Here is a 71,789-nt window from a genome sequence, read left to right on the forward strand (position 1 = left end):
TGCTTATGTGTTGTTTATGATCTTGCATGCTCTCCGTTACTAGTAGATGCTCGGCCAAGTAGATGCTTGTAACTCCAAGAGGGAGTACTTATGCTCGATAGTGGGTTCATGCCTGCATTGACACCTGGGACGAGTGACGAAAGTTCTAAGGTTGTGTTGTGCTTGTTGCCACTAGGGATAAAACATTGATGCTATGTCTAAGGATGTAGTTGTTGATTACATTACGCACCATACTTAATGCAATTGTCTCGTTGCTTGCAACTTAATACTTGGAGGGGTTCGGATGATAACTTTGAAGGTGGACTTTTTAGGCATAGATGCGGTTGGATGGCGGTCTATGTACTTTGTCGTAATGCCCAATTAAATCTCACTATACTCATCATGATATGTATGTGCATTGTCATGCTCTCTTTATTTGTCAATTGCCCAACTCGTAATTTGTTCACCCAACATGCTGTTCGTCTTATGGGAGAGACACCTCTAGTGAACTGTGGACCCCGGTCCAATTCTCTTTACTGAAATACAATCTACTGCAATACTTGTTCTACTTTTTTCTGCAAACAATCATCTTCCACACAATACGGTTAATCCTTTGTTACAGCAAGCCGGTGAGATTGACAACCTCACTCGTTTCGTTGGGGCAAAGTAGTTTGGTTGTGTTGTGCGAGGTTCCACGTTGGCGCCGGAATCCCCGGTGTTGCGCCGCACTACATCCCGCCGCCATCAACCTTCAACGTGCTTCTTGGCTCCTCCTGGTTCGATAAACCTTGGTTTCTTTCTGAGGGAAAACTTGCTGCTGTGCGCATCATACCTTCCTCTTGGGGTTGCCCAACGAACGTGTGAAATACACGCCATCAGTGCGCCGGAGTCTCCACCCCCTCGGGCCCTGCGCCCGACTTGACTGGTCTGACGGCTGACTCCAGCTACCGCTTCGTCTGGTCACATCAATGTCGCCTCCGGATCCGGTGCGGTCGTGGGGGACGTGGTGTGGCCGTTTCCGGTAACCGTTGCGGTGGTGGGAGGAATTACGGCGCAGTAAATCCGGGGACGTGGCCCACGCTCGCCACTTGGAGGCCAACCGCCCGCGGCTGGAGGTTATAAATGCCGCGGGGGAGGCATCGAGGCGGCACTTCTTCCTCCTCGCGCTCCTGTTTCACTCCTCTTCTTCGCTCGAGCTCCTCGCTGCTCCGGCGCGTTTTCTCCACCGTTCCCCTGGCGAACTCCGGCGGGCAGCCGGTCCGACGTTCCTCCGCCGAGCCGTTGCAGCAACTCCGTCAACCCGGCGCCACGGGGCCACACACGTCCACGGTACGCTCTCCGCCGCCACCGTCGCCGCCGTCTCGTGGCTCTTCCTCGATGTTCCCCCTTTCTTGGTCTTCTTCGTCTTCCTCCTCCTCGATGGCCCATCCAAGCGGTTCTTGGAGGGGTTCTTACATGCGGGAGGACGACATCGAGCGTCTGGTGCGCCTCCGCCGGATTCCGGGGGGGGTGCTCACGAGGGTGCCCGGCGACGAGATGGAGCCCAGGCCGAACCCCGGCGAGCGTGTGGTCTTCGGAGCGCATCTCGATCGAGGGTTGGGCCTGCCGGCTTCACACTTCTTCCGTCGATTTTTGGATTTCTTCGGCCTGCAGCCTCACCACTTTCCGGCCAACGCCTGCGTCCTCCTCAGCTGCTACGTGGCCTTCATGGAGGGCTACGCCGGCTTGTGGCCGGACATTGAGTTTTGGAGCCGGCTATTCTTCATCAAGGCGCAGACGACCGACGGCCACCTGCGGACCTGCGGCGCTGCCTCGATCTACTCCCGCCCAGGCACGCCCTTCCCGAGGATCCCGACGGTGGACTCGGTGAAGAATTGGCAGATGTCTTTCTTGTATGTGCGGAATGAGGACCCGGCTTTCGACCGGCTCAACTTGCCGGAGTACCCGGCTCCGCCAGTCGGCCGGATCAACTGGGGCCACAACACCAGGACGACGGACCCGGACGCAGAGGTAAATCTTCTGTGGGATTTCTTCGGGGCTTGTGTCTCAGGGGGCCGGCTGAGCGCCGAGGACCTCCTCTGCACCTACACCGAGCGCCGGGTGCTGCCGCACCAGATGCGTGTCCACAAGATCGGGCACATGTCTGGCCGGTTTGATCCGACCCGGACGTCGAAGGTGGAGCTCACCAAGGCCCAGGTCGCCCGCCGGGTGAACAACATCACCAAGGCCAACATGCCGAAGAACTGGGACTGGGGGCTGGCGCCCTACAGCCGGGCGTCGCTGCCTGAGCTGGTAAGTTTTTGTGTTTTGGCCGGCTTCCGGCTTGCAGCCGCATGGCTGACTTGTTATTTACTGTCTTTGTTTTGTTTTCAGCTTTTCGACCGCCAGGGCATCGAGGACGGCGACCTGGAGCAGAAGATCTGGACGCCGGATCATGCTGATCCGGCTGACCAAGCCGGCGATCAAGCCGGTGACGACGAGCTGCCGGAGGTGCCCGACCAAGGCGGCCAGGGGGAACACAACCCGCCGCCCTCGGCAGAGCACCAGGGGCCGATCCCCGCGGTGCCCCTTCGCGCGAGGCCGCCTGCCGCCTCGGCGACTTCTGCGCCCAAGGGGAAGAAGCGGGCCAGCGGCGGGTCCACGGTCGCGCTGGAGGCCAAGGCCAAGAAGCAGCGCCGGCTGGCGCCCAAGAAGGTTCCGGAGCAGGCCGGGTAAGTCTCTTTTCTTCGTTGTTTGATTCCTTTTCTTTCCTTTCTTTTTATACTTATCTTCTCTTGTTTGTCCGACTAGGGTTCCGATAAAGTTCACCCAGGGCGGCGGCTCTCGGCAGGCTCCCCGCATCGTGTCGCCGCTCCAGCGGCAGAGGAGGGAGCCGACCCCGCAGCCTTCGACGCGTGTCCGACGCTCCTCCGCCGAGCCGTTGCAGCAACTCCGTCAACCCGGCGCCACGGGGCCACGCACGTCCATGGTACGCTCTCCGCCGCCACCGTCGCCGCCGTCTCGTGGCTCTTCCTCGATGTTCCCCCTTTCTTGGTCTTCTTCGTCTTCCTCCTCCTCGATGGCCCATCCAAGCGGTTCTTGGAGGGGTTCTTACATGCGAGAGGACGACATCGAGCGCCTGGTGCGCCTCCGCCGGAGGTGCTCACGAGGGTGCCCGGTGAAGAGCTAGAGCCCATGCCGAACCCCGGCGAGCGTGTGGTCTTCGGAGCGCATCTCGATCGAGGGTTGGGCCTGCCGGCTTCACACTTCTTCCGTCGATTTTTGGATTTCTTCGGCCTGCAGCCTCACCACTTTCCGGCCAACGCCCGCGTCCTCCTCGGCTGCTACGTGGCCTTCATGGAGGGCTACGCCGGCTTGTGGCCGGACATTGAGTTTTGGAGCCGGCTATTCTTCATCAAGGCGCAGACGACCGACGGCCACCTGCGGACCTGCGGCGCTGCCTCGATCTACTCCCGCCCAGGCACGCCCTTCCCGAGGATCCCGTCGGTGGACTCGGTGAAGAATTGGCAGATGTCTTTCTTCTATGTGCGGAACGAGGACCCGGCTTTCGACCGGCTCAACTTGCCGGAGTACCCGGCTCCGCCAGTCGGCCGGATCAACTGGGGCCACAACACCAGGACGACGGACCCGGACGCAGAGGTAAATCTTCTGTGGGATTTCTTGGGGGCTTGTGTCTCAGGGGGCCGGCTGAGCGCCGAGGACCTCCTCTGCACCTACACCGAGCGCCGGGTGCTGCCGCACCAGATGCGTGTCCACAAGATCGGGCACATGTCTGGCCGGTTTGATCCGACCCGGACGTCGAAGGTGGAGCTCACCAAGGCCCAGGTCGCCCGCCGGGTGAACAACATCACCAAGGCCAACATGCCGGAGAACTGGGACTGGGGGCTGGCGCCCTACAGTCGGGCGTCGCTGCCTGAGCTGGTAAGTTTTTGTGTTTTGGCCGGCTTCCGGCTTGCAGCCGCATGGCTGACTTGTTATTTACTGTCTTTGTTTTGTTTTCAGCTTTTCGACCGCCAGGGCATCGAGGACGGCGACCTGGAGCAGAAGATCTGGACGCCGGATCATGCTGATCCGGCTGACCAAGCCGGCGATCAAGCCGGTGACGACGAGCTGCCGGAGGTGCCCGACCAAGGCGGCCAGGGGGAACACAACCCGCCGCCCTCGCCAGAGCACCAGGGGCCGATCCCCGCGGTGCCCCTTCGCGCGAGGTCGCCTGCCGCCTCGGCGACTTCTGCGCCCAAGGGGAAGAAGCGGGCCAGCGGCGGGTCCACGGTCGCGCTGGAGGCTAAGGCCAAGAAGCAGCGCTGGCTGGCGCCCAAGAAGGTTCCGGAGCAGGCCGGGTAAGTCTCTTTTCTTCGTTGTTTGATTCCTTTTCTTTCCTTTCTTTTTATACTTACCTTCTCTTGTTTGTCCGACTAGGGTTCCGATAAAGTTCACCCAGGGCGGCGGCTCTCGGCAGGCTCCCCGCATCGTGTCGCCGCTCCAGCGGCAGAGGAGGGAGCCGACCCCGCAGCCTTCGACGCGTGCGCGCACGCCGCCCGTTGTTGTCGTGCCGCCTGCGGCTACGCCGCCTTCCGCGGGGGCGTCTTCTTCAACTGCACCTCCTTCTGCGCCTGGCAGCGGCGCCCAGGGTGAGCCGTCACGCCGGCCTACTCTGGACGATATGTTTCCGCGTCGCGCTCGATTTGTGGAGCCAGCGGCCGGAGCCGGCAGGGGTGTGCCGCCTGCGACCGGAGGCGGAGCTGGCGGGGCTACGCCGCCTGCGACTGGAGTCGGCGGTGCCGCACCCAGCGTCGTGGTGCTGGAGGATAGCCCGGAGGGAGCGCCTCAGGCGCCGGAGACGGCGGCCCCCACCGGGCCGACTGGTTCAACTGCGCCGCCTCCGTCTTCGAAGCCGTCGAGGGAGGAGCCGGCCAGGGCGGAGCCGGCAAGGGATGAGTCGGCGCGCTCGAGGGACGCCGGCTCCCGGGCGTTGGTGAGGATGGAGGGCTCGTCGGAGCCGTCCGAAGGCCTACACGTGGCCAAGGGCGCCCGGCTGCTGAACGTGGCGTCTGCCTCCGACTCCAGCCTCGGTTCGGCCGGCACTATGGAGAAGGCGTGGCACCAGGCGGACGCCTGCGAGGTGACCAGCCGGGAGGGGCAGCCAGGCGTGGCGCCCATGAAGATGTTCTTCTCCGGCTTCCGCGCCAACCTAAGGGCCAGGGCCGCTGAGACCCTCACCAACCTGGCGAAGTTGGAGGAGGCTGACAAGGTAGGTATCTTATCTCGTTTTTTGCAATTTTGTTGTTATCCTGGTAGCCCTCCGAGACATGGGCCGGCTGCTTGGAGCCGGTCCGGGTTTCTCCTAGACATCTGACTCTGTTTCCTCTCAGACGGTTGAGGAGCGACGCACCGTCTTGTACAACCAGGTCGTGACCCGCTACCACAAGGCCAAGATTGAGCGGGCCGGCTTGGCTCGTGAGCTGGAGCCTGCCAAGGGTAGGGTTTTCTTCCTTTTGACTTGACTTCTTTTTCTTTGGTTTCACTTGGCTAACGACTTTTCTTGCCGACTTGCATCTGAAGCCGCCCGGGTCCCGCAACTGGAGGCGGATCTTCGGGCCGCCCGCGCCCAATGCGCCGAGAGCGAGGAAGCGGGCCGGGCTGCTGCCGCCAAGCTGAAGGTGGCTGAGGGGGAGCTGACGCGGCTGCGCCGGCTTAAGGATAACCACCTCAAGGAGCTCGCCGCCCTCAAAAAGGCTGAGGAGGAGAAGGTGGAGGACCTGAGCAAGCGGCTGGAGGAGGTGGACAAGAAGCGGCTTGCGCTTCGCCAAGAGGTGACCGCTAAGTCCGAAGAGTTGTCGGCCACTGCCAAGCGATGGGTGGATGAGATTAGCGGGCTCGACCGCGGCTTGGCGGGTGAGTCCTTGTATTTTTCTCTTTCCTTCCCCTTTGCCGGCTTTCGGCCGTCGGCTGCCGGCTTAGGTTGGCAGCCGGCGGCAGAAACTTTGATTTTTTCGATATCTCCATCTTCAGGCTGGGGGCAGTCGGTTCATGCCGGCTGCCGCCAGGCTTTTTTCTCTTAACTTCGGAATCTCCATTTTCAGGCTGGGGGGCAGTCGGTCCATGCCGAGTGCCGCCAGGCTTACTTTAGAGCTTCGGAATCTCCATCTTCAGGCTGGGGGCAGTCGGTTCATGCCGAGTGCCGCCAGGCTTACTTTAGGACTTCGGAATCTCCATCTTCAGGCTGGGGGCAGTCGGTTCATGCCGAGTGCCGCCAGGCTTACTTTAGGACTTCGAAAATTTGCATTTTTCTGCCTTTTTCCGGCTTCGATAGACTTCTGACGTGCTTCTTCTTTGCAGCGGCCTTTCCTGAGGCGCAGGAGGCGGCGCTGAAGGCAGTCGGCGAGGCGCGAGATGCACGCCGGCAGGCCAATGGCGAACAGAGCGGGGATTACTTCTCCATGGACGACTACCTGGCGGCCATGGCTGCCCGCGTGGAGCCCATCACGAAGCTTGGCTGGGAGCTCCGGAAGGCGGCGGAGGAGCTGATCCGGCTGCTGTGGCCTACTGAGACGCTGCCGCAGGACCTCTCCAACCTCATCACCTGGCTGGAGAAGGCGCCTGACCACTTCCTCGACTCGAGGGAATCTGCTGCGCGCGCTGGGGCCGACATGGCGCTCTCCTTCATCCTCTCCTGGTATGACGAGGTCAGCCTCGAACAGCTGGAGAATCGGCGAGCCGACGTGGAGGACAGGCTTCCGGCCGAAACCAAGACCGCCCGGCTTGCCCGTGCCTGCGCCATTGCCGACTTTGTCGACAAGGGCCTCTTCGTCGAGGATCCGAATCCGCCGTCTGATGACGAGGGCGAGGAGACGGAAGATGAAGAGGCGGAGGACATGCCTGAGGATGACCCGCCGGCCGGCTCCGCTGATGCTCCCCCGGCTGGTCCTAATCCAGCCGGTGCTTAGTTTTACCTGTCTATGTTTCGCTTTTGCCAAGACAATTTGTTAAATCCCCGGGATGCCGGGTGCATATGTAAGACAATATTTATCCTTTTATTAGGGCACTTTAATGTGTTTGTTAATCATTGTGTGCCGGCTTGCTTTCTTCCGACTTGTTCGCTTTTTCCCATCCGCCCCACTCTTTGGCTTTGCCCTTGCCGATCGTACGTCCGACTTGCGGTCCGTCGCCGGATCAAGAGCGTGCCGCTGGGTGAGGCCGATAGTATTTCAGTCGAACGAGCCGAGTTCGGCAATCCGGCACTTTTATGAAGAGTTGTGCAAGAATCGATTCGCTTTCACTCTTTCCCTTAGCCGTCTTTCGCGTGCCGGCTCCCTAGGCACTTACTCCCGCCAGCCGGACAGCCGGGTTGCGGTCTGTAGCTGGATCGGAAGCCGGCTGTCGGAAACCGGATCACGTTACTAAGCCGGCCGCGTGAGAGGGTGTTAGCCAATCGGTGAAAACAATAGAGTACGCGAAAAACTTGTTGAAATCGGCGCTCTTGGCGCTTGCTTTTACATAGCTTACAAAAAAGGAGTACAAGGGATACATACATTACTGCTCTCAAGTATAAAATGGGTGGAGCAAGTTGACATTCCAGGGACGTTTAGTCTCCTCGTCAGCCTTGTCCGGCTTGTTCTTTCTAGCCTCTTGGGCATCTATGAGATAGTAGGAATCATTGCCTACCGCCTTGCTCACGATGAAGGGACCCTCCCATGGGGATGACAGTTTATGTTGTCCGGCTGTCCGTTGGATCAGCCGGAGCACTAGGTCTCCTTCTCGGAATGCTAAGGACTGGACCTTCCGGCTGTGATAGCGTCGGAGGCTCTGCTGGTATATGGTAGACCTGGACTCGGCCATCAGCCGGACCTCTTCGACCAGGTCGACTCCATCTTCACGAGCTTCTTTGGCTTCAGCTTCTGTGTAAAGCTTGATCCTTGGCGCGTCGTGCTCGATATCAGTCGGCAGGACGGCTTCGGCCCCGTATACGAGGAAGAAAGGAGTGTAGCCGACTGAGCGGTTTGGCGTCGTGCGCAGGCTCCACGATGCGCCGGGCAGCTGCTCAATCCAGCCGGCCGGCTGCTCGCTCGAGCGGCTCCACCAGCCCGGGCCGGATGCCGGCTAGGATCAAGCCGTTGGCCTTCTCCACTTGTCCATTGGACTCCGGGTGCGCCACGGATGCTAGGTCCATTTGGATCCCCATTTCTCCGCAGTAACGCTTGAAGACGCCTTCGGCGAAGTTGCTGCCGTTGTCATTGATGATGCTGTGGGGGTAGCCGTACCTCACAATTATTTCTTTGAGGAATGTGACGGCTGTGGAGCCGTCCAGCTTCTTGATCGGCTTGGCTTCGATCCACTTGGTGAATTTGTCAATCATCACCAAGAGGTTTGTCATGCCGCCTCGCGCGGTTCTGAATGGGCCCACCATATCCAAGCCCCACACGGCGAATGGCCAAGTGATGGGGATGGTTTTCAAGGCGGAAGCCGGCGAGTGCCTTTTCTTGGCGAAGCGCTGGCAGCCGTTGCATTTCTTCACCAGCTCTTCACGCGTCTCCGAGCGCGATCGGCCGGTAAAAACCGTGCCGGAAGGCTTTGGCCACTATGGCTCTGGAGGAGGCGTGGTGGCCGCACTCTCCCTGATGGATTTCCCGTAGGAGTTCAATCCCTTCAGCCGGCTCTACGCACCGCTGGAGCACCCCACTTACGCTGCGTTTGTACAGCTCGTGGTTGATGGTGGTATAGGCCTTGGCCCTTCTCTCAATCTGCCTGGCTTGAACCCTGTCATTGGGCAGCACACCATCGGTGAGGTAGGAGAGGAATTCTTGTGCCCATGATGGTAAGCATTTTATTTCAAACACGCTGACCACCAGGGCCTCCATCTTCGGAGCTTCCGGGTTCGACTGCATGGTCGCCGGGTTCGGCTGTGAAGCCGGCGGGTTCGGCTGAGAAGCCCCCGAGTTTGGCTGAGAAGCCCCCGGGTTGGATTGAGAAGCCCCCGGGTTCGGCTGTGGAGCCGGCGGGTTCGGCTGATGAGCCCCCGACTTGGGCGATGAAGCCCCCGGGTTCGGCTGAGAAGCCCCCGGGTCAGCCGGCACGAATATGGAATCCGAGACCGGTGACGGTGTGATGGACGGCTTCTTGAGGACCGCCAGGGCAACGCCCAGCGGAATAGCTTGCCGGGTTGAGCCAATCTTAGATAGGGCGTCAGCCGCCTCGTTGTTTGCTCGCGGCACATGATGGAATTCACAGCCATCGAAGAAGCCGGATAGCTGCTGGACGTGGAAACGGTATGAGGCCATGTTGGCGTCCTTCGCGTCCCAATCGCCAGATGCTTGCTGTATGACCAAGTCGGAGTCGCCGAAGCAAAGAATGCGACGCACGCCTATCTCCTTGGCCAGCTTCAGCCCGTGGATGAGCGTCTCATACTCCGCCACATTGTTGGATGCGGCGAAGTGGATCTGCAGGACGTAGTCCAGCCGGTCTCCCTTGGGAGAGGTGACGACGATGCCGGCTCCCAAGCCATTTCGCATCTTCGAGCCGTCGAAGTGCAGCTTCCAGTGTGTGGAGTCGGGTACAGGCGGCAGGTACTGCATCTCGGCCCAGTCGACGAAGAAGTCCGCGAGGATCTGCGACTTGATGGCCGTGCGTGGCTCGTAGATGATGGTGTGGGCAGCTAGCTCCAGGGCCCACTTGGCAACCCGGCCATTGGCGTCCTTGCTACCAATGATCTCCGCCAAGGGTGCTGTGGCCACCACCTTGATGGGGTGCTCCTGGAAGTAGTGCTTGAGCTTCTTGGCCGCCATGTACATGTCATAGGTGACCTTCTGGTAGTGGGGGTAGTTTTGCTTCGACTGGGACAGCACTTCGCTGAGGTAGTAGACTGGGCGCTGGACCGACTGCTCCTTGCCGGCCTCTTTGCTAACTTCCTTGCGCTCCACCACCAGGACGACGCTAACCACACGATTGGTGGCAGCGATGTACAACAGCATCGGCTCCATTGAAGCCGGCGATGCGAGGATGGGCGCGGTCGAGAGCACGCGCTTCAAGTCACGGAAGGCTTCATCCGCCTGCGGTGACTGATACGTCTCCGACGTATCGATAATTTCTTATGTTCCATGCCACATTATTGATGATATCTACATGTTATATGCACATTTTATGTCATATTTATGCGTTTTCTGGAACTAACCTATTGATGAGATGCCGAAAGGCCAGTTGCTGTTTTCTGCTATTTTTGGTTTCAGAAATCCTAGTAACGAAATATTCTCGGAATTGGACGAAATCAACGCCCAGTGTTCCTATTTTGCCCGGAAGCATCCGGAACACACGAGAACCGCCAGAGAGGGGGCACAGGCCCACCAAACCCTAGGCCGGCGCGGCCAAGGGGGGGCCGCTCCCCCCTATAGTGTCGGCGCCCCTTCGACCTTCTGACGCCGCCTCTTCGCCTATATAAAGCCCCTGGACCTAAAACTTCGATACGGAAAAGCCACGGTACGAGAAACCTTCCAGAGCCGCCGCCATCGCGAAGCCAAGATCTGGGGGACAGGAGTCTCTGTTCCGGCACGCCGCCGGGACGGGGAAGTGCCCCGGAAGGCTCCTCCATCGACACCACCGCCATCTCCATCAACGCTGCTGTCTCCCATGAGGAGGGAGTAGTTCTCCATCGAGGCTCGGGGCTGTACCGGTAGCTATGTGGTTCATCTCTCTCCTATGTACTTCAATACAATAATCTCATGAGCTGCCTTACATGATTGAGATTCATATGATGATGCTTGTAATCTAGATGTCATTATGCTAGTCAAGTGGGTTTTACTTATGTGATCTCCGGAGACTCCTTGTCCCACATGTGTAAAGGTGACGAGTGTGTGCACCGTGTGGGTCTCTTAGGCTATATTTCACAGAATACTTATTCACTGTTATGAATGGCGTAGTGAAGTGCTTATTTATATCTCTTTATGATTGCAATGTGTTTTGTATCACAATTTATCTATGTGCTACTCTAGTGATGTTATTAAAGTAGTTTTATTCCTCCTGCACGGTGTAATGGTGACAGTGTGTGCATCCGTGTTAGTACTTGGCGTAGGCTATGATTATGATCTCTTGTAGATTATGAAGTTAACTATTGCTATGATGGTATTGATGTGATCTATTCCTCCTAGATAGTGTGAAGGTGACAGTGTGCATGCTATGTTAGTACTTGGTTTAGTTGTGTTGATCTGTCATGCACTCTAAGGTTATTTAAATATGAACATTGAATATTGTGGAGCTTGTTAACTCCGGCATTGAGGGTTCGTGTAATCCTACACAGTTAGTGGTGTTCGTCATCCAACAAGAGGGTGTAGAGTATGCATTTATCTATTCTGTTATGTGATCAAAGTTGAGAGTGTCCACTAGTGAAAGTCTAATCCCTAGGCCTTGCTAAATACTGCTATCGCTGCTTGTTTACTGTTTTACTGCGTTACTACTGCTGCGTTACTACTACTTGTTTACTGTCCTAGGCAAAGCACTTTTCTGGTGCCGTTGCCACTGCTCATACTTATTTATACCACCTGTATTTCACTATCTCTTCGCCGAACTAGTGCACCTATTAGGTGTGTTGGCGACACAAGAGACTTCTTGCTTTGTGGTTGCAGGGTTGCATGAGAGGGATATCTTTGACCTCTTCCTCCCTGAGTTCGATAAACCTTGGGTGATCCACTTAAGGGAAACTTGCTGCTGTTCTACAAACCTCTGCTCTTGGAGGCCCAACACTGTCTACAAGAATAGAAGCACCCGTAGACATCAGTGACCAGACGAACTTGTCCGATTTCTTCAGCAACTGGTACAGGGGCAGTGCCTTCTTCCCTAGCCGGCTGACGAAGCGGCTCAAGGAGGCCAGGCATCCGGTGAACTTCTGGACGTCCTTGAGGCACTGCGGCAGTTCCATCTTCTCAATGGCACTGATCTTCTCCGGGTTGGCTTCGATTCCTCGCTGAGAGACGAGGTAGCCCAGGAGTTGGCCGGGCGGCACGCCGAACGTGCACTTGGCCGGGTTGAGCTTCATCCGGAATCTTCGCAGATTGGTGAAGGTTTCTCTCAGGTCATCAAGGAGGGTAGGCATCTCCTTGGTTTTTACAACGACATCATCCACATATGCGTGAACGTTTCTGCCGATTTGATCCTGCAAACACTTTTGCATGCACCTTTGATAGGTGGCGCCTGCATTTTTCAAGCCGAATGGCATGGTGGTGTAGCAGTAAGCCCCATACGGGGTAATGAACGAAGTCTTTATTTGATCATCCGGATTCAAAGGAATCTGGTGGTAGCCTGAATAGGCATCTAGAAAAGACAACAGTTCACAGCCGGCAGTCGAGTCTATGACTTGATCTATGCGCGGCAGGGGGAAGGGGTCCTTCGGGCACGCCTTGTTGAGGCTGGTGTAGTCGATACACATGCGCCAGGAGCCGTTCTTCTTCAAAACCAGGACCGGGTTCGCCAACCAGTCCGGGTGCAGCACTTCCATGATGAAGCCGGCTGCGAGGAGCCGGGCGATTTCTTCACCGATGGCCTTCCTTCTTTCTTCGGTGAAGCGCCTGAGGGGCTGCTTCACCGGCTTGGCTTCGAGCCTGACGTGGAGGTGGTGCTCAGCCAACTCCCTCGGCACACCCGGCATGTCCCTTGGAGACCATGCGAAGATGTCCCGATTCTCACGGAGGAAGCTGGTGAGCTCGCTTTCCTATTTGCTGCTCAAGCCGGCACCGATGGTGACGTACTTGTCCGGCTGCGCCGGGTCGAGCAGGATCTTCTTGGTGTTGTCGGCCGGCTAGAAGTGAGTCGTCCCAGCCTGGTTGCCCACAGCCGGCATGTCCACCTGCGCGGCCTTAGCCAAGGCGACGGCGTCGTGGATGAGCTGCTTCTCGGTGCCGATGACCAGCGTCTGGGCCATCTTGGAGCTCTGCGTGGCGCGGTCCATGGAGCGGCGGTAGTCGCCGGCTACGGTGATGACCCCTTTCGGGCCAGGCAGCTTCATCTTCAGGTACCCATAGTGGGGCACCACCATGAACTTGGTCAGGGCCGGCCTGCCCAGGAGCGCGTGGTAGGGACTGACGAGGTCCACCACCTCGAACTCGATCCTTTCGGTGCGGAAGTGATCCGGCTTCCCGAACATCACCTCCAGCGTGATCCGGCCAATCGGCTGGCAGCAGTGGCCCGGCACGATGCCATGGAAGACGGTGGGGGTGGGACGCAACTCGGCTTCTTGGATGCCTAGCTTGCGGGCGGTGTCGCGGTAGAGGATGTTGATGCTGCTGCCCCCGTCGATGAGGACGCGCGAGAAGCGCACGCTGCGCCGGGTTGTGCCAATGGTGGGGTCAAGGACCAGGAGGGACAAGAACAAGCCGGGTTGTGCCAATGGCGCGTGGCAGTCGCGGGTGGTGTGGTTGGAGGGGTTCTTGCCGCTGTGGTACTTGCACGGCGAGTCGAGCATCTGCTTGAAGGTGTACTTCGGCTTCCAGGGCCGGTACTGCTTCTGGCGCCGGCTGCCGCCAGCCGCCGTGTGGTCCGACACGGCTGCCACATGGGCAGAACCGTACCGGCGGTCCGGCTGGTCGTTGTGCCGCTTGCTGCGGTAGTTGTCCCGCCGGCTGCCATGAGAGGCGCCTTCGACTGGCCTTCCCCGGCCGACGAGCCACAGAGAAGACGGCCCCTGTGGCCATACATGAGGCTCTCTGAAGCGCTGAAGCGCGATGAGGCACGCCCGATTCAGGGAAGGAAGGAAGCTCGGCCCCCGCTCCGGCGAAGCTCCGGCGGATCTGGTGGGCGGCGGCGAGTGTGGGTGTTGGGCGTGGGTGACTCCGGGGTCCTGACTGTATTTTTCTGTCTTCCGGGGGCCTTTTCGCCATTGTGCAGGGACATGTGTCCCTTCTGCTGTTTACCTTGTCTTAAGCATTCTGTACTGCTTTGGTTAATATATTGATGCTTACAGTCGCAAAAAAAAAAAACAAGCTCGTCGGCTGGCAGCTAAGGCTAGGGACATATAGGCTAATATCATTGACAACCAGCTCCTGGGGTAGGACGGACTCCAACCATTAACATGAAACCGTAAATAGTAGGAAAACACTGGAGACACTAAATCCAAAGAACAGAGATACACACGGTGCTTATCATTTCTCCTTGCTCTCATCCACGAAATCCAGAAAAAGAAAAACATTGCAAGATCACCCACAAGGGCTCCCTGAGAGCAGGAGGAAATGCAACGAACATTCAAACTTGCTGGCAAGACCCAACAGCATGAGAAAATCCACCAGGTGACACCAAAACACGTAGTAGTAGATAGGTCATTGCTATCACAAAACCCCAAATTGCCAACTTGTGATCATCATTCTAGTTGATGAACCCGTGGTTCCCTGGTATTTGTGCTATCTTTGTTCTAGCCTTGCATATAAGGAGACGGGGAACATTAGACATATTTCAATGTACGATTCTGAAGAACACTAGAGCAGCCAGCTCTGATTGTCACCTTCCTTCAAGACCATGAAGGGTGGTAGCAAGATCAGCATGGTTCTCTCAATTCAACAGCAGCTACAGCAGATTTAACACATCTTCCGTCTCCAAGCACAAGACCCGCCGGAAATTGGAAAACATAAGCGCGGAGGTTGCACATCTAGAGAACAAATATACCTTAACATCTGCAGTTATGCATCAAACAGCATAACCACTGAATGATTGCTTTGCAAACCCTTAAGCCCAAGTTGTTAAGGATACAGCACAAGCCTGAATCATTAAACGCAATCACAAATTTTGCAGGACCAACACGTGAAATTATAAGGTTCACGCAGACAAGCAGCTCACATAGCTAAAGCTTAGACATATCAGTTCCAATCTTGTCCGACATTCCTTCAGGTTTTGCAGCACTTGGCTAAACTTATCATATACATTCATCCAACTTCCTATTGGCCACGCCAGGCATGAAACGAACATCTTCTCAAACAAGACATTAGGTAAACACATATATTAGATATGTGGTTGCTTACTTAGTTAACTTACCCAACTTATAAAAACAATTTAAGGCTCCAAACCATACCAACAGAAGAACACTCAAGTGAATGGATTATGGATAGATCACAGTGCAATCTGCCACTAAAACACGTTATGAACACCTGGTAAGATACGATGCATGATACCTTACCTTCCAAAAAGATAAGACCCCAAACAGCACGGTAGCTTAAAACGGACCTAAAAAGACGAAGCCACCAACTTCATCAAGTATCTGAAAACATATCGCAACTTCACACGCACGCACCCACGCACTGACACAGATTGACGAAATTATGGAACTGAATTAAGTTACTCACAAAGCAAACAGCATGAGAAATCAACCAAGTAACACCGAAACACCTAGTACTGAAATAGTTCATTACTACGTCACAAACCCTTAATTGACTCTATGAGATTATCCATCTTATTGGTGAGACGCACAACTGGGGTCTGTCCAACACATCACAGGTGACGCGCAGCAACCGATGCCCCTGCCGGAAAACTTGCTCCAGTTTGCCTTTCTGCAGAAAATGAACAAGTTTTGTTAGTGTGGCTCCAAATGTTTTGGTTCATTGGTTTTGACAATAAAATGAATCAAAAGGAGAAAACAGGATACTAGTTAGAATGCTAGATTGTGTAGCAAAAGCACGTCTAGCTAGATCGAGGATTACAGCAACAATACCTGGTGGATTGTAAAAGCTCATGAAGGGGAAGAGGGGCCGAATGTCTTGTCCTTCACATAACTTTCTTGACCGCAGCAACTTGAGATCAATAGCGTAGACACCAAGAGCTGTGGTGGCGAAGATGATATTGGCACCCTCCACGGAGCCAATCAACTCCACTTTGATCGCAGGATCTCCAATGGGGAGAAACGGTATGAGATTAATGACTCTATGTTCTGTCCATGCTGCAATTCCGTCAGGACCCACCTCCCTTGACCACAGGTGAAGGCTGAGCTTGTCCAGGTGGGCGACTCCCAGCCTTCCATCCTCTGTTGCCATGAGAAGGGTGCCCCGGTCGTAAACAGCCGCCGCTGCCGGCAGGACGATCAAAGAGAGGTAATGCCTTCCTACGTCGTACTTGAGAACTCGAGCGCCTTGTGGCCCAGACATGAGGAGGAAGTGGAGGGAGTCTTCAACGAGCACACTCGTGCATCGCAGTAAGGTAGCCGTCATCGACGGGGTCAAGCCCGTCGAAGAGGTCAAGCTCCACGACAAAGTGATGCTCGTCGACAAGGGCAAGCTCAGACGTCGGCGTGCTCCACTCACCCGTCTCCGACGAGTACTTGTAGGCGGTTACGCTCCCCACCTCCGCATCAATACCGACAAAAACAACATGGAAAGGGCCCTTGTGGCAGCTGGTGTGGTCGCAGCCGTCCACAGCACATAGCACCGCGGTCCCGAGATAGAACAAGGACCTGCGGGGGTCGCTCACCACTTTTCGGCGGTCCGTCATGGGGTCCCAGACCACAAGCTCCATGGGCACCTCACAGTTGTCGAGGAGGACACGGCCATGGCGGCAGTCGCACACGGTGAAGTCAGCCAGCTCGGGGGTCAAAAGTGCATGGGAGGGAGGACCCAGTGGTGGGGACAAAGCGACTGACGCAGCTCACCTCACTGTTGTAGATGAAGCCAAGCATAGGAGGCATCCGATTGAACTTGCGGTAGTTGTGGTGGAAACCAGGATCGGAGAGGAGACTGCGCCAGAGATTGGAGAGTACGGATAGGCGGAAAAGGCACGCGGGCTCATCTGGCGGGAGGCGGAAGAGGATCTCATGGACAAGTTCATCCGGCAGATCCGGAACGAGCGTCGCCATGATTTGCAGATCCGGAGGCGGAAGAGGGGATCTCCTTGGAGAAGCCGGAGGCTGAGAATTGCACTTTATTGGAAATAAGAGCTAGTCCTTCTATAGATGGAAAAAAGATTACTTGGCTTACCAAATAGTGATTCAGATCCCACGGCCCCTGCCGTTACTGTCTTCTTGGGCGGTTTCCATTGTTCCCGAGGAGAGGAGATGAACCACAACAAAAGAACAAGCCAAACAATTAATTACAACTAGCTAATAGCCTGTTAATGCTAGCTAGAACACCGCTGGCCAGTTAGCCATCCATGACTAGGAGGTAATGAGAGAAGGGCAGGCACATGTTAGTAGCACCACTGGCACACAGCTTTTTTCTACCTCGATTTTTTCGACTAAACTTTTTTAACTCTGTACACCGAAATTTGAAATCCTGGCTCCGCCCTTGGAGAAGGCACCATGTTACTAGCACCACAGGCACATTTAGCACTGCCTTAATTTCCACCTCTGTCTACTCATTATCCAATGCACGATGTGCTAGTACTACTTTTTTCAAGATGAAAAGGCTTCCTGTACGACATTATTTGTCGAAGTTAAACTTGGAAAGATTGGGACCTTGCTACTAAACACAGCTTATTTGTTTGGTATTTAATTACAACATTCTTTATGTTATATTTATTTTACCCATCGAACCAACCGTACACAGAAGATAAAGTGAAAGAACGGTAATCATCAAACTAGTACCACTTATGCCAAGTGAAGAAGGTACCTGGAAAATATCAACAGCACTCTGCTTTTGGTGCAACTGACGTCTCAAGTTTCCTTATATGTAACATTCAGCCAGTTCAAGTTTTAGATCATATCATAAACACAATGTATTCCATGAACCAATAATCCAATATATACACAATGTAACCAGCAAGGAAAATTACAGTATATGAATACCAAATATTGAACCACAGAAAGTATTGTGTCACCAGGCACAAATTAATTGTTACAGCACTGCTCACAGAGCTCCTCAAATCTGGCCAAGCTGCAAAAAAACACTTATCTGTATGCTTACTTTGACTAAATGTATTTGTGGAAACAGGCAAAATTATATCCCAAACAAAATAACACTGAACTAAGTGGCAAAAGGAACATCATGGGAACGGACCTTTTAAGGAGAGGCTTTGGGTTGTAAGGGAATAAATCCTTCTGATGAAGATCTTCCAATGTTCTCTTTAACGAAAGGAGACATACTTTAGCACTTAAGAAGAGCTCTTTTTCGCTATTACTTCCCTTGTCACGAGAGAAACCTAACTTAGTGTTTTTCAAGGTTCTTTGCCTCTTATAAGTGAGTTTTTGTATTTGCGCCTCGTAAACTGAATCATCAATAAAAGCATTCCAGCACTGGGACACCAGTCGTAAGCATCTGAGACAGAGAGATATACATCACATTGAGGAGCCTATAATAAGATGTATATCTCTCTGTCTTTTTGTGTAGTTTAAATGCATCGAAAAGGTAGGGAAGCTACTAACTGACCGTAATAGATACTGGGCACAATGCACACCTACATCTTTTGATATGAGATAATCAACAAGCACCAAGTGATCATAGCTCAACTGCACAATAAATATAACAACAATTAACAGAATCCTTGGTATATATATTATACAGTCAAAGAGGACAATAAATTTGGTAGGCCTATAGATAACTGACTAATGGGTCAGAAAATGTAGGAGTCCAAAGTGACTCATTTCGTAAGTCTTATCACGAATTTCCAAACAGTCCATATGCCTGAAGGATCCAATGAAATAATCTTTGTTTGTACTTTTGTGCAAACTGCAATGCAATCCTACAATCTGAATGCATGGACCATCTGTAGTTCACCAATATCTGAAGTCTCACACTCTCATTTCAAAAATTAATAATGCTTAAGTTGGGTAAGACATGGTAACAAGAGTTATTTACCTCTAGGTATGGTAGCTGATGTAAATTTATCTGCTCCTATTATCTTGATCATTATTAGGGCCTTAACTAATTAACTGTCTATTTATTTTATGAAGTGCAGTAACCAGAATTTCAGAGCTATAATCAGTAGAGGAGGGCATCTCCTATCTTTTACTGCTTAAGACTACTAGAAGCTTGTTGTTGCATCTTTTACTTAAAAAACAGCATGAAACCATGGAGGCATGAAGTCAAACAGAATGTCAAAATGCTAGTTTTTAGAGATCATTGAGAACGTAGCAAATTCCAATAGAATAAGACGTATAACATGTTGAATGACTCACCAATGAAAGCAATGCGTGGAAAGTATGAACTGGGTCAAAAATGATGGAGAACAGTTTGGCACCAATCAGTTCAGAAGTACATTTACTTTCCATGTTATCTCTGCAAATTCGGACAAAATGTGATAACTAAGATACCTACAGTCTGGATAACCTTCTCAGTGAAATATAATATGGTATATCTTCTGCTTACATTGCCAACGAAATAAGTGGAGCATCCAAAAGCTGTAAGAGAACAATGAATAATATATCGTCCTGCAATATGAAGAAACATATGCCCAATAGTATAAGAATTACTCAACCACGGGGACTATATATAATGATCATGATATCTCACTGATGCTCAAGATGTGCCCAACGCAGAAAGCAACTCTCTAGCTATGCACATAATATAGATCCAAATAGTCTACTGCGAGGAAACAAACTACCTACAGAAGGTGGCAACAAGCTCTTATGAAGATAAAATGATGCAGAAATGCATGAGTGCGAAGATAAAATACAAGCAAGAAATTTGCGGTCTGTGCGGAAGCGATGGCGTTCCGTGACGCAGTTCTGTTTGCACAAGCAAGAAATTTCCGGTCGGTCATCTTTCAGACAGGACTATTCTGAGCTTGTGCGCTGTTGGGAAGCGAGGCAGACAGATCGTTCTATGAGTGCGCCTATGCTTCAGGATGTAAACAAGCTTGTATCTTTTTTCAGTCTTTCGTCAGAATAGTAGAGTCTTGCCAGGTTACAATTAGTCTATAGAGTCCAGTTCAGTTAGTAGTCCAGATAGATTATTAAAATAGGGATATAGGAGTCCTATTCCTAGTTGCATACTTCCAAGTCATAGCCGGTTGGTCCTCCTATACTTGTATCTGGCGGCGTTTGGAGGCAATAAACAATCAATCTATCTTCTATGTGCTATTCTCAACCCCTCTAAATTCTCTTGATCTACCTCCTGCTATCTCATCAAGTCGCCAGAAACGACACCAGGATGCAGAGGAAGAACTCGTCCTCCTGTACCACACCCCTATCACCTTTGAAGCTCTAAGCAGCCACAACAGTGGCTCACCTCTGTGCGCAGTCAGCATGTTTAGGTGGTGTGTCACAAGAATGGCTGGCGGCGAGGCCAGAGTTCTTAGCGGACAGTCTCACCCCTATCACCTTTGAAGCTCTAAGCAGCCACAACAGTAGCTCACATCTGTGCGCGGTCAGCATGTTTAGGTGGTGTGTCACAAGAATGGCTGGCGGCGAGGCCAGAGTTCTTAGCGGACAGTCTCACCCCTATCACCTTTGAAGCTCTAAGCAGCCACAACAGTGGCTCACCTCTGTGCGCGGTCAGCATGTTTAGGTGGTGTGTCACAAGAATGGCTGGCGGCGAGACCAGACTTGTTAGCGGACAGCCTTCATGCTGATTGTAATACTGCTGTCATGATTTAATAAAGTGAGGCAGCCCCCACCCCCCCCCCCCCCCCCCCCCCACACACACACACCTAAAAGACATAATCACACAAGAAAGTTGACAAACTCAAAGAGAGACTAGTTTTTGCCATTTAACTACAATGTTAATGAGCTATCTGTCATTTAGAGCAGAAGTGTACCTCCTCCATATATAACTGCAGAAAGCATAGAACAATGTCTGTCGATGATTTCGAGTCCAAAATCTTGTCTAAGCAACATCTCTGAAACCAGTCTGAGATTTCTGCTAGGCCAAAATAGTTGCAATGATCAATGCAGCCTTGCACTTCATGACCGAATTCATCTTTCTTAGATGAACATTTCTGTCTACTATCATTTCCACTGCAAGCCAAGAATATACAGCAGCTAAGGAACAAACACATAGCCTGCCTTCGTAAGTGTCGAGTAGATTTATCCTGAATCTCACCCAAAAATGGGGATCCTTCTAAGCAGTTCTCCAGTTTACTGATATGTTGGGACATAGGTTCGTGAAGAAGATTCTGGAAGTGGTCTCGGAGTAATTTCAGCAAACAAATAATATGTGAGCAATTCTGCTGCATGTGAGGCTTAAGTCTCATCATTAGCATCTGCATTGAAAAAGCCTGATTGGTGAGTGCTTTCTTACAGATTGTTTCAGTTTCATAAGAAAACTTGATCTGCACACTGATCAGCAAACAACTGTGTTTTAATATGGGTTCATCACTACTGTAAAGAAGCAATAGAAAAGTTCGTGCAGAAAATTACCAGAATTTTGTGCTTATAATACTGAGAGAGACCTTTCGGGATATCCTGTTGCTCTTGTAAGAAAGTCACTAATCTAGGAATGACATCTACAAGCTTCACAAATATATCTCGTCGGCCCGTGTCTTCCATGTCACTTTGCTCAACTAAAGAGCACACGAGCTGGAGGAGACTGCCTGACACAAATCCAAACTGTGCATAATCTCTACTAAAACTATCTCGGTCATCCTTGACAAGGCTTACAACTTTCCCGGCAATGAGTTGGTTACCAGGATGCCAACTTAACTTCTGAATATGATGAATGGACAGGCATATGAAGTCGTCTTTCAATTCAGAGTCACTGAGTTTCAGAAACTTCAAAATAGTGTGTAGTACTCGAAAGAGGCTAGTCATTATCAGCCTACTGATACTGACACATCGTAGTTTAAGTACTACCATAAAGATTTTAATACTGGTGCTACTAGTCATAGTGCTTTGACTTATGCTTTCCACAGCAGAGGAACAACAAGTAGAGACTTTTCCAGAACAATTGGTGGCATCAATTGTAGAATGATTATGAGCGGATACTGTATGTATAGCTGCCCAGACAAGCTCAACAACTGAATCCAAACAGCTTTCTATGAATACAGCAACAGAAGCACAATAATAAATAAATAATTCTATAAAGAGGTGTATGCACCATAAAACAAGGAGAAGGTCACGAGCAGCATACAAACTTCATTAGGGAATTAGAGATGGCCATCAAGATATTCCCAGCTGAGTGCTTAATATAGTCACTACAGAAATGATGTAACCCAACCTGAAAAGCATCGGGGTAACATAATAGATGTTCAGTAGCTCACTAGACATGATATTCTGGGCTGCTACAATACAAAAGAGCGTAAATTAACAACACACTAACCAATATTCGTTGCATGAATTTAAGTGAACAGTGTAAAAGAACGATGAAAATCACCAAAGCAAAAGGTTATGCCAATCTGAGCCTAGTGACAGCACCACATGCAGTTCTGCACATGCTAGATGATAGATGAGGCATCATTGGCATGAACAGGATGGAGACGCTAGAGGTCATACAGGAAGCAACAAAACATTTATGCTAGATTGCTACTTCAAGAATAAAATGATATCTTCATTACAGACCTGAAGGCTCCGCATGCAATACAATAGCCTGAATTGATGCCACCTCAAACTATCAATCTAATACTGAAATAATAAAGGCCTCAAAGTTCCAAAACTTCTTCAGGCCAATTGTTGGTGCAATGATGTTGTTCCATGTCCATTTTCATGTATGTTTAGTTTGACACGTCAACACTACCTATGGAGAAAATTATGACATCGGATGCAATGACCCAAAGTTGACTGGCATAAAGTTTCACTCTTCTAATGTCAAAAGTATACCTCAAAATTGTCAAAGCAGGAGGTTGCAGAAAAATGTTAGCCAAAATCTACTATTATAGTCTGTGATGCCTGGTAAAAAAATATCTTCAAAAAAAAGGTACTACCGCCAAAAACCCTTGGGCCAAATTATGATGCATGCGCATCGTAGAACAGGTCGGTCCAGGTGGTGGCCAGGCATGTAGCATCATGGCGAAAGAATATGAGGCATTGATGACAGCATATGAGAAGTTCTTACCAATATGGAGGTTATATTGGCCAGGCAGCTAAACCCATCATCAAAGTGGTGGTCTGGTGGCAAACTGCAACTGTGAGCTTCTCCCGAACAGGAGACAATCTCCAAAAGGCAAGAGGATGAAACAGATAAATATGTATTATCTCTTAATAACTTTGTACTAAACTGAAGAATGAAGATGCAGAATAGCAGATCAACATGAATTTCAAATTAACAAAATATAAAGAATAAGACACAAGACAAGGGCATGTGATATCAGTAAACTCAAAATTTGATATGGTACAGAATATATCAGCAAACCTACATAAAACCTGTATGTTTCAAGCCATGCGCAGCCCAGTTTGTCAGTTCCAAACAACTAACCAAAACCCACACTATCAGTAGCATGATTGGCACACTCAAGATGCTCCATGAGGACATCTTACAATGCCGACAACACTTATGTGCTACTCCCTTCGTTCCGGAATATAATATGTTTTGGACATTTCAATATGGACTACATACAGACTGAAATGAGTGAACATACACACTGGGATGTGTTTAGATACATATGATTCAGAAAAGGATAGAGCATCTTATGATTCGGAACGGACTGATACTAGTTACATGTTTCGTCTAATTCAGTAAGAACCCTAAAGCCAACCATCAGAGCAACTGATAAATGGCTCAGGCAAATCCAACTAAAAACTACATAAATAAAAAATAAGTCAAAACATAAGCAACTGGAATCTAAAGTAATACCTCATCCGATGCATCCCCATCGTCCACCTCCTCCTCCTCGTCCCATCCTCGAATTGCCTTGTTTACCTAAGGAAAAAACCCCAACAGTCATGGGAAGAACAGGAACAAACAACGCTCAAATCGAAGCTAGAGGATTACCCGGGCGAGCGTCAGGAGTACGCACCGCTCTTCCTCTCTCAAGAGCTCTGGCCGCCGAGTCCCCGGCGGTTCGGGTTCCTGCACAGGGGAAGACGGCGTGACGTGAGAGGATACGTGGGAAGGCCGGGGTTACCAGATACCGGCGTCCCGAGTTGCCTACCAAGTAGGGGAGGAGGGAGTCGGCGACGAGATCGCAGAGGCGCGCGAGGTGCTGCCTCTCCCGCCACCGCCGCCGCTGCGCCTGTGGGTTTGATTCGAATCCATGCTCCGGAGTCCGAACTGAGCACGCTCTGGCCTTCTCAAGGCATAAGCGGATTCTTCGTTTCCGCTTTTGCAGTGAGAACACGAGAAACTGTTTTCTCTATCTCTATCTATATCTCTATCTCTATCTCTACTTCTATTCTATATAAAAAGGAGGAACTGTTTCCTCCGGTCAAAGTTTTGTCCTACATATTTTTTATCTGATCATTTTACTCTCCCACCAAATCGCATAATACGTACGAGATAACACATTACCGGTCAAAGAAACCCTCGTATGCTTCCCACCGAGGAGAGAACCCTAAGAGAATCTCTAACGAGTCCGTAAATCACGCCGGAACCGTATTTTTCCGACCGATTTACGGGTTCGGGTCGAAAGTGGCGCAGAACAGAGACTGAACTCGCCGTCCGGCCCGAAAAACTTTTTCAGGGGCCCGAAAATTTTTAGACTCGACCCTTACTAATACAGACCAAAAGATGATTTACAGATCCAAAACTGAACGGACTTCTCCAGCGCCGCCATCCATACAACCGCCTTCAGCCACTGATTTTTAGCTGCTTTGCTAAAATTATGCGACCGGGCTAAGCTCACGGCTGCAGACGGGACACCCGGTGGACGGACACGGCAAGCCATGGCGCGAGGCGGTGGCGGGCAGCAGCGGCCAGCATCTAGCAGCGACCGAGCTCCACGCAGCGGCCGGAACAGCAGCTAGGAGTGGCTCGAGCAGCTAGCACCTCCTAGCTCCTCACAAGCTAATAGCTAGCAGCAGGCGTGCGGCACGGTGGCTTGGTTGCATGGGCAGCAACGCGCAGCAGCATCACGCGGCCGCGTTCGGCCGCGCTGCCTAGTCCTGCATCCAATCGGCTCTTTCCGCACTCGGTTCTTCTCTGCGTGACTGTCCTCTTCTCATCCCCAAGCTCATGGCTGCAGGCAGGGGCGCAAATGACGGCCGCGTGGGGAGATCTAGGCAAAGTCGTGGGGAAGAAGATGATGATTTTCCGAATATTATGTTTTTCAGTTTTAGTTTACGGGTTCTGTTCTGCGTCAGTCTTTTTGCGATCCGTAAACACGTTTTCGGAAGACTGAACTCGCGTTTTTCGGTTTGCACTTTTACGGGCTCTACTAGAGATGCTCTAATGCTCCCCAACGCCTGGATCGAAATCCCCACCGCCCATTCCCGCTCGTCGCCGCGCCCCGCCCTCCCAATCTCTTTTCATCTCCGACCAGCGCCGCCTCTGTAGGCTGCGTTGTCCGAGTTGTATGACGGGCTCCCACGGACCATCCTCTCGGCGGCGAACAGGAAGAAGGGGAAGATGGACGAAGGACGCGTGGATGGCAGCAGCGGCGAAAACCGTGGAGGCGACCCAGCAAATCCTCGCGCCTGCACGCAAATTCGCGCCTCCGCCGCCACCGTTGTCATCGTCGACGTTCTTCGGCCTGCCGCTTGGAGAAACTTCCGCGAATTCCACAGAATCCGCGTCCAAGGACGGAGCCGCCGCCACATCCGAAGTTGATTCCCAACATCCTGGATCCGGGTGATTGGAAGAGACGAAGAGTAATATTAAGCAAGGAGACATTGTCGACCGCTTGTGCACAACAAGGAGCGCAAGCCGGACGCGACCCTTAGCTTCTGGGAAGCGTAGCTCCATTCGTCATCACATCAACCGTAGGTACACCATTATTGCCATGTCCTGCTTCGTTCTTTCCAAGATCCTGAATTCGTGATGAACCGGTAATTTCCATGCAATGGGAGGAACAAACAATTTCCATAAAATTCATTTTCTGTATGTGGTGACAGGGCCTCAACCAGGAATGCGCATCACCTGTTCGTCAACCCCCCTTGATTTCACAGAATCTAACCATGTATATGTGGTTGATTTGTCCAACAGTGCAGATCCAGAGCAGTTTGCAAGATTATATTTTCCCGGCGCTGCCAGATCCACGATGCCATCGTTGTGGTGACCAGCTGGGCGGAGCCGGTGATGTGTCAGCCAGCGCTTTGCCGGCTTCTTCAGCCAGCGCGTACTTGTCCGCGATGGCCATCAGGGCCGCCATGGTCTTGGGTTCGCTGCGGCGCAGCTTGTGCCACAGCATGGTGTTGGGCCGACAGCCTCCCATGAAGAAGCCGATGGCCCGGATCTCGTGCACACCCTCGCAAGAGTTGCGCATCTCGCACCAGCGCGTCAGGTACGCGCGACCCGTCTCGTCCGGGCCCTGCTTGCACATCTCAAGCTGCTGAGGGCGACCCGGCCGGCGGTAGGTGCCGGTTAAGTTGCTGATGAAGGCCTCCTCGAAGTCCAGCCAGTCGTTGATGCTGCCGGCTGGCAGGTTGTTGAGCCAGGTGCGGGCGGAGCCGACCAGCATCAGAGGGGAGTAGCATACCGCCCAGCGCTTGTTGCCCCGGGCGATGCCGATTGCGGTGGAGTAGTCCAGCAGCCAGTCCTCCGGCTTGGCGGTGCCGTCGTACTTGGGGGTGTCGCGCGGGAGCTGGAAGCCGTCGATCATGGGCTCGTTGGCGATGCGGGGCCCGAAGCACTTTGGGCCGGCTAGCCCCTCTTCTTCCGCGATGCGGGATTCGACCAGCCGATCGAGGCGATCTCGGGCTTCCGCCGGCTCGATGCGCGGGCCCAACCGGGAGCGTGCCGGCTGGCGAGCGCCGCTGGCTTCTGGAGCCGGCCGGTGTTGGCGTCGGGGCTCGGAGTCTTGCTCCTGGTTCCGGCTTGGTGGAGGCCGGCTGCGGCTGCTATTGCCGCCCGGCTGGCGACTCGTCCGGCTTGAGCTCGCGTGCGTAGCTCCGGGAGTCACGGTGCCGGCTTGGTGCTGGAGAGGTGGACTCGGCCGTGTCCTGGCGTTGCCTGCGGCACCACGAGCGTGAGAAGCTCTGGGAGCATGGGCGTACCTGGGATCTTTCGACTGCCGGTTGGCAGCCTTCACCAGCTCAGTCACCCGCTTGGTTTGGCGGCGTAACTCTTCGCCTTCGAGGCGGTGCAACTCTTCTGCGGCGGCTTCGACCGCGAGCATGTTCTTGTCGGGGGTGTTGTAGAGGGGCAGCTTCATTGACGGAGCCGGCGCTTTCGCGCCGTCGCGGTCGATCTCGGCGCCTATGTCGCGGCCTCTGCGGCGGATCTGGCCGGCTCGGCTGGGGTTGTCACCGCCTGGGGTGAGGCCATGGGCGCGGTTGTACTCGCGCTGGGTTATTTCCCACTGGCGCTTGGCAGCGGCCAGTTCTTCGTCTGCTTGAGGAGGAGCAGGCGGTGCGCCTCCAAGTCCGCCTCGACGGTGGTGGGGTCCGTGCCAGTCGTGAGCGGGGTGCTCAGCTTCGCCCGGACCTCTTCCAGCCGGGATGGTGGTGGTGGTGGCTTCACGCCCGATGCGGACGCGTGCCCGTCAACGTTGCGCTCCAAGTTGGGGCCGCGGATGCGCGCGGACTTGGTGGGCTGCTCGTCGCTGGTCGCCATGACTTGCACGATGCAGGGGTCGGCGAGAGGGCTGCTGGCGCCGGCTCCTGGGGGAGGGCTTGGGCAGCGCAGCACCTGCCGCGGGTAGCGCGGCGGTGCGACGGTAGCGACGTAGACGTCGTGGCCGCCGAAGGAGATGACACTGCCGCCGGCAGGGAAGGGCATGTCGGCGAAGCAGCCAGCATTGTCGCTGACGCAGTCGAGGGAGCCGAATCTTCAGATCAAGCCTGAAGCGACCCGCTCGCCGGTGGTGATGGTGAGGCCCGTCCGGATGAAGACACCGGCCGCGGACGCTGAAGGCCCCACGGTGGGAGCCAAATGTCGTGGTATCGTCACGGCATATGCCATAGGGTGGCTAATCGAAGGTGGTTCCTAGATGGTCTCACGGTGGTATCCGGATGCGGGTATGGGGACGAATGACACGGTCGACGTACCCAGGTTCGAGGCCCTCCGGTGGAGGTAAAGCCTCTACTCCTGCTATGAGTGTATATGGAGATCACACAGTACAATGGTGCACCTAGAGCTGTATCCGGCTGCTCGGGGAGGCTAAGGTAGACGAAGGTCTCTCTCCTCGAGTAGCGCTAGACTAGAATGAAGTAAGAATGATCGATCGTCCCCCACACGAGGGGGGTAGTGCAGCTTATATAGACGCCGGCACTTTACAATGAAGTCCCTAAGAACTAGTGGCCGACTGGCCGGCTTCGGCTTCTGCTCCTTCCCGAGGCGTTGACGTCAGGAGCCGTTGAGGCCTCATGGCCTGTCCCATCCGCCTGCCGGAGTCAGCGGTATGGAGAGGAAGTGTCTCTGTCGCCATCATGCCCTGTAGCCGGTACGGACTTGACTGGTCTGACGGCTGACTCCTGTTGCCTCGGGCCCTGCGCCCGACTTGACTGGTCTGACGGCTGACTCCTGTTGCCGCTTCGTCTGGTCACATCAATGTCGCCTCCGGATCCGGTGTGGTCGTGGGGGACGTGGTGTGGCCGTTTCCGGTAACCGTTGCGGTCGTGGGAGGAATTACGGCGCCGTAAATCCGGGGACGTGGCCCACGCTCGCCACTTGGAGGCCAACCGCCCGCGGCTGGAGGTTATAAATGCCGGGGGGAGGCATCGAGGCGGCACTTCTTCCTCCTCGCGCTCCTGTTTCACTCCTCTTCTTCGCTCGAGCTCCTCGCTGCTCCGGCGCGCTTTCTCCACCGTTCCCCTGGCGAACTCCGGCGGGCAGCCGCTCCGACGCTCCTCCGCCGAGCCTTTGCCGCAACTCCGTCAACCCGGCGCCACGGGGCCACGCGCGTCCACGGTACGCTCTCCGCCGCCGCCGTCGCCGCCGTCTAGTGGCTCTTCCTCGCCGTTCCCTCTTTCTTGGTCTTCTTCGTCTTCCTCCTCCTCGATGGCCCATCCAAGCGGTTCTTGGAGGGGTTCTCATATGATTTGTTGGATGATATTAAATCATTACCATGTTAGGATTAAATTGTATGAGGTGCTTCACCCCATTTAAATCATTTTCTTAAATGATGAGTATGAATAGGTTGACTTTGGTCAACCTAGGTCATATATCTTTCATGAAGGAAATTAAATTGTAATAAGATAATGAGAGGAAATTATTTCTCTAAGGATTTAAAAGTAACACCTTAATTAGTATGAGAGGAAATTGTTTTTCTTAAATAAGAAAACAAGTCCACCAACTTAATAAGTAGTGTGTGATACTAGCTTAAGTTGTGATACTCATGTGTGTGCTTAGTCTAGTACTTAAGTTTGGTATGATGATGGTATACCTCGTATTCATATTTTAGACGCTAGTACCAAGGAGTATCAAGAGGAGGAGGAGGTCTACTTCCAAGGAGAAGCAGACCACTTTGACCAATTCCCCAACCAAGGCAAGCTAATCAACTTGCAAAGTGCCAAGCTCTCCAATAGCAAGGCATCACCCTATTTTACTTTATGCTTAATGGTCATATCCCAAGTTTTTACTTTACAAGTTTTATTGTATTTTATTTACCAAAGTTACTTTTTGATTCATGATTCACTTGGTCTAGATATAGAGTAGAACAAGAGCACCAAACTTAGCCTAGAAAGCTATAAGCTAGTTAGCACCCCTCATGACTAGTTGCTAGTGCTAACAAATAAAATTGACTACTCTAGATGGGAACATGTGAAATGAAATGACTTTGAAAACCTTGGAATAATGATTCTTTCTATTGAAAGATTTTGAAGGTGAATATGACTTGTGAAGGACTTGGTGAATTTTACGAAAACTGATGGTTGGGTTCGGATGCGATACCATTCCAATTTGAAAGTACCCCCACAATACCCAACATGGGTAAGGGCTTAACTAGAAATTTATGTGCTTTAGTATGGGTTCCCTCTACACAAGCGTCATAGGGGTTATGCTGAGGTTGCCTCCGTTAATGGTGAAATGATGTGAAATGACGTGAAATGAGGTGAATGTCCGGCCCAAGCCCTGTGCAGTTCCCAGGCTGACAGTGTGTCTTCACTGGGAGGCCAAGCTCATGGGGAGAGGTGCCTATACTAGAGTATGTAAGTGAAAGGTTATGGTTGGTAGTCCGCACACGGAGTGTGATAAATCAGGGCCAGTTAACCCTGACGGATTATTGCAAATGTTGTGGCACAAGTGTACGACCTCTGCAGAGTGTAAAACTGTTCGAATAGCCGCGTCCACGGTTATGGACGGTTGGAAAGGCCATACTGTTCCGTCATCAGATCATTTTCAAATAGGTGACATATGACTTGTGACTTGAATTTGAAAGGTGACTTTGACTTTGAGTCACAACTGAGTTGTGGGAATGACACTAATATTCCCACTTGAGTTAGTTAGCAAATGAAGAGGCTTTTATTAAATATTTGTGAACTAAAACTGGCTTTATGCAAATAAACTTAGAGCTTAGCACCCCCTTACTAAAATTGATAAGTACTTACCTTAGTATTAGTTTGCGAGTACTTTAAAAGTACTCATGGCTTTGTCCCTGGCTATTCAAATGGCCAGACTTCGAAGGAGCACAGCAGTACAAGGAAGATGGACAGCAGGACGTCTACGACAACTAGGACTGCTCCTGACGTCAAGCGTTGGCCTGTGGATTAGATAGCCACTACTACTTCGCTTCCGCTATTTGTGATGTTCGTTGATCAATAGATCAACTACTATTGTAATATTGGATCATGTGATCTACCTTTGTAAGACGATTATGTGTTGTAATAAATGATGACTCTATGATATTCAACTATTATGTCTCGCAACAACAATATTCCTGGGATTGCGATGTATGGCATAATAGGCATCTGGACTTAAAAATCCGGGTGTTGACAGTTTGGATGCGTCCGAACGCTGCAGCCAAATCCACCTAGCCCGAAGTGCAGCATGCAGGAACCTAAGGTTCGGAAGGCCTAGGCTGCCAAGGTCCTTAGGCATGCAAAAAGAGTCTCAAGCAACCATGCAGTTGCCACCGTTAACCTTGTTCTTCCTAGCCCAGAGGAAGCCACGCCTGAGCTTATCCACCGCCTCAAGAAACCAAGTCTCCAGATTAAGCGCCATCAGCTGATAAACGACCGACGCCGCCATAACCATGCGAACATAGGCAACACGCCCATCCCTCGACATCAACTTGGCCTTCCAAAACGCCAATTTGTTCGCCAGCTTGTCAAGGATGGGCTGCAACTCGGCCTTCTGAAGCTTCCGCAACGATAGGGGCAGGCCCAAGTAAGGCTGAGGTAACTCCTTCAACTGACACGCGAGCGTCGGGGCCAGCGCGTTTGTCGTGGCAACGTCACAACTCACAACGGATGGGGGCGGCCGAACTCTTGCTATAGTTGACAGCCAGACCGAAAGCAGCGCTGAAGCAAGCAAGCACCTCCTCGACCACATGGATCTCTTGCTCATTCGGCCGGGCGAACACGACCACGTCATTGGCGTAGAGAGACACACGATGATGTAGGCCATCCCCGAAGAGGTCATGTAGAACTCCAGCTCTCTCAACCGCGCGGAACATTGCGGCGAGCACGTCCATGACGAGGACGAACAGCAGCGGCGACAGCGGGTCACCTTGCCGCAAACCTCGCCCATGCCTGAAATCCTCTCCGGTAGAACCATTGATGAGGACCTGGGTCGACGCCGAGCGAAGGAGAACCACAATCCACCGAATCCACGTTGGTCCAAAGCCACGCTGCCGCAGAACGCTAACCATGAAAGCCCAGGAGACGCTGTCGAAAGCCCTGGCGACATCGAGCTTCAGGAGCAAGGCAGGCACCTTTCTGCGGTGAAGGAGGGCAGCTGCGCGATGCACCAGCACAAAGTTATCCTGAATACAGCATCCATGGATGAACACGCTCTAGTTGCAGTCAACGAGCTTAGCCATATGTTGGGCCAACCGAAGCGCCATGAGCTTGGTCACCAGCTTGCCGAAACTGTGGACCAAGCTGATAGGATGGAAGTCCTTGAGGTCAACGGCGCCTTGGCCCTTAGGAAGCAAGCTGATGTAGGCAGTATTGAGCTGATGCATCCACTGATCCGTGCCCATGAAGAAGGCTTGCACCGCTGCCACAACATCAACCTTGATCGTCGGCCAACATGCACGATATAACTCCCACCATAGACCATCCGGGCCTGGGACTTTCAAACTGGAATGGCTTTGATGGCGGCCCAGATCTCGTCCTCCGCAAACGGGGCCTCCAGCCCAGCAAGATCCACCTCCGCAAGCCCAAGGGCACCCAGAGACAGGTCATGATCCCTAGGCTGAGCCCGACCCAACAGGTCCAGGAAGATAGACGTGTCCATCGCTTCCTTCTCAGCCTGATCATACACCAAAACATCCGCAGAGCGCAAGGCAGAGATGTGGTTCCGACGGCGCCTCTTGGAAGCCTGGATACAAAAAACTGAGCCGTGGCATCAACTTCCTTGACGCCAGCGTCGCGCGCACGCTGCCGAGCGATGGTGCGCTCAAGCGAGGTGAGGCCTAGCACCGGCTTCTTCAATCCCCGGCGAATCAAGAAATCTGACGAAGAGAGTGCACGGTTCTCCTGAGCTACGTCAAGCTGAAGAAGGACTTCGTTGGCCACCAAGATCTAGTCCCGGACCGAACCAACGCGTTTGTCACTCCACCGTTGCGGATCTCGCGTCACTAGGCGCAGCTTAAAATCTAGCCGGTGAAGAGGGTCGGCGTGGCTAGCAGTACCACCGGACCAAGAGGAGGCCACTGCCTCTTGAAACCCAGGCATCTTCGTCCAGAAGCGCTCAAAGCGGAAACGTCTCCTGCATGGCATCATGACCGCGGCAGACATCAGGATCGGGGCATGGTCGGATAGGGAGGAGGGCAGCGCAGAAAGGGAGGCATGCGAAAACATGGCATCCCAGTCGATCGAGCCGAACCACCGGTCAATCCGCTCGAGCGTGGGCGACGCCCTCCCGTTGCTCCAGGTAAAGCGCCGCCCGAGCAGACCCGATTCATTGAGCTCCAATTCGTTAATGGCCCGACGGAACATGGCCATAGAGCGACGGTTTACCGAGGGGTTGTTCTTGTCCCGAGCCTCGAGAATCAGATTGAAGTCGCCCGCGACAGCCCAAGGCCTAGGAAGGGCGGCCCACAGCATCCTAAGCTCTTCCAGGAACTCCGGCTTTAGCGGCTCCGAGCTCGGGCCATAAACCGCTGAGAGCCACCATGGCTGGCCCCCGTCGTGCGACAGAAGGATAGACACGGAGAAGCGATCCGAGCGCTGCACATGCACATGGACCACCTCGGAACGCCACGCTACAAGAACACCACACGCGGAACCAACAGAGGGCAAATACTCAAACCCATCGAAGCCGGGCCCAAAGCACTCCGAAACTATGAAAGGGGTCACAAGTTGGAGCTTGTACTCCGAGACACACACCACCGTAGCCCTAGCTTCGGCCACGGCCACCCTAACGGCAATCCTACGAGAAGGGTTGTTGAGCCCTCTGGTGTTCCACACTTGAATGTTAAGGTTAGATACATCCATAAGAACAACCCACAAAGCGAGCCACCAAAGGCACAAGAACTAGGCCGAAAGGGCCTCCACCAAATCAGCTACGCCTGCTGCAGCACCATCGAGGCCAAAAAGGGCCGCAATGACACGCACTTGCCCAGGGCCCAGCGGTGAAGCAAAGATGGCCGCGTACTCATCAAGCTAGGACGCTGACAGTCGTTCTTCTTGTCGACAAATCCCGAGTTTTTCCATCAGGATGCATTGGGCTCGCTTGACAGCGGAGGTGGGAAGTCCCTTCCCCTTGGCCGCGAGCCGCCGGTTGCGACGAGCAGTGGACTTCACCACCGGGAATAGGCGGCGCCTAAACACCTTGGGGTCCGGCAGTGGGAGGAGAGGGTCCTCAATGAGCTATTTGAACTGATGAAGCAGAGCAGCCAGAGATTCCGCATCCTCACGAGACGCAGCAGCGTCGCGAGTAGGGGTAGGGGTAGTGTCCTCCACCCGTGAAACCCGCAGGACGTCAGCCACCCCTGCATGGCTATCAAACGGCCCGGAGCACAAGCGAGCGTCGCCCTCACATGCACCCCTGCTCCCAGATCCCACCCGGGGGCAGGTCGCATGTCCGTCGCGCGACAGGCAGGGGAGTGGGAGGGCTGGTGGTCATGCGCCGAACATGCAACACAAAGCCCAAAGGAGATGGAGCAGGCATGGCGGGTGAGTCCGGCCCCACCTCAGAGAGCAGCCTACGCCCAGAAAGTAAACTTTCTGTGGCGTGGATGGCGTCTCGGTTCCCGACCAAAAAGGCGGAGGAGGCCTGGCCAACTGAGGCCGCCCACGCGGCAGAGCAGGAGGAGGACACGGATGAACCGCCCCGTTGACGAGGAGGTGAGAGGGGCTGACCCGTGCGCAGACACGGACCACGATCGAGCAGGCGCTGCCAGGACACTCGTCCACATGCACAGCAGGCGACCCGCGCACCGAGGCCACCTCGTGAGGGACAACGCGAAGAAGCATTCCAACCCTACTAGGGCTGACGTCATGGGCTGCCGGAGAGACCCCTGCCGCCGGCACCGAGGAGCATGGTCCAGGCAACCACCTCTCCGCCACCGCAGACGCGCTCAAGGAAGGCGCGAAGACCGGCAAAGCAACAATGTTGGTGGTAGGAGCGTCATCAACAGGACCGCCCCGGCCCGCCCGTCTCCTACGACGGCGCGGAGCATGCCGACACCGACGTCGGTTGTTGTTCCTGCCCGCGTCAGGACCGTCACCTGGCCGCTCATCCTCAGCGCATGCCTCCGACGGAGTTGCGTCGTCGTCGGAGTCCGGCACACCGCCAACCAACTAGCTAGAGACCCAGAAAGTGATCCGGTACCAGAGGACCTTGGGGGATTCTGAATGCGGACGCCGGCGGCCATCGAACACCTCCAGGCGTTCACCATGGCAGGGCTCGGGAACTGCAAGCCACCTAACAACAGGGATAGCATCCACATCGTGCGTCCATGCCGAGAGACGGATGCAGGACATGTCATTCCTGTTCGCAGTCGCCAGATCAACCGCATCAACCATGCCACTCCCCTCAAGCAGCTTAATGGCGGTGCGTTCCGCCCAGGCATGCTCCGGGATGCCGCGGATTTCGATCTCCGCGAGGAAAGGCGCTTCCTTGAGTAGAGCACCAGCGCGCCACGACCAAGGTGCAAGGTTGAGCACACACCGCGGCGAGGACACCTGACCCGCGGCGACAATGCGATCCCGGACCTCCAGACTTCGACAGAGGAGAAGGAAGTCCGCCTGGTCAAATGCACGGATCGAGAAGTCCAACGGAGTAAGCCCCAACTATGCATGGATGGCAGCCGCCGCGGTGTCCAGGGAGACCTCCGGCCTGGAGCCAGCAATGGTCACCATGACAGCACGACCGAGGTCTTCCTCCAGCTGCACCGTGCCCGCCGATGGGAGGAGGTAGCAGACGTCCACAGCCTCGTGCCCGCCGATGGGAGGAGGTAGCAGACGTCCACAGCCTCGGTGGACGCCGGTCGCGACGACGGCTCCGCCGCTGAGGGAGACACCAAAACCCCGGCGAGTCAGCCGCGAACGGGGCTGAGAAGTCAACCGGGACAGAAGAACCACCGCGCGAGCCGCCAGAGCTGACAACGTCGCGCCACGAGCGGGCAGCAACCTCAGCAGCACGACCCACAGCCGCCGGCGCAGCGCTACCGCCGGCAAGCCTAGTAGCGGCCGCGCGGACTGGAGGGGCATCGCGACGCGGAGGTGGGGAGCCAGAGCCGCCTCGGGGCCGCTTGCAGTCCCTGCTGGTGCCGCAGCGGACGCACAACGTGTCGTTGACACACTGGGAGGCAATGTGCCCTTCCTCGCCGCAGAAAAGACTCAGGGAGGGCCTCCTCGCCCATGTCTGGTGCACAGTCTCTAACATTGTCCTGAACTCCTGATAGGCTCTCCTTTACGGTGCAAGTAACGGACCTCTTCGCTAGCATCCTAGCCACACTAGTTAACTGCTCGTGCGTTGCTATGGGACCACATCGCACATTCAACAAGAGTAATCTTGTTGGTTGCAAGTCCTGCCTTTGATATGTGAATATCTAACAATTTTTAAATTACATAATAATTAGAAAGCCCTAAAGGGAATTATGTTTTCCGCTTCTTCTTTTGAGTATAGCATGCGAGCTGAGAGACCAACTCGCAAGAGCATTAGCATGTACACTAAGGATGGTCAGGGATAGACGCTAGGATTAGAATTCCGGATGACCGGCAGTTACAACTTTAAATCCTAGTGCCAGGCTCGGCGTCGACACAAAAGTTCACGTCGGGCTCGTAGACTTTTCTGCTCACAGCTGAGTCAAAATTGTATGTTCCCTTGCATGCAACCTACTGCATGGAAGCGGAATAAGCGCCCCACATTGGGAGGAATGGTGCTGAGCACATAATCCATTTTATTATCTTCATTTTAATTCACCTAAGCGCCTCACTAAACGGCCAGTGTTGTACGAACCTCCTAACTCCATATATGTATGTAAAGAGATTTAGATATAACACGACATTGTATGAACTCCAAAATATGTCAAGCAGTAAAATGATACACGATCAAAGATTTTCTCTTTCACAATGTTCTTTTCTTTGCAATTTAACATAGCTCGGGGCTTAAATAAAACACAAAAAAGGAGTATATGAACACAAGTTGCTCCTAAATATTTTATGCACAAATAACCCCTCAAGCACCCCTCATCGTTGTCGTCTTCCCGTCTGTTGCGACATCGCCGAGCAAATCTGCTGCTCCAGCATGACCACAACTTCGCCGCGTGCCCGCATCTGCTCTGGTTTGGTCACCCAAAACTGCAATCTCATTCCCGAAGATCCGCCCACCCTCAAGCACCACCACCACCATGACTTGGCGTGACTTCCCCGATCCCTCCTCTACCTTCCCCGAGCCCACCCTCAAGCACCCTTGTCTCGCTTCCTCTTGGCCTCTACCACGCCTGCGCCAAACGCCGACCCTCATGGCCCCTAGAGCCTGCGGCTTAATTTTTTGAAGCATTAGGAGTAAAAAATAGCACATTCACAACTTAATTGGTTGAATATAAAAAAAGAATAGCATTGCTAAAAGTTCAAGCGTAGTAAAATTTCGTATTAAGTTTTAGAGGTGATAAATATCTTTGTATTTTTGGACATACGTAAACTCCTATTTCAAAAATTATTCGAATTCTGGCATTGGCCACTACAGCCTGTTTCATAGCTTAAACAAAGCACTTCTTGGCCACCTTTATGCATTTCGAGCATAAGAACAGCCAAGAACATACAAAAATTGCATGGTTTCGGAGTATATACATGCATATCCTATTTGACAGGTTGTGAACCATCAAGCAACACAAACAAAACAAAAGGCAAAGCAAAATGGGAAATATGCATACCTGTGTCTTTTCGTTAGGACAGACATCCCAGGCTATCCCCTCATACAACTTCTGCAGTTCACCACCCTTCCACCCACGGCGCCACCTTGCTACCCTCTACCTTCTGTCGTCGCATAGGTCCGCCTGCGATCTGCAGCAGCAACACCTCACCGGCTTCTCCTCCTACAGATGGTTGTATTTTTAGGGCAAGTTACTTTTGTTCTAATAGTGCAAATTTCATTGGAGCATGTTTTAAACAGACTGCACATAGATGGACTACATATCCACTTACTTGAAAAGAAAAGGGTAAGCATCACAACTTCTGAATAAGTTTGAGTTCCATCTCCATCCATTGCGTAGATTTTGCTATTATGACTTACTCAAGCAAGAGTTCCTTTCTCATGGTCAAACCAGGGCATATCATCCACTTGTTACTCCTTGTATTGTATACTTGCACTACAAGAACAGAGATTACATTAATGTAGTTTGAAGCCGAAAAAAGGAAGTATGGAAGCACATTTAAATATCATAGTTTGCATGTGTGATACCACGAACCTCCATCCTCACCACCAAATACAAATGCATAGCCTTCCACTGAAGCAACAGATGCATATGAACAAGCAGAGCACATCAACATGAGAGGCACCAGAATATTATTTTTTTTGGAGAAAAACAATCGAGAGATGATAGCCAAGTCACACCATCATAACCACCGATAAGAAATATTGATGGTGTGTCCAGGCTATCGCACATGTTTCCAGTTGCTGAACTTTTCTTCCCGGGTCTTTAACTACTTACTTAGTGAAATTATTTCTTCATCTGATTTAAGATAAAAAACAGAAATACTTTTTTACACCAACACATGGGTGTGGGTGTTTTGTAAAACATGTTGTTTTTATAATACTTTTTTACACCCACAAAATCCACTCTCAAAAACAATGACGGAAACACCCACACCCAATGAACGGTGACGGAAACACCCATGCGTGGGTGGACAAAATCCACTCAAAAAAAAACAGGGCCATAATAAGAATATATATGGAGCAATCATTTAAATAAAAAAATAGTGACCAACACAGTTTGAATTATGAATATATCTGAATGAAAAATAAGGTAGGAAGATTTAGTATACCAGCTAGTCAGTTAAGTCTGGCTGACAGAAATATATGCTAAACTAATCACATCAACTATCAGTGGTAAAAAGGTTCATCAATCTTTTGATAGTCTGAAATCTTATGTTCTCAGTAAGAGTGAGATCGGGAAATTATTCTAACAATAAGAATAAATAAATAAGATTGCAAGAATCTTATTCAAATGAAACATATTACTCTCATTGTCTCAAAGTATCAAAGAGTGAAGTTCGACGCGTTACTTAGTTTGATTTTCTTCAAAAATAAGTTAGCTCAGACACCAAGTAATTGTGTATGTCACAAAATGCTTGGAAAATTGGCGCATCAAGATAGCCTTGTAGTTAAAGATTATTCTTCTCCCGGTCGGCTCATGCTGTTACGCAGCAATTTTTTGCTTCTGCTCCCCGATGCATCAACTATCATGTTGATTGATTGGCTGGAAAAGAGAAAAAGATTGAAACTTGGTTAAATTTAGAATGGAATAATCTACATGTTGTTTTTATAGTACAGAAAAAGCTTAATGTACCGAACTGAAAATTCCAGAACAATAGATAGAGTTGTACTCTTTAGATAATAGCAATAACATGGGTACTTTTTAGACAATGGCATATATTTGTTGTGGCCATTTTGAACTACTCTAATTTATGCCAACCACAAACGGTTAGTTTTCTTATTCAGTGAGCTTCCTGTACCCGGTGCTGAAATTCGAGTGACCAATGCCATCTTATAATGGTTAATTGAAAAGTGAAGTGCTCGTACAGAGCAGGCTGCATACTATACAGCTGATGTTATTTAATAAAACCGCAAAAAGAAAATCAAATGACATCCACCAACCTGATACCGTTGATGAAATCAGCCAACATCAGGCCCATCACCTGACAACGCAGTTGTTCATAAATTCAGTTTTAAAAGGTTAGCAACATAAGTAAATTTATTTACACATCGTATGCTATATTGCCCGATATGATAACTGACTGAGATTGTTCGACAATAATTCAGAAATAAGCAATAGACTGAACCAGTAGCTAGACAACTTCAAACTTACTCTATAAAGCAATGGTGATGATAATTTCCTACCGAAGGAGACTCGTGCTACACTCACATACTCTTGTTTCTTTTCGATTTCGTGTTTCATGTTTGTATTTCTAACCCTATCATTTGTTGCAAGACCAAAAAAAGATCATGCACTGCTAGACAATAAAACTCACCAGACAGCCTAAACAAAGCGATCAGGAAAAGCCATAATGCTTAGGCGTTCTAGACATCAAGGTACTTGTTGGCTGTGTGTAGTTGTGTACATCCCTGGTCTCCTCTGCCACTGCGGTTGTGCTGTTAAATTCAAGCTGCCAGAGCCCAGAGCTGCTGTCAATTGGCGCCGGTGGCCACACTCGGTGATCCCCTCGTCATGCTCGAGTGATTCCGTTTCCTCTGTCCCTTCCGGCAACACAGAAAGAGCAGAGCCTCCGTTGACCGAGTTTAACCACTGATGCGATAGATGCAGAAAACCACACCACCGCCTCAACAACGATTGCACCCCCGAACAGAGGAGTCCCAGAGGCTACCGGCGTGCCTGTCGCTGCCCCGGTGCTCGCGTCTCCGGGCGCCCCTACTTCCTCCTTTGGTACATCAGCTGGCTATATAGCCTCTAAGCGCTGATGCGGGCCGGTGTGGGAACATGGCTTGGCCCTCTCCTCTGAAGAACAACGAAAACGACGGGGTTCACGCCCTGCAGGCCAGGGCGACATCCGCGGTGGTGCCGTTCGCGAGATCCCTGGACTTCTAGGTTCGCGAGATCCCCGGATTACGTGATGTGGGAATTGGGATGGAGGGATGCGGTGGTGGAACCGTGGAAGATAGGACGCGGCAGTTGTGCACCTCCGTGAGCTCAGGATGATGGGCCATGGTGAGGTGCGGAGTGCGAACGGTGGTGGCGCGCTCACGTCGGGGAAGGAAACATGGAAGGGGCGGCTGCCTGGATCGATCGTGTGAATCGATGCTGTTGTTGGCTTGGAGTACCGGGTGGCCCAATTTGTGGCTTGATTTGCGGGAGGGGAAGCAATTGCGAAGAGAGGGAGTGGAACGATGAGATTTGACGAAGGCTAGGCGACGGACCGTCTGACGACGGAATATGTTGTGTTTTTTAAGTAGTAGAGATATAGAGATTTTCTTATCCCTACGAATAGGAAAGATATCAAGGCAAGTAAGGAAACAAAATGTTCACAATTATATCTTTTCTAATTTGTATCGCGAGTTAGGAGATACGTGATTGATTTAATATTACTGCATGACTTTTTTTGCCGAGAGATTGTGCGCAGATACATGGAAGGAGACGTGTGACTTGCCTTGTAATTACGTCGGACGATTGCATGTCAAATCATAGGCCGCGGGATTATATTGGACGGACAGGATGCTCCAAATGACGACCATCAAAGTGCGTTGAGTGTCAAACGACCAACTCCCATTTAATAGTAAAGATTTGGCACAAACTCCGCCACTTGGCCCCATCTAACCACTAGTCAGAAACAAGCCCGCTCACCATTGCCCACCGCGTAGCTGCTGGCCACATCGAAGATAGCGGTGCAAAGACTGGGCAGCCCAGTTAAGTTGTACAGGATACGGCACAAGCCTGAATCCTTGCACGCGGTCACATGTTTTGCAGGGCAAGCACTTGAAATTATTACTTCACGCAGACAAGCAGCTCACATAGGTTGCCCATGTCAGCTCCAAACCCGTTTGACATTTCTTGAGGTTTTGCAGCACTCGACTAAACTTATCGTATACATTCATCCAACTTCATATTGGCCACGCCAAGCATGAAACGAGCATCTTCTCAAACAAGACATTACGCTAAACACATATTAGATATGTTGCTGTTTACACAACTTATAAAAACACTTTAAGGCTCCAAACCATACCAACAGCAGAAGACTCAAGTGAATGGATAGATCACTGTGAAATTTGCCACTAGAACACGTTATGAATGCCTGATAAGATAGAATATTAGAATATATCATACCTTTTAGTCTTTTACCTTCCAAAATGGAAAGAACCCAAACAGCACAATAGCTCAAAACGAACCCAAAAATACAAAGCCACCAACTTCATCAACTAACTGAAAGCATATAGCAAGTTCACAGGCACGCACCCGCGCACCGACACAGTTGACAAAATTATGGAACTGAATTAAGTAAGGTTACTCACAAAAGCAAACAGCATGAGAAATCAACAAAGTGCCACCAAAACACCTAGTACTGAAATAGTTCATTACTACGTCACAAACCCTTAATTGACTCTATGACATTATCGATCTTATTGGTGAGACACACCAGGGGGTCTGTCCAACACATCACCGGTGACGCGCAGCAACCGATGCCCGTGCCAGAAAACTTGTTCCAGTTTGTCATTCTGCAGAAACTGAACAAGTTTTGTTAGTGTGTGGCTCCCAATGTTTTGGTGCATTGGTCTAAGATTAGACCATAATAAAATGAATCAAAGGAGAAAACGGGATACTAGTTAGAATGCTAGATTATGTAGCAAAAGCACGTCTAGCTAGACGTTGCAGATCAAGGATTACAGCAACAATACCTGGATAGTAGAAGCTCATGAAGGGGAAGAACGGTCGAATGGCTTGTCCTTCACACAACTTTCTTGACCGCAGCAACTTGAGGTCAATAGCATAGACGCCAAGAGCTGTGGTGGCGAAGATGATATTGGCACCCTCCACAGAGCCAATCAACTCCACTTTGATTGCAGGATCTCCAATGGGGAGAAACGGCATGAGGCCGATGACTCTATATTCCGCCCATGCTGCAACTCCGTCAGGACCCACCTCCCTTGACCACAGGTGAAGGATAAGCCTGTCCAGGTGGGCGACTCCCAGCCTTCCATCCTCTGTTGCCATGAGAATGGTGCTCCGGTAATGAACAGCCGCCGGCAGGACGATCACCGAGAGGAAATGCCTTTGGACGTCGTACTTGAGAATTCGAGAGCCTTGTGGCCCAGACATGAGGAGGAAGTGGAGGGAGTCTTCAACGAGCACACTGTGCAACACAGCAACGTAGCCGTCGTCAACGGGGCCAAGCTCATCGAAGAGGTCAGGCTCCACGACAATGTCATGCTCGTCGAAGAGGGCAAGCTCAGACGTCGGCGTGCTCCACTCACCCGTCTCCGACGAGTACTTGTAGGCGGTTGTGCTCCCCGCCTCTGCATCAATACCGACAAAAACAACATGGAAAGGGCCGTCGTGGCAAGTGGCATGGTCGCAGCCGTACACAGCACATAGCACTGCGGTCCCGAGATAGAACAAGGACCTGCAGGGGTCGCTCAGGTCTTTTCGGCGGCACGTCATGGGGTCCCAGACCGCAAGCTCCATGGACAACTTACCGTTGTCGAGGAGGACACGGCCGTGGCGGCAATCGCACACGATGAATTCAGCCAGCTGGGGGTCAAAAGTGCATGGGGGGCAGGGCCCTGTGGTGGGGACAAAGTGAGTGACAGAGCTCACCTCATTGTTGTAGATGAAGCCGAGCATAGGAGGCGATCGATTGAACTTGCGGTAGTTGTGGTGGAAATCTGGATCGGAGAGGAGTCTGCGCCAGGGATTGGAGAGTACGGAGAGACGGAAAAGGCATGCGGGCTCATCTGGCGGGAGGCGGAAGAGGATCTCATGGACAAGTTCGTCCGGCAGATCTGGAGAGAGCGTCGCCATGATTTGCAGATCTGGAGAGAGTGTCACCATGATTTGCAGATCTGGAGGTGGAAGAGGGTATCTCCTTGGGGAAGACGGAGGCCCGGAGGCTGAGAATTGCACTTTATTGGAAATGGGAACTAGTCCTTCTATATCTATAGATGGAAAAAGGTTGCCTGACTTACCAAATACTGACCCAGATCCCACGGTCCTCGCAGAAGCCGCTACTGTCTTCTTGGCCGGTTCCCATTGTTCTCGAGGAGAGGAGATGAACCACAACAAAAGAACAAGCCAAAAAAATAATTACAACTAGCTAATAGCCTGTTAATCCTAGCTAGCACACGGCTGGCCAGTTAGCCATCCATCACTACGAGGTAATCAGAGAAGGGCAGGCACATGTTACTAGCACCCCTGGCACGTTTAAGCACTAACTTAATTTTCAACCTCTGTCTACTCGTTATCCAATGCAGGATGTGCTAAAGCTACTTTTTTCTCAAAGATGAAAAGGCTTCCTGTGTGACATTATTTGTCAAAGGTAAACTTGGAAAGTGTTGGGGCCTTGCTACTAAATAGTTTATTTGTTTGGTATTTAATTACGACATTTCTTCACCGTATGAAGATAAATTGAACGAACGGTAATTACCACCAAACCAGTACCAATTATGCCAAGTTAAGAAGGTAACTGGAAAATATCTACAGCACTCCACTTTCGGTGCAACTGACGCCTCAAGTTTCCTTATCTGTAAGATTCAACCAATTCAAGTTTCAGATCATATCATAAACACAATGTAATCCGTGAACCAATAATCCAATAAATACACAATGTAACTAGCAAGGAAAATTACAGTATATGATTACCAAATACTGAACCACAGAAAGTAGTACATCACGGGAACGGACCTTTTAAGGAGAGACTTTGGGTTGCAATGGAATAAATCCTTCTGATGAAGATCTTCCAGTGTTCTCTTTAACAAAAGGAGACATACATTAGCACTTAGGAAAAGCTGTTTTTCGCTATGGCTAACCTTGTCACATGCGAAACCTAACTTAGTGTCCTGAATTGAGCTACCGGTGAAACTATTTATATTTTTCAAGGTTATTTGCCCCTTACAAGTGAGTTCTGTATTTGCACCTTGTAAACTGAATGATCAATAAAAGCATTCCAGCACTGGGACGCCAGTCTAAGCACCTGACAGAGAGATATACATCACACTAAGAATTACTCAAACATGGTGGAGCATATGATAACACTAATAAAACAAGGCATTAAGAAGATAAAGCCTTTAGCCTGGATTACAATTAACAGTGGACGAACGGGAGCAAAGAGTAGAGGAACTGTATGTGGAAAGAAAAACATTGGCGGCTCTCAGATATAATGAGTATGATATCTCACTGGTGCTCCAACATAGAAAGCAGCTCTCTAGCATATAGATCCAAATGCTCTACTGTTAAGAAACAAACTACCAGCAGAAGTGACGATAATTGTATGTATGAAGAGACACAGACACAGAAATGCATGTGTGAACATGAAACCAAAATTATCTAGTATCCACAGGACATAAAGAAAATTGAGCAACTCAAACGAAACCTTGTTTTGCCATTATTGTTAAGGCGGTGAAGAAAATTGAGCAACTCAAACAAAACCTTGTTTTGCCATTATTGCACAGGCAATCCCTGCTTATGTAATGGGAGTGTTTAAACTGCCTGCATCCGTATGTGATGATCTCACAAAATTGATTCGCGACTATTGGTGAGGAGTGGAAAGAGGCAAACGTAAAACACATTGGGTGAGTTGGACTAAACTAATTCGGTCCAAATCACAGGGCGGCATGGGATTTCGCGATATGAGGTTGTTCAATCAAGCCTTGTTGGCTCGACAAGCTTGGCGCCTGATAATGTTTCCTGACAGTTTATGCTAACGTGTTCTGAAGGCCCGGTATTATCCCAATGGTGATCTTGTTGATACGTCTCCTAATTGGTCGGCAATCTCCTATGGACTAGACCTCCTAAAAAAGGGTCTTATTTAGCGAGTTGGTAATGGCAGAAGTATTCGGATTTGGCGTGATAGCTGGATTCCACGCAAGTGTTATGGAAAAGTTCTAAGCTCCAAGGGAAATATTCGGTTACGGTATGTATCTGAACTATTAGATGAACAAGGACAATGGAAGGAAAACCTAGTCCGTAGTTCATTTATGCCTGCCGAAGCAGAAGAAATCCACAAGATCAAGACCTCTAGACGTGCTTGTGATGATTTCCTTGCTTGGCAGCCAGAGAAGTCGGGTGTCTTCACCGTCCGTACTGCCTATAAACTTGCACTCAATGAATTACCAGAACAATGTGCTTTTGGTGCATCTAGTACTCGGCCGGCTGCTGATGACACTTGCTGGTCAAGGATTTGGAGAGCCAAGGTTCCTCCCAAGGTGAAGACCTTTGCATGGAAAGCTGCTGCTAATGCCTTGGCAACAGAAGAAAATAAGTTGAGACGTAACATGCATGTTACAGGGTTCTGTAATATATGTGGTATGGAGAAGGAAAGCACCGATCATGCCTTGTACAATTGTCCACATGCTTACAGTCTTTGGTGTGCAATGAGACAGTCCTGGAACCTGCCATCTGATTCAGATATGCATAAGGAATCAAGTTCATGGTTTCGCTCGTTGCTAGCATGCCTACCAGATCAGATGATTGATAGTACTCTCTTAGTGGCATGGCGGGTTTGGCACTGTCGCAATGAAATTACTCATGATAAACCCCTCCCATCGACTGATTCATCAAAGATTCCTGATTGGATATTGGAATATTTTGAAGAATAATGATGTGCCAACAGAGATGATTATTAAAGGTAAACAACCTGTCATTGACACCATGCCCATTCCTACGGTTGTACCTCTGAAATCGCCGGGGAGAGGATGGTCTAGACCGCCGACAGGTTGGGTTAAATTGTCCATTGATGGTTCTTACAAACCGGACGATGGATCTGCTGGCTGTGGTATGGTTCTGAGGGACGAGAATAGACATGTTATCTTCTCGGCTTGTCGATATCTACCTCGATGCGTTGAAGCTATGGAAGCCGAACTTTGGGCATGCCATGAGGGTCTGGAGCTTGCCCTGGAGCGCAGCCAGCTACCGATCATCGTGGAATCAGATTGCGCTCAAGTTATAGCTGCAGCGAAAGGAAGGACTATGGATCGCTCACAGTATTCAAATATAGTTTCAGAGATCAAATTTTTAGCATGTCTAGATAGGGTGTGTACCTTTGTAAAAGTGGACCGTTCGGAAGTTAGGGTTAGCCACTGCCTCGCAAACTTTGCGAGAGCAGAACATAGTACTGGTGTTTGGCTCAGATCTGGACCTGATGTTGTTCTTCAGGAGTTAGACCATGAGCTGCTTGTAGCCCTGTCTTCTTAATAAAGGTCCGTTTTACCCGCAAAAAAAGGTTAATGAGCTGTCAGGCATTTTGAGCAGAAGCATACCTCCTCCATATTTAACTACAGAAAGGACAGAACACCACTTGTTAGAGCTTTTTTTTTTTCACAGAACCACAACAACGGTTTGTTTTTGTGCAAAACACCACATTTTGATGTAATCAGTTGCACAGGATACATAACTCGTCAGTCAGCAATGCCCTGCGAGCTGAGCTGCAGCGTGGGCAGGAACGCCATGGCCTCGCCGTCGATCGCGAGAGTCTCCTCCTCATCGTCGTCTTCATCACCACCAATGGTGAAGCACTTGGTGGAGAACTTGACGCTGCCATTAGCACGCAGATAGATCAGTTACAGCAAGAACAACAATGGCCTAGAAAGAAAGAAAGAAAGAAAGGAGGTGGTGTCAGATATACAGTACATGTGCCTTCCGCCGCTGATCTTGATGTTGAGCGCCTTCACCTCCGCGACCGCCTCGTCGCCGACGTGCACCGGCGCCGCGAACCTGAGCGACTGGCTGGCGTACACGGCTCCAGGCTGCATCATCGCAGAAGCATCGATCAGATCAGACTGGATGTTGCCGACTCGTCATGCCTACATGGTGCTCGGCGGAATGCCGAAGAGGGAGCTAAAGGGGATGCGATGCGTACGAAGCGGGAGGCGATGAGGGCGGGGAAGAGGGAGGCGGCGAGCATTCCGTGGACCACGCGGCCGCGCGAGAACCCGCCAGCCCCACGGGCGACAGCATCGTCCAGGTGCACCGGGTTCCGGTCGCCGCTCACCGCCGCGTACGCCGCCACGTCGCCCTCCGTGAACCGCCGCCGGTCCGAGCGCAGCGCGTCGCCCACCTTCAGGGACCCTGAGGCCGAGGTCGACACCGCGCGGACGAGCGGGACGGCGAGACGCATCCTGGCGAGCGGGGTAAAGGTTAGTTACCAATTTTTTTTTCACTAGACTAAAAATTCCAAAGAATCAGCCCGCTCATCACGCTGTGTGCATAGTTTTAAAAACCGGACCGGACCGGCGGTCCGACCGGAAAAAACCTGAACCGACGCCCTGTCCGGTTTTTTAAGTGCCACTGGTCTAATTAACAAAAAACCAGAAAAAATGTATACAAATATTTTTTTTTTGGCAGGATTAGAACCTATGACCTGTGACAATGCTCAAAACTGCTCACCTGCAACCCAATAACACCTCTGCTAGGTTTGATTTGTGGTATACTACAGAAGTAAATACAATATATAGGATTACATGCTAATATTTCTCAAGATTAGCATAATAATTTATTAAATTTAGCGGTTTTTTGTCGCAACTGAACCAGTTGAGCCAGCGGTTGAACCGATGAACCAGTGAGCCAGTCACTTCGCCGGTTCACTCACCGGTCCGGTTTTTAAAACTATGGCTGTGTGGCCTTCTCACGGGCATAGTTTTAAAAACCGGACCGGACCGGCGGTCCGACCGGAAAAAACCGGAACCGACGCCCTGTCCGGTTTTTTAAGTGCCACTGGTCTAATTAGCAAAAAACCAGAAAAAATGTATACGAATATTTCGTTTTTGGCAGGATTAGAACCTATGACCTGTGACAATGCTCAAAACTGCTCACCTGCAACCCAATAACACCTCTGCTAGGTTTGATTTGTGGTATACTAGAAGTAAATACAATATATAGGATTACATGCTAATATTTCTCAAGATTAGCATAATAATTTATTAAATTTAGCGGTTTTTTGTCGCAACTGAACCAGTTGAGCCAGCGGTTGAACCGATGAACCAGTGAGCCAGTCACTTCGCCGGTTCACTCACCGGTCCGGTTTTTAAAACTATGCTCACGGGATAAACGACCAAACACTTGTCACCCACCTCATGCATCTTATTTTGCATAGTGGAGACTATACATATATTTCTTTTAGATCTGAGTTTTTACATAATTGAATCACCCAAAACATAGTTCGATGCAACTCAGATCCCGTGATCCTAAGACCGAAACATAGACGGTACAGGTACAAACAGGTAACATAAGGAGGACAAGCCCTGAAGGGGGTCGAATATGTAGCCTTCTCAACAAATAAAGCGTATTTCCTATGTTACCGCTTTGGCAAGGAGAATGCAGCAAGCGGGCAGGCGTCCTTCAAGGGTGAAAGATAGTTTCAGAAGGTTCAGACTCGACTCCAAACACTTGTCAGTGTTGTCACCCACCTCATGAATCTTAGGTTGCACAGTGGAGACTACAGATCCTTTCTCTGAGGCGGTCATATTGTCTTTAGATCTGAGTTTACGCGTCTGATTAATCCAGGCTTGAGACAGGATTTGATCGTTTTTCTCGCTCTCGACTGAAACCTGGCAGCTGCTCAAACTCGGGTGCAAGTGTGCTGTCTAAAACTGAGCTATAACACAAATAGTACTTTCAGTAATTAAAAGAGAACGGAGGGAGTATAATTCTATCTGATACACTATAAGGCATGAAATTCTCACTCAAGAAATGACAAAGAATTAGACCACACATGTTCATTTGCTTTTCTGCGACGGGAGGGATATATCCATATAACAATGTGCTAGACAGGCATGGAATACTAACTGATCATGATTATAAAGACGATTCTCATTTCAATCTACCTAACTGAAAACTGAAACCATCAGCTTCCCCACAAGGGAACAGTAGCAGGTTCACGGTTGATGATCGCCCCAGTTCCATCTGCCTTAGCTAGACGAGATTTTTTATTTTTTTAGTAACGAGGTAGACGAGATTTGACTACAGCTAAACAAGAGGATGAAGCCAGTCCATACATGCCAAAATGAAGAGTATGCTCTCTTTTAAGCAATACAGCTCTGACAAAATGAGCACGTGGCAGTAAGTAAAACAGGACCTAATAGCCGGTTAAGAGGTTCCAGGAGCAAGTTACTAACAAGAAGTACGGTTAATGAAGTTGTACTCTAGTTCTACTCTGATGCAGAGCAATCCTGTGCAGTGCTTCGAGATTAACCATCTGTGCTGGTACTGCTATCACTTTCTGCAGATGGAGAGTCCTCTGCGATTCTTGCTGCTGTTGACGTAGTGGCTTGATCCAGAAAATTGTGAAGAAGTCAAAGATACAGCCCTTGGCATATCATTGCCAACATTTTGCTCGCCACTTGCCTCTGAGACTGGGGTTCATCTTGCTTGCTCCAGGTCTTCAAGCTGAATCCAAAAAAAATCGAAGATGGCATTTCTCCAGATGAGTTCTTCATACAGTATTTCTGTACTAGGTTTATGAGGAAAAACATAGTAGGTCACACGTATGGAATATAACTTATTGACCTTCTCCTCTAGGACACTCAATAATATGTTAGTAAAAAACTGTATATCCTTAGCTAGAGAGGATCCTTCTAAGCCAACTTCAGTAACAGATGCATCATCACCATTGTCAGCCAAGAAAGCTACATTGGTACTCTCCAGGTTCTTTATACGCGACCTGAATAATGAAATGGCCTTTGCATCTCCACTCTTGGGGAACTCGAAGGGAAAACATATCTGTATGTTTCTAGGACTGAATTAAGGAAAACGACAAAGAAGGGAACAACCACAATCTGGAAGGTGCCAGCCTTATCAAACTAAATTATTCATCAGTGATCAAAGCTGATCCCTAGTCACCACACATACACTACTATGTGTAATCGCATAAGTGAAGATACCCATGCAACATGTCAGTCAGTTCAAATTAACTGAAAGCATAGATGATCTTACAATGATAAGGGGACCTTAGACTTTAGACACATAAATTATCAAGTCAGCTGACTAAGATGTACCCCCAAAATCCTGGAGATACATGCCTAGGAGGACGCAAGTACTGCAGCACTTGGGTTGCAATTTGCAAATATGGCAAGAAATTTGATACTGTTACTACCACAAGGAGGATACGGCTTGATAATAAACTGATGGTGAGGCTGATCAACCAAATACGCCAAGATGCCCAAAGCTTTGGAGCAGGCAATGATTGAGTAGTCTCTGTCTTCTGAAAATAAAATGTGGGACCATAAGCGTCAGGATCATTCATCAATTAAATGCAGGCATAACTAAGACAACTGAGACTACCTCTTCGCATAGAGACTTCAGCAAGAGCAGCAAAGATTTTAACTTTCTCTCTACTGCTGCCAGGACTCTTCTCGAGTATTACCCTTGCAAAATGCAACATTTTCCATGCCAGATCTAAATCTGACAAAAGATATATCAAAAAGAATCAGAATCATCTTTCCATTTGAGTTTTTCTATAACCAATGGTTATATCAGCATGTAGCATGACTGAGACAAATGAAAATTGGTAACAGGCATGAACAGATGAAGAGACAAGGCTGTGAAGCATAATCAGTAACATTATCAACTACATATAGAGAATAATAATGTTTTTCAGCGCAATTCAACTGAATGGGGTAAAGGGACATACCTGAATAATACTCCACGACTGAATCATTCAGAGAGTTATCATCTGATGAACTGCAGGCTTGAGCTCTGCACAGCAAAGCGCATCCATATCTGTAGTATGTGTCGCAACACTTTGGAGAAAGTTTACCATGATTTACCACCCTAGGTGATAACAAAGGCGTAGTAAGGCCACGAAAGTTAATATAATACCAGATAGAACAAGAAAAACAGAAGTAACTTCCACAATATTAAAGGAAGGTGCCAACTATTTAAGCTGTAACAGCAGCCTAGTGCTTGTACTGTTCCTGGGCATTTCTCGGGCCGGGCCGGGCTTCGGGCTGGCCCGAAAAAAGCCCGACGGGAAATCCTTGGCCCGAGCCCGGCCCGGCCCGACCAACTTTCAGCAAATTTTGGCCCGAGCCCGGCCCGCGGCCCGAAAAAGCCCGATTTTTTCCGGGCTGGCCCGACGGCCCAGCCCGATCTAATGGCAATTTTCTTTTTCCTATGGCCCGAGCCCGGCCCGATATAATTACGGGCTGAAGAATGATGGCCCGAGCCCGGCCCGGTGAAAGGACACAGATGTCGCCTAGAGGGGGGGGGGGTGTGAATAGACGATTTAAAACTTTTACGAGATGGGCTTAACAAATGCGGAATAAAACTAGCGTTTACTTTGTCAAGCCCAAAGCCTATATACTATGGTTCACCTATGTGCACCAACAACTTATTCTAAGCAATGGTTCACCTATGTGCACCAACAACTTATGCTAAGCAATACAAGCAAGTATGTGATAGCAAGATATATATAACTTCAAGCACGATGGCTATCACAAGATAAAGTGCATAAGTAAAGAGCTCGGGTATAGAGATAACCGAGGCACGCGGGAGACGATGATTTATCCCGGAGTTCACACTCTTGCGAGTGCTAATCTCCGGTGGAGAGGTGCGGTTGCTTAGTGCTCCCGAACGCCACAAGAGGCTCACCTTGAGGTGTGGTTGCTCGATGCACACCAACGCCACAAAGGCCTCACCCCAAGATGCGGTACTCACACCACACACCGAACGCCACGAAGGCGCCTCACCTAAATCTCCGGTGACCCTCGCCACAAAGGCCTAGGTCACGTTTCCACTAAGGGATTTCCTTCGAGGCGGAAACCGGGCCTTACACAAAGATTGGGGCACACATCCACAACTTAATTGGAGGCTCCCAACAAACCGCCACAAAGGCCTAGAATCCGTCTAGGGTTCCAAGAACCCAAGAGTAACAACTTTCTTGCTTTCACCTCCACGAATCACCGTGGAGAACTCAAACCGATGCACCAAATGCAATGGCAAGAACACCACAAAGATGCTCAAGTACTTCTCTCTCAAATTCCAACAAAGCTACAAAAGCTATTGAGGGAATAAGAGAGGAAGAACAAATAGGAGGAGGAACACCAAATTACTCCAAGATCTAGATCTAGTGGATTCCCCTCACAAAGAGAGGGATTTGATTGGTGAAGATGTAGATCTAGATCTCCTCTATCTTTCTCTCAAATAGATGCAAGATTCATGGGAGGGAGAGGGAGATAGCAAGCTCAAAGAAGGTCAACAATGGGGGCAAAAACGAGCTCAAACGGTTGGGGAACTTTGGGGAAGAAGACCCCCTTAAATAGGGCAAGAGAAATCTGCCCGTTATGCACAAAACTTCGTGAAAACCGGAACTTCCGGTCATTTGGGGCGGAACTTCCGCCCCCCGGAAGTACCGGCCAAGTTCCGGGTGAAGTCGGACGTCCCCGGAAAGCTTACAGTATACTTTTGCGTGCAGAATCGTCATTTCCGGAAGTTCGCCGGAACTAGGGCGGAAGTTCCGGCCACCGGAACTTCCGGCCAACTTCCGACCAGAAAAGCTGCTTCACGGAAACTTGAATAACTTTTGCATCCGGACTCCGATTTTGATGATCTTGGGCTCGTTTCGAAGCTAGTAAAAAGCTCTACAAGATCATGCAGGAAACCATCATAGTCCAGTAAGGTAGGATAGAAACAAATGGATAAAGGTTTTACCTATCTATAAACAGCAAACCGGTAAAACCTCCAATATGGAAAATGCAACAACTTGAGTTAGGAAACTCGGATTTAGGTGAAACCAATTTTGTTGTAAAGAAGATGACAAGAGCTACCCCACAAAGAGTGAAAAGCTTAAGAACAAGTGGGGTAGGTTTTTCTATGTATTTTAGAGTGAAATCTCTCAATACGAGAAACCGAGAAAAACTCCAATATCGAAAACGCAACAAGTGATTCATGCGGAATCCGTTTTCGATGAACTAGAGCTTGCTATGGAAATAACCACAAGCTCTAAATCACCACATGGATAAGATCCAAATAACAACCAAGAAATATGATGCAAGGATGCAAAGGTTTGAGCTCTCTCTCCGAACGATGCGATCGAGTTACTCACTCGAGAGCCCTCTTGATAGTACGGCAACTAAACTATAAACCGGTCTCCAACTACACCATGAGACCGGTAAGAAAGAAACCCTATCAAGAGCAAACCTTAACCTTGCGCGTTCCTCTTGAGCTCGATGAAGACGATCTTGATCACAACAAGATGGAACGCCTTTCTTCATTGTGCTTGCTTGATGAAGTCTTGTGGATTTCTCCCCCATAATCCACCATGGGAGAGCTTCTTCTTCGGCACATCTTCACATATCCATGATCACCATATGGATGGCAAGCTTCAAGCAAATGATCTATTAGAGATGGCTCATCTTGAAGTTGCACTTCATTTCTTCATTCTTCATCATGTTGATGTCTTGAAGTTAACTTTGAGGGCTCACTTCATCTTCATCTTCAAGACATACTTGATACTTGATACCCTTCATCAATTTCTTCTTAATGCAACCTTGAAGCCAACATATGGTTCAAGCATTGCCTATGGACAACTCCTACAAATATAACTCAATGCAAACATTAGTCCATAGGGATTGTCATTAATTACCAAAACCACACATGGGGGCTCCATGCACTTTCAATCTCCCCATTTTGGTAATTGATGACAATCTCTTTGAGAGGGTTTATATAAGGAATTGAAGTAACAAACAAGTTGAATATATAGAGCAAACTCCCCCATAATATATGCATGTGTGAATGATCTTGACTTTCATTGCATATATTGGCATTCAAAGCCTAGTGGAGTTTCCTCTAACTATTCAACTATGCAAAGCAACAAGATGCAATGCAATAAAGGCACATGCTTAAGCACAAAGCAAAGACATAACCAAATTCCCTTAAACCCTCCAAACTTCTCCCCCATTGGCACCAATTGCCGAAATGGGTGAAAAATTTAGAAGGCCAATATAGTGAGAGTTCCTCCATAGCGTGTGCATTTCTCATAATTTGAGTGGAATCAAATGCACGTATCCAATGACGAATATTCGGAAGGAAACACACTATGGATAGGATCAAAGATTATAAAAAGATAAGAAAGTCAAGAGGCCTCAACAAATGAAGCAAGCAACCAAATGAACCAAAAAAGATACCAAAAGAAAGATAGATATTATGATAAGGTCAATAAGATTGATCTAAATAATATGAGGAAGCTCCCCAAGGTTTGTGCACAAAACTAGAAAATTTGAGTTTGGAGTATAAAGTGCACAAACATGGATTCATCACTCCCATAATATCATTCAAAACAAAAGATACCAAGTGAATCAAACTCTAATGATCACCACAAAATAGTGCCTTAAATAAAATGAGGAAGCTCCCCAAGGTACATGCATAAATTAAAATGTTGCATTTGAATGCAGTATGCATAACATGGAATCCTCACTCCCTCATTACCATTTAAAGCACAAACATTTGCAATAGATCATAGATAGAAAATTAAGCTTAACACTTGCAACAAACAAATGGTTGAGCAACAAGTAAGAGGCACCATAATAAAAGGCTCAACCAAGAGGATATGTGAAAGGCATGATAAAGCATATTATAAGACTATTACAAGGATGAGAAAAAAGCATCATCATAGTCTTCAATGAATTATATTGCTTAGCATGACCAATCAACACGCAACAAATAAATAAGATATCGAATGGAGATGTATCATCTCTTATGTGTATAAGTTTCTCTAAGTGAGCAATATCACAAAGATATTTATCCACAAAGAAACATGCACACACAAAATAGATACACAAGAAATATAGCATGATATCCAAGACAAAGTCATGCAATATACCAATAAGAATTTTTGCTTAATAGCATGGCCAAAGGCTCAATTTTATCTTATGGTACATTCATGAACTTCAACCATAAACACATAAAATACATCACAAATATCCACAAGGGATAGAAGATAGTTGGGATGCTTCGAGAAAGGCAACAAGTATCACAAACGAGGATACTAAAAGAAATAACTCAATTTGCACTTTCATCGATATTGCACATGTGAGAGGCTTGAGGAATTGATATGCAATAAAATTGCTAGATAGGCATAGATGGGATGGGTGAATCATGATCATGATTTTATATACTTCTCAACATATGTGCTCATCTCAAATTACTCACATTCGCAATAAAGAGGTTTCGTTAAGATTTTAGCAAGAAGCACAACATTTGCAAATGAAGAGATTCATGCCAAGATGCAACCACATGGTTGGATGCTAGAAAAATATGCATGAGAAGATACTTGTTACCGAGATAGCATTGGTGAGGATGTAGTAGATATGTGTTCGTTGACCATCCTAGCTTGCCTCAAGTTACCATTGAGTCACCACTTCTCTCCAAGAGTGAGACAAGCATCCAATGCATATCCATTGTACCTAACACAAAGGTAAGTACAAAAAGGTCCCCAAACTAATTGGGTTCAAAGTAGTTAGACACACTACAACATATAGGACAAACTCCACAATTCTATGTGCATATAGATATGAAAATGAATTTTATGCACATCTTAGCCAAATTAGGATTTGATGGAGTTTACCATATATATTGGATCAAAGAAAGTAACACATGCCATAAGATATACATATATTAAATATGCATGCACAATACTTTCAAGAACCAAAGGAAGATACAATTTGGACAAAACACTAAATAAATCAAGAGACAATGGTTGCCCAAATTATATCAAAGAAGCAAATCAACACAAGATTGACTCCAAAGAATTATCTCATTATAAGAAGCTAATTAAGCCTAAGCACAAAGGAATGAGATAACCAACTCCCAAGAGAGCAAGGTTCCAACAAATAAACCAAACCCTCGACACTTTTTATGATGGCACAACGTACCAAAAGAAAATTTTATGTCTCCCAAAACCAAATTTTTGATAATGATCAAGAGGTGTTAAGCATTCTAATAAATATAGAAGAGCTCCCCAAGATTGGTGCATTATCTAGGATTTTTCATATGAATACAAAATGCACAAAACTAGGATCATCACGCTACCTATATCTTCTAAAAATGCTAGAAAGTTTGAATACACAACTTAGATCCATAAGTTGCAAGGAAGACACATGGGAGTCAAAGCACAACAAATTCATGGAAATAAATAAGGCAATTTAAACACAAGAGCCAATGTAGATATGATCAATAAATATCTACCTCATAATTGATTACCAATTGTCCTAGGACAAGAGGTATTAGGAAATATTTCCGGTGGTAGTTTGTAAGTATACATAAGATCATATTTACAACGAACAAAGCATATGGTAAAAGATAAGAGTTAACCATCATGCAAAGAAAGTTTCTTGATAGCTTCATTTAGTCATACCCACATGCAAGGCAATTAATAGTATTCATACCAACATGCAAAGCAATTAATAGTATTCATACCAACATGCAAAGCAATTAATAGTATGACTTGAAGCACATGGTTTTCCAAAAATGTATTGAGGGACACGTTGTGAAAAACCATGCCAAGAAAAACTTTCACAAATAAGATCCACAAAGATATTAGCAATGAAGCTATTTAAGCAAATTGGAGCTTGTTTGAGCAAACTTGCCACATATGAGAGAGATAATTTACAATATCAATTCTATGTGACACAACCTCAAATGTTCACATTTTATAGGCTTGTAATATACACAAAGCTTATTACTCCCCCATAATGTGATAAGGAATTAATTTTCACAAGAGGCAAATAAGATCCAACTAGAGATATTAATGGACATTAGAATTTGAATTTCTCATGAAGATGACATACCACATAGAGACTAGATAATCTTGCAATATCAATTCTAAGTGATATTCCTCATTTACACACATTGTTAGGATTGTGAAATTCCTAAAGGCATATCACTCCCCCAAAATGTTATAGTCCATTAATCTCTCATAAGAGCCATATAAGATACAACAAGATGCAAAGAGGCTCCAACACAAGCACAAATACATGGTGTGCAACCTAACATTCATAGACTTGATTTCTCAAGAAAAACAAGTAGGATGCACAACATATACAAACACATGTTAGGAACAAAACTAACACATGCAAAGGGGCGAGTAACTTTCAATATAAATGAGTTGAGCACATGTTACCGCAAGGAGGAACATTGGGTATATGATAGAAGTAAGATAACCAAAAGACTTGTCTTGAGATAATATAAATGATGAAGATCCCTTAATTCTTCATGATGTAGCCAAGTCTCCAATGCCCTCCAACAAGCACCTATTGATCAAGTTTTGGATTGTTGGTCCCCAACTAAGTTGGGTCCTACGAGGTTAGTCACAATAGGCTTGGCAACCCAAATGGTTCTTTTCTTGACACCACTTTGAGCACCAACATATTTGGCAAACACATTGCCACCCTCATCCTTACGAAGAGAATAAACATCATCAATGGAGATATAGTTGGATGAGGTACCAATAGTGCAAAAAGAGGAGATGTGGCCCTTCTCACGGCATATGTAGCAAGTTCTTTTCTTCTCCTTCTTCTCACTAGATTTCTCCACAATGGGAGCATTGGCTTGATTCTTCTTGGGAAGTGGAATTTCTTCAACTTGAGGTTGAATATGAGTTTGAGCTTGAGGCCGCTTCCCTTTTTGCTTCTTCTTCAAAGGGCAAGATCTAACATGGTGCCCTTCAATTTTGCACTTGAAGCAAACAATCTTGGCCGGGTCTTTGACTTGTACTTGGCCCTTCTTGTTGTTGTTGTTGTTGTTGTTGTTGTTGTTGTTATTGTTTTTGGACTTGTTCTTGTTGTTGGATTTGAATCCAAGTCCACTCTTGTCATTGGGGGATTGTTGCACACTTAACATCGTGTCAAGTTTGCATTTCCCTTCATGACTCTTTACCAAATCGGTCTTCAAAGAAGTGACTTGGGCCTTGAGCTCTTTGATTTCCTCTACATGGTTAGTAACAACACAAGTACTAGAGGAAGTAGAACCTTCATTGTTAGAGCAACAAGGCAAGGAAGATAATTCATCACAAGATTTAGCAATACTATGAGTGGATGAATTACTAGGACTAGCACATGGCAATATAGCTTTTTGGGTAGTAGTGCTAGTATCCACATGAGGCTCACAAGGTGTTGCCTTTGATATGATAGCCTCATGAGCTAACTTTAGCCTATCATGGGAGGCTAGAAGATCCTCATGGGAGCTAGAAAGCTTTCCATGATTTTCTTCCAATTTCCCATAATTTCTAGTTAGCAATTCAAGTTGAGCCCTTAGCTCAACATTCTCCTTCAAGATAGATGCTTCACAAGAAGTAGAGTTAGTAGCACAAGCATCATCACAAGACATATTAAGAAGAGAGGGTAACATAGCATGCTCTTTTAAATAGGAAGCTTGAAGTTGCTCATGGGACTTGGTGAGGATAGAGTGTTCGCTCTCCAAGACCTTGTGGGCCTTGTCTAGATCATCTAGATCCTTAACAAGTTTATCATGACCAACACCAACTTTGGGATTTTCCTTTTTAAGCATTTTTACTTGAGCTTTAGCATGGTCTCTTTCCTTAGTGAGTTTAGAAACTATTTCATTTTGAGACACTTCAAGGGTTTCAAGTTGCTCTTCAAGAGAGGCTATGGTCTCTTGTTCTTCTTCAAGGTCATTCTTTAGGGATGCTACATCATTGGCATACTCTCGTTCAAGAGCACCCTTTTTATCTATGGTGTTCTCATGCATCCAAATAAGTTTTTGGCTCTCAATAGCGGTAGTCAAGATTTCAAAGAAGTGAGTGCTAGCAATTTTATCTTTGCAAATAACCTTGAATACGTTCTCACCCTTATCGCGTAGAGAGACAACCCAATCCTCTTCTTCATATTCATCATCATCCCTATCACCACGAGACATATTAGGTTCCATGGTAGGAGGTACCGTGGAACCCTTGGCCATAAGGCATATATGAGGACCGTGAGATAAAGATGAGGAGTTACTTGAGGCTCCTTTCAAGATCTTGTCTTGACCAATAGAATCTTTGGTTTCCTCTACAATGTTAGTCACACAACAACTAGAGGAAATAGAAGCATTTTTATCATGGCCACAAGACAAAGCAAGCATATCATCATTAGATTTATTCAAGCAACTTACACATGATATGCAAGGACTATCAACACAAGCATGTAAATCATTTCTAGTGCTAGATGTGTTTAAGTCCAAAGATGAACCATTGCAATGAGATAGAGATGAAGAATCATCAATAGTAAGCTCAATATCAACATTGCAATTTTCATCACCACTCACCATATCATTACCTTGTGTCTTACCACACTTTGGTGAAGTGGATGAAGATGAGAACTCATCACGGCCGGAAGTGGAAGCAATACAATCATCCTCAATAATATTGGACACATCATATTTGTCTTGAAGCTTTGTCCATAATTCATGAGCGCTCCCAAAAGGCATGATTGAAGAAGTAACTACATTGCTCACAACAATGGAAAACACATGAGAAGCAAGAGCATCGAGACAAGAGTTTTCTTCTCCTCATAAGATAAATTTTGGGGATCCCTAGGAGAAGAAAAACCCATGTCAAGAAATCGCTCCATGTTCGGGGAAATACCCCACAAAATATTAAGCACATAAATTTTCCATAGATCATAGTTTGTGCCATCAAATATAAACAAGTTATTGTGATCTAATCCCCTAACCGACATCTTTACTCTCAAGGCGGTGAAGCCTAAGAATGAGAGACCTAGCTCTGATACCAATTGAAAGGACACATATGTCGCCTAGAGGGGGGGGTGAATAGGCGATTTAAAACTTTTACGAGATGGGCTTAACAAATGCGGAATAAAACTAGCGTTTACTTTGTCAAGCCCAAAGCCTATATACTATGGTTCACCTATGTGCACCAACAACTTATTCTAAGCAATGGTTCACCTATGTGCACCAACAACTTATGCTAAGCAATACAAGCAAGTATGTGATACCAAGATATATATAACTTCAAGCACGATGGCTATCACAAGATAAAGTGCATAAGTAAAGAGCTCGGGTATAGAGATAACCGAGGCACGCGGGAGACGATGATTTATCCCGGAGTTCACACTCTTGCGAGTGCTAATCTCCGGTGGAGAGGTGCGGTTGCTTAGTGCTCCCGAACGCCACAAGAGGCTCACCTTGAGGTGTGGTTGCTCGATGCACACCAACGCCACAAAGGCCTCACCCCAAGATGCGGTACTCACACCACACACCGAACGCCACGAAGGCGCCTCACCTAAATCTCCGGTGACCCTCGCCACAAAGGCCTAGGTCACGTTTCCACTAAGGGATTTCCTTCGAGGCGGAAACCGGGCCTTACACAAAGATTGGGGCACACATCCACAACTTAATTGGAGGCTCCCAACAAACCGCCACAAAGGCCTAGAATCCGTCTAGGGTTCCAAGAACCCAAGAGTAACAACTTTCTTGCTTTCACCTCCACGAATCACCGTGGAGAACTCAAACCGATGCACCAAATGCAATGGCAAGAACACCACAAAGATGCTCAAGTACTTCTCTCTCAAATTCCAACAAAGCTACAAAAGCTATTGAGGGAATAAGAGAGGAAGAACAAATAGGAGGAGGAACACCAAATTACTCCAAGATCTAGATCTAGTGGATTCCCCTCACAAAGAGAGGGATTTGATTGGTGAAGATGTAGATCTAGATCTCCTCTATCTTTCTCTCAAATAGATGCAAGATTCATGGGAGGGAGAGGGAGATAGCAAGCTCAAGAAGGTCAACAATGGGGGCAAAAACGAGCTCAAACGGTTGGGGAACTTTGGGGAAGAAGACCCCCTTAAATAGGGCAAGAGAAATCTGCACGTTATGCACAAAACTCGTGAAAACCGGAACTTCCGGTCATTTGGGGCGGAACTTCCGCCCCCCGGAAGTACCGGCCAAGTTCCGGGTGAAGTCGGACGTCCCCGGAAAGCTTACAGTATACTTTTGCGTGCAGAATCGTCACGCCAACTTCCGGCCAGAAAACTGCTTCACGGAAACTTGAATAACTTTTGCATCCGGACTCCGATTTTGATGATCTTGGGCTCGTTTCGAAGCTAGTAAAAAGCTCTACAAGATCATGCAGGAAACCATCATAGTCCAGTAAGGTAGGATAGAAACAAATGGATAAAGGTTTTACCTATCTATAAACAGCAAACCGGTAAAACCTCCAATATGGAAAATGCAACAACTTGAGTTAGGAAACTCGGATTTAGGTGAAACCAATTTTGCTGTAAAGAAGATGACAAGAGCTACCCCACAAAGAGTGAAAAGCTTAAGAACAAGTGGGGTAGGTTTTTCTATGTATTTTAGAGTGAAATCTCTCAATACGAGAAACCGAGAAAAACTCCAATATCGAAAACGCAACAAGTGATTCATGCGGAATCCGTTTTCGATGAACTAGAGCTTGCTATGGAAATAACCACAAGCTCTAAATCACCACATGGATAAGATCCAAATAACAACCAAGAAATATGATGCAAGGATGCAAAGGTTTGAGCTCTCTCTCCGAACGATGCGATCGAGTTACTCACTCGAGAGCCCTCTTGATAGTACGGCAACTAAACTATAAACCGGTCTCCAACTACACCATGAGACCGGTAAGAAAGAAACCCTATCAAGAGCAAACCTTAACCTTGCGCGTTCCTCTTGAGCTCGATGAAGACGATCTTGATCACAACAAGATGGAACGCCTTTCTTCATTGTGCTTGCTTGATGAAGTCTTGTGGATTTCTCCCCATAATCCACCATGGGAGAGCTTCTTCTTCGGCACATCTTCACATATCCATGATCACCATATGGATGGCAAGCTTCAAGCAAATGATCTATTAGAGATGGCTCATCTTGAAGTTGCACTTCATTTCTTCATTCTTCATCATGTTGATGTCTTGAAGTTAACTTTGAGGGCTCACTTCATCTTCATCTTCAAGACATACTTGATACTTGATACCCTTCATCAATTTCTTCTTAATGCAACCTTGAAGCCAACATATGGTTCAAGCATTGCCTATGGACAACTCCTACAAATATAACTCAATGCAAACATTAGTCCATAGGGATTGTCATTAATTACCAAAACCACACATGGGGGCTCCATGCACTTTCACCCGGCCCGGGATTTTCGGGCCGGGCTTCCCATGCCCAGGTATAGCTTGTACAGATCATGAAGTACCAGTGTCAAGTAGCATATAGATAAGTCTTGCACTGAGAGGAAATATTTACAGCCTAGCGAAAGAAACATAAGGACATGTCTGAAAATAGAGTAACACCTATCCCTGAAGCAAATATACTTTGATTTGATGTTCATCGGTATTGCAGTTTGCACATCATAACATAAGAGGCGATACTAGCACCCAAGTATAGTTACGTACCACATTGCCCTGATCAGTTATAACATCCTAAACCCAATTAAACTCATGTCCCAAAATACACAAGTCAGAAATCACAAAGCAACTAATCACATACAAAAATACTAATATAAACCCATGAAATGAACTAGTAATTCGCATAAGAAATGAACTAATTGGAACTTTGTATCCAACAACCCATATGTACAGCTAGGCTTTTGGATAAGAGCGGCAGGTGAAAAGGAAGAATCCTAACCTGATTTCGAGGGATTGGCGTAGGAAGTCTACAGCGCTGTCATAGTGCCTATCGTTAAATGCTTTGGACCCATTGTCGAAATGCTCCTGGGCAGCTTCCTCCTCCTGTTGTTCCCCCTCCTTCTCCCCGCCTCCCACATCCTCCCATCCGCCCCACTCCTCACCATTCCCCTCCGTGTAGGAGGCCATGATAGATGGCAGCGTTATAGCCATAGCTTGATCTGATTACAAACTCCAATTCAAGAAGCTCATTCTTGAGAAAATGCACGCTCCCACAGCGCTAACAATATTACTTACGGCCTTACTAATTAAATGAATCACAAATTGCAGCAGAGCAAATATGCACAATTAGCTTATAGTAGAGGTTTGAAGATGGAAACAAGTAGAGTAGCACCTGGAGTGTAGAAGCTCGTGTAGGGAATGATACTGAAACCTCTGATGCGAGTTATATTCTTGAGAACTCTGCCTGACTTAAGGTCAATCGTGAGGATGCCACGGAATGCTTTCAGGTAGAAGACACCAATTCCATCCGCAAAACCAATCACATCGTAGATGTTATGGATACGGGAGATATCCTCGTCCAGCTTGACGACTCTGCGCTGCATCCATGCCACAGATCCGTCGGGGGCAGTGTCCCTCGACCACAGGCAAAGTACTGATTCCTGCATAGTTGCGCATCCCAGCAGCATGTCTTGCTCTGCTTTCATGAGGGCATAAGTCTTGCCTGGCCCGGGAATGATTGATAGTTCAGCTCTGATATAATCGAACCGTAGAATCACGGAGTCGCATTTGAAGTAGAGTACATCTCCCACAAGGGCTTTGGGCTCATATGCGAGGTCGACTGCGAAGTCAGGGTCGGCAGGAGGAGGAGGGTAACAAGTGGCAACGGGGCTCCACTCACGGGTCTCTGAAGAGAAGACGGAGGCATGGGCGACCGAGGGGTTGGTGCCCACGAAGGCCACGAGGAAGGGGACGCCATGGCAGCCGAGGTGGTCGCAACGGTAGGCGGCGCAGAGCACCACAGCGTTGTCGTAGGTGATGTTGGCGGCGAACTCCGGAGGTGGAAACTCCCACTGGCGGCGGCCGACGGGGTCCCAGACGATGAGTTCCTCGGCGCGCGCATCCGAGTCCAAGACGGGATACCTCAAGAGGACGAGGCCGTGGCGGCAGTCGAGCACGACGAGGTCACGGTGGTCGGGATGCATCCGGGGGAAGGGGGAGGTGGGGGACGAGGGTTCAAACCATACGCGGAGGTTCTCCTCGTTCTCGAAGAAGCCGAGCAAGGGCGGTGCCCGGTGGAGCTCGCGGTAGCGGGTGGCGAACTTGGGGCTGGTGAGGAGGCTTCGCCAGGCCTTGCATACGAGCATGGCGCGGAAGAGGAGCGCGGGGTCGTCCGGCGGGAAGCGGAGGAGGACCTCCTCTTCTTCAGCTCTGGCACCGTCAATCGCCGGCGCAGGCGGCGGGCGTGGCGGCATGGTGGCCGGCCGGTGGGGTTTTGGCGGTGGGGAAATGTTGAGGACGATGCGGGGAGGGAGGGACAGACCGGGGGATGTACTTGTTGGGTTCGAGTTCGACCTGGTTCCTCGTGTGGGGCTGGCACCTGGCGGGGTTAGGGCATCTCCAACCGCGCGACCCAAATCGCGCCCGCGCGTCCGTTTGGGTCGAGCCGGACAAAAACGCGGCCCAGCACGGAGACGCACCGCAAAAGCGGACGGCCGCGGCGTCCGGAACGACGCAAACCCGGCCCAAATCTGGGCTAGGTTTGCGTGGCTGCGGATGGCACGCGCCGTCCGCTCGCGTCCACGCGCTGGTCGCCTCGTCTCCCTTGGGCCCACTTGTCGGTGACCAGGGAGACTATTAAATGGGGACTGGAGGGGATCTGGCCCTCCACTCCACTCCCCGCAGCGAAACCGCCGCCATGGCCCCGAAGCGACGGTTCGCTTCCGGAGCCAACGACGACGAGGCGAGCAGCAGCCGCCGGCGCTGCGGCCGTCCGGACGAAACCGAGGCGGCCTCCACATCGGAGAGGCCGCCCGCGGCGGCGCGGCATTGCCGCAACCGCCGCCGCTGCTTCTGGAGCCCAAGCCCGAGTCCTCGGAGGAGGACCCGGACCTCCGCGCCGCGCTCCTCATCTCGGCGGCGGAGGAGGACGCGAAATGGCCGCAGGTCCATGCGGCCATTCGCACCTCCGAGATGGAGGAGGCGGCCCGGTGGGAGGCCGAGGAGGCGGAGGACTGGGAGCTCTACGCCCAGGCCCGCCAGGCGCGACGGGAGGAGGAGGAGGCGGCGCGGCGGGAGGAGACCAGGCGCCGCGCCGACGAGGAGCGCCTCGAGGAGCAGCGGCGGCAGGAGGCCGCGCGGCGGCGCCAGGTGGCCAGGCGCCGCGCCTGGCAGGAGAGGCAGCAGCGCCTCAGGGAGGAGGCACTGCTCCGTGCGCCGCCGCAGCCTCGGGTGGCTCCGGACCCCCACTCGCCGTGGGAGGAGGCCCTGTGGTCTCCGTGGCCGGAGTCCCCGGCGCGGTCGAGCCACAACAGCGCCTCGCCGCCGGGGACGTCGTCCACGACGACGACGTCGCCGGCGACGCCCACGAGGGGCTAGGCGGCGCACCGGCGGCCACCGCGCCGCCGACCAAACCCTAATAAAGGTTTTTTATATTAGTTTAAATTTAAAAGCCCATATAGGGGCTTCTTTTGTTAGTTTTATTTGCCCAAAATAGGGCTATGTACAAATTTGCCCAAAATAGGGCATATGTTCAATGAAATTTCGTTTAAATTCGCATTTTGTTTTCGTTTTCGTGGTTCTCCGGTTATGCGATGCGTCCGCGCGTTGGGAGCAGCGCGCGACCCAAACGGACACGCGGACGCGGGGCGCTGTCCGCGTGTCCGGGCGGCGACCCAAACGGCCCAAAACGGACGGCCCAGCGCATCCGTTTGGGTCGCGCGGTTGGAGATGCCCTTAGAGCATCCCCACTCGTCCCCCGAAGAGACTCCGGAGCGACGGTTTTGTCATCCGAACGGCGTAATTCAGTCCAATTGCGCCCTCGGTTCCTCGATTTCGTCCGGATTTGGGTCTTAATCCATCCGGCGAGCCCAGGCCATCCCCGGTCCCCCGGGGATCTATCGGGGAGTCCGGACGAGTGAAAAACGGGGAAGGGCCCGCTCTGTCGGCGACTGGACACACGAACCCAACCGCCACCTCGCTCAAAAATCCCCCCCCCCCCTCGTATCTCTGTCGCCGCCGTCACCACCCCGCCGGCTTGTTGCCCAGATTCCGCCGCCACTCCTCCCCCACCCACCTATATTCCGCCGTCTTTCGACGACGGCCTATCTGGCTGCTCCTCCGCCGGCCTGTTTTCCGACGACGGCCTACTCCTCGTCGTTTGCGTCTCGGGTTGCCTCGACCACGCCCGTCAGGTGTTCGTCCATTTGCCTCGCCGATCATGGACTCAGACGAAGAGGAGGAGCAGATGTTCGTCGAGCTTATGCGAGAAGAGATGGCAGCCGCTGCCCAAGATGAGGAGCACATGCTGATCCTCGGTTGCTTATCAAGCCTGTACGCCGGCGAGGCAACTGGTCGCCGTGGTGGGTCGGCACCAGGTCACCGGAAGTGCAAGCCGAGATAGCGAATGGAGGGCTACTGCATGTTGTACGCCGACTACTTCGCCGACAATCCATTGCACGGTGAGACTATTTTCAGGCGTCGTTTCAGGATGGGCAGAAAGCTATTTCTGCAAATTGTGTATGCCATCCGAGACTTTGACCCCTACTTCAGATGCAAAGCGGATTGCACTGGCTTGGTTGGATTTTCGTCACTGCAGAAGTGCACGGTGGCTATGAGGATGTCGGCGTATGGAGCTCCCGGTGATGGTGCGAGATGACTATCTTCGGATGGCGGAGTCCACCGCCCTTGATTGTTTCTACCGGTTCCGCAGGGCCGTCATAGCAAGTGTTCGGGGACTTTTACTTGAGATCACCCACTCGTCGAAGACACTCGGAATATCCTTGCAACAAGCTGAAGCTAGGGGTTTTCCGAGGATGCTTGGAAGCATTGATCGCATGCATTGGAAATGGAAGAACTGTCGGTTCCGTGGCGTGGCGGGGAATGTACAAGGGTCACAAAAACGGCTGCACCGTGATACTTGAAGCGGTGGCTACCCATGATCTCTGGATTTGGCACTCTTTCTTTGGTATGCCTGGATCCAACAATGACATCAACGTCCTAAACCGCTCCCCGATCTTTTCCAAGCTTGTTGAGGGTCATGCTCCCCCGGTGAACTATGTGATCAATGGTCGGCACTACAACAAAGGATACTACCTTGCAGACGGTATCTATCCAAAGTGGGCAACATTTGTGAAGACTATCTCGAAACCTAGCACCCACAAACTTTGCGAGTTTGTCAAGAAACAAGAAGCTTGCCAAAAAGACGTCGAGCGTGCATTTGGTGTCCTCCAGCAGAGATTTGCTGTCGTCCGGTTCCCCGCTATGACTTGGTCCAAAGATCAGATGTGGGAGGTGATGAATTGTTGTGTGTGCTTACACAATATGATTATTGAAAATGAGCGAAAACATCCGGTTCCTCTGGCTGAGCAACAAGCACCATATGAGAGAGAGGGTCCTCTTGCACAGCCTAATCACAAGGTGCCTCCATCATGGGCCGCCTTCATTGCTATGCGCCAGGAGATTCGAGACTCTACAATGCATCAGCAGCTGCAAGATGATCTGGTGGAGCACATATGGACGCTCCGAGGCAACACCAACACCGACGCCAACTAGCCTGTCATAATTTGTTTCAAAAATTGTGAACTTGTGTGCTTCATTTGTTTTAGCACTTGTTAAACATTGTACTGATTATCGCCGAATTTTTTCAGTAATTTTCCTCCAATTGATCGCCGAACTTGTTAAATTTTATGTCGAATTTGTTTGAAATATGTCAAATGGTCGAGGTTGGGGGTTTCCTGCCGGGGGGACGGCTGGAACTTCGGCGCTCCCCAGGCCAAATTTACCTCCAATCCGGCCGAAATTTTCGCCGGATTTGGGCGTGGGGAGCACCAACGAGTGGGGATGCTCTTAGAGCATCTGCAACGCCGCGACCCATCTCGCGCCCACCCGTCCGGATGAATTGAACTAGACAAAATCGCGGTACAACGCGACCACGCATCGAAAATGCGGATGGCTGTAGTGTTCGGGACGACCCAAACCCGACCTAAATCTGGGCTAGGTTTGTGTGACCGCGGATGGCGCGCGGCGTTCGGTCGCGTCCGCCTTCTCGCCTCCCTTGGACCCAGCTGTCGGCGGGGGGCGCACGTCATATTAAATGTGGACTGGGAGGGATCTGTCTCTGTCCAGTCCACTCCCCACTCCACTCGACAGTTCCCCACGCACGCGCAACCGCCGCCATGGCCCCGAAGAGGGCTTTCGCTCCCGACGCCAATGACGGCGAGGCCAGCAGCAGCCGCCGTCCTCTGCTGGCGCTGGGGGCCGGGGGACACCGAGGCGGTCTCTACATCGGAGAGGCCGCCCGCATCAGTGCGGTATTGGCGCAACCCGCGCCGCTGCTACCGAAGCCGGAGGAGGAAGACGACCTGGAGATGCGCGCTGCGATGGCGCTGTCCAAGGCGGAGGACGAGGTCAACTGGCCACATCTCGCAGAGATCATCCGCACCTCCGTGATGGAGGAGCAGGCCCAGCAGGCGGTCGAGGACACCGAGGCCTGGGCGTTGCTCGACCAGGTCCGCGCGAGGAGGTCAGGCTCCGCCGCGAGGAGGAGATGCACCATGAGGCCAAGCGCGTGGAGGAGCAGGAGAGGCGCCAGAAGGCCACGCGCCTCGCGTGGCAGGAGAGGAAGCTCCGCCTCAGGGAGGAGGCGGAGCTCCGGGCTGCTGCGGCGGAGCAGCGGGCGGCTGCGGACCCCCTCTCGGCCTGGGAAGAGGCCATGTGGTCGCCGTGGCCGGAGTCCCCGACGCGGTCGAGCCACAACAGCGCCTCGCCGTCCGGGGACGTCGTCGACGGCGATGGCGACGAGGCCCACAAGGACTAGGCGATGCACCGGCGGCCACCTCGTCCTCCTCAAACCCTAGGATAGGGTTTTTTTGTTTTTAAGTTTAAAGCCCATATAGAGGGCTTTCTTTTGGTAGTTTAAATTTACCTAAAATAGGGCATATGTATAAATTTTCGCATAATAGGGCATATGTTTAATGAAATATGGTTAGGTTTAATTGTTTTTGTTTTTTGTTTTTTTTCACATATGCGATGCATCCGCGCGTTGGACGCAGTGTTTCGACCCAAACGGACACTCGGACGCGGGCCGCTGTCCGCGTGTCCGCGCGGCCACCCAAGCGGCCCAAAACGGACGACCCAGCGTGTATGTTTGGTTCGTCGCGTTGGAGATGCCCTTATAGCATCTCCAACAGGCGCGCCAAAAGGTGCGTGCTAAATTAACCGCTGAAATGCAGGGCGGGAGCGTGCGCGTGAATCTCCAGCGGACGCGCCAAAAAGCCGCGCGCGTTAATTTTTTTTGCCGCGTGTGCTTTTGCGCCATCCTACGCGCCGAACCTGCCGCGAACTCGAGCAACGCCTCTTCATCACGGAGCGTGACGAGCGCATGCGCCTCGAGTGGGCGCACTAGTTCCCGGAGGACGTCGCCGTGATGGAAGCCTTCTACATCGAGAAGGAGGAGGCCAAGGCGGCAGCTAAGGCGGACCGGGAGGAGAGGAGGGCGAAGGCGGCGGCGAGCAAGAAGGAGAGGGAGGAGAAGGCCGCGAGGAAGGCGGAGGAGAAGAAAAATGGCGCCGGCCCATCGGCGATCGTCGTCGACTCTTCCTCGTCCTTCGAGTGGACGTCGACTCCGGTGTCGTCGACAACACCGGCCTCCTCCGATTTCGACTAGGATTCTGAGTAGTTTATTAGTCTAGTTTAAAAATAAATTTGGTTGTAGCAAAATTTGGTTGAACTTTGCAATATATTTATATTTCTAGTTTATTTTTACATTTTATTAAATCTATTTTAAGTATACAATTGTGTGAAATTGTTCTTTTTGGCGCGGCATTTTAGCGCATCTGCAAATGGAAGAATTTGGCGCTGCATTTTGGCGCGGTGGTTTAGCGCATCTGCAAGCTGTAAACCCAAATATAGCGTGTATGATATAGCGCGCCCTGTTGGAGATGCTCTTAAGCTGGCCCAGACTTCTCATCGCATCTCCATCTCCTCGTACAGCCATTTCTCGTTTCTCCTTCTCTCGAGGGCGAATTTGATAGAATTGAATCTTTGGACGAAAGAATGCAGGAAATGATCTTCCGAGGCAACATTATTTCAATCCACTAACCTTTTTGTGTGACGCTTATGTGAGTGGTGCCACACTTTACTATGCGGCACACATGCGAGTGGCGCCACACATCGTGCATGTGTGACGCCTCTCAAGCCGTCCCAGCCCAGCCCAGCCTGACCATTCCCCTCTTCTCCCCCTCTCGCACGAACTGGAGCTCGAGCCAGCGGCCTCCTCTCTCCCCAACTCAAATCCCTCTACGAAGATCCAAATCTGTCAAGCTTCTTGCACTAGCCAACGTAATCAAAAGTTCAAACTGATAGGAAGGGCAAGACAATCCACTGAAACATATCAACAACGCTCCGCACGTGTGACTGGGAGAAGAAAAGAGAAGGTCAACACGTGGAAAGAAAAATAGCACACATATGAATGATCGTATACACGGTGGACATAGGGGTGGACAAATATTTCGAAAGACAGGACTCGCACTCGAGACCCTAGGCTCTGATACCATGTCAAACTTTCTTGCACTAGCCAACACAACCAAAAGTTCAAACTGATGAAAAGGGCTAAGCAATCAAGTTAAACATATCAACAAAATATGACCTTTGGATATCGACACCCCCCCCGTGCTAACAGGTATTTTCCCCCTTTTCCTTTGATTCTAACCGATTTCAATCTTGTTTTTTTTTTTGGTTTGATTGGTCCACATGATGGAAACCCTAGCATGTCTAATAGGTGCTTTGGTTGACGGGTAATGGTTTCTATTTTATGATTGCTATGAAGCATGTTAGGTTTGTTGTTGGATTAAGGTTAGGGTTAGGGTTTGTTGGATTAGGATACTGGTTAGAGTTTGGGGGCTTGATTTCTTGTGTATTGCCATGTCTAATTATTGAACACCTCTATCTATGTGTTGTTGAACTTATGTTAGGGGTGAAAAGAATTGTTCATGTTCATTATCTGGACAAGGATGTTTTTTTTGAAAGGAAACATAGAGCCAGACCAGGATGAGATTGACTTGGTGTTTGACCGTAACCCTAACTATGCCAAGATTTTGGAACAAGTGAGGATTGAATTGAATTGGAATGAGCCAAGTAATGTTGTTGAGTTAGAGGGGAGACATAATGTGGGGTTTGGAATACACATCCTTTGAAAGATAATGTGTATCAACTCCGAGCAGCGTTAGACTGCATACAAGGAGATAGTGGTTGAATCACAAGACAAGGCTCTGGAGTTGTTTGCGACCAAGACGGTTGATGTTAATTTACAACTTGACCTTAACCGGCGCGCCTCCCCAATTGATGATAGGAGTCCACCACCCATGAGCCAACATGAGCCAAGAAGAAATCACTGAAACTCCCATGGCCCAAGATGAACAGTTGGAGAAAGAGTATGATGAGTATGAGCACAGAATGATTTCGAGATCAATAACAACAATATAGGTGATTAAGACGCTGAGAAAGAGTATGATGAGTGTTGTGGGTATACTTCATGGGTGTACCATCGACAGTGCCTGGATCCGGTAAGCCCGGGTGGCCCATAGACGGTGATGTGGCATGTGGCCCATCGAGCGGCCTAGTTGTTGTTGATCATGA

The 71,789-nt window shown here is 49.8% G+C and overlaps 2 protein-coding genes, 1 long non-coding RNA gene and 1 pseudogene across 3 annotated transcripts; all 4 read right to left on the reverse strand.

Annotated features, from left to right (window-relative positions):
• Positions 1–15,380: 15,380 nt before the first annotated feature.
• On the reverse strand, positions 15,381–16,109 carry LOC124674347. The gene is made up of 2 exons (XM_047210383.1): positions 15,656–16,109; positions 15,381–15,494 (listed from the first exon to the last, which is right to left on the reverse strand). Exons 1-2 carry the CDS (start codon positions 16,083–16,085, stop codon positions 15,436–15,438), a joined length of 489 nt encoding a protein of 162 aa, XP_047066339.1. The 5' UTR covers positions 16,086–16,109; the 3' UTR covers positions 15,381–15,435.
• A 1,416-nt stretch (positions 16,110–17,525) lies between these two features.
• LOC124672347 lies at positions 17,526–25,411 on the reverse strand (annotated as a pseudogene).
• Positions 25,412–37,392: 11,981 nt separating this feature from the next.
• LOC124670316 lies at positions 37,393–38,233 on the reverse strand. The gene is made up of 3 exons (XR_006992473.1): positions 37,858–38,233; positions 37,595–37,758; positions 37,393–37,485 (listed from the first exon to the last, which is right to left on the reverse strand). It is a non-coding gene; the product is annotated as an uncharacterized LOC124670316 (long non-coding RNA).
• An 8,497-nt stretch (positions 38,234–46,730) lies between these two features.
• Positions 46,731–47,449, reverse strand: LOC124672348 ((R)-specific enoyl-CoA hydratase-like). The gene is made up of 3 exons (XM_047208589.1): positions 47,192–47,449; positions 46,963–47,078; positions 46,731–46,866 (listed from the first exon to the last, which is right to left on the reverse strand). Exons 1-3 carry the CDS (start codon positions 47,447–47,449, stop codon positions 46,731–46,733), a joined length of 510 nt encoding a protein of 169 aa, XP_047064545.1.
• Between the last annotated feature and the right edge of the window lie 24,340 nt (positions 47,450–71,789).

Source organism: Lolium rigidum, chromosome 7 (assembly GCF_022539505.1).
Source record: "Lolium rigidum isolate FL_2022 chromosome 7, APGP_CSIRO_Lrig_0.1, whole genome shotgun sequence".
Lineage (NCBI taxonomy): Eukaryota > Viridiplantae > Streptophyta > Magnoliopsida > Poales > Poaceae > Lolium > Lolium rigidum.

Excerpts from the sequence above, each read along its gene's own strand:
- LOC124674347 (XM_047210383.1), bottom strand. The coding sequence starts at position 16,085 with ATGTCTGGGCCACAAGGCGCTCGAGTTCTCAAGTACGACGTAGGAAGG. Across the intron at positions 15,495-15,655 it reads GAGCTTTTACAATCCACCAG|AAAGGCAAACTGGAGCAAGT; the intron begins GTATTGTTGCTG and ends CATTTTCTGCAG.
- LOC124672348 (XM_047208589.1), bottom strand. The coding sequence starts at position 47,449 with ATGCGTCTCGCCGTCCCGCTCGTCCGCGCGGTGTCGACCTCGGCCTCA. Across the intron at positions 47,079-47,191 it reads CCCTCATCGCCTCCCGCTTC|CCTGGAGCCGTGTACGCCAG; the intron begins GTACGCATCGCA and ends GCGATGATGCAG. Across the intron at positions 46,867-46,962 it reads ATCAGCGGCGGAAGGCACAT|CGTCAAGTTCTCCACCAAGT; the intron begins GTACTGTATATC and ends TGCTAATGGCAG.